Here is a 72089-nt window from a genome sequence, read left to right as displayed (position 1 = left end):
GGTATTCAAGAGCTTGCAGCTGCTACCCAGACTTCATAAAACGTCACTTGTGTCTGAGCAGAAAGTTGATGAGCCAAGGTTATGTCAAATAACGTCTCGTCCTTTTTCTAAAAAAAGAAAATCATATTGAAGATACCAAGACCTTGTTGATAAATATTCCGTATCAACTTCACAAATAATACATGATGGTCTTGAAGTATAGATTCTTGGTACTGGCGTTTTTTATCATCTTAATCACGTGTTATAGAGGTCTTTTTATTTGTCCTTGCATATTTTTAACCTTTACTGTTTAGTCCATTTTTGTTAATATAATTTTGTCGTGACTCAGTACTTATAAATCCCGCCATTGTGTTATTGTGCTATGGTCAATTTCGTATTCTTGTATTTCATTTTTGCTTATGTACTTTGTCTGTAGATTGTCAATATGCCATTTTGTTTTTGTTCGTTGAAATAGTTATTTGTTTTTATAGAGATTAAGATTATATTACAATGTTGACTGCTGTACCCCAATTTTTTACATTTTTACCTATTATGTCTGTTTTATTTTGCTCACACATTGTTGTCAATATAATGGAATTCTATACGACTGTCATACAAGTGAGAGGCGTAGCTAGCTATAAAACCAGGAATTCTATACGACTGTCATACAAATGAGAGGTTTAGCTATCTATAAAACCAGGAATTCTATACGACTATCATACAAGTGAGAGGTGTAGCTATCTATAAAACCAGGAATTCTATACGACTATCATACAAGTGAGAGGTGTAGCTATCTATAAAACCAGGAATTCTAAGCGACTGTCATACAAGTGAAAGATGTTGCTATCTATAAAACCAGGAATTCTATACGACTGTCATACAAGTGAGAGGTGTAGCTATCTATAAAACCAGGAATTCTAAGCGACTGTCATACAAGTGAGAGATGTTGCTATCTATAAAACCAGAAATTCTATACGACTGTCATACAAGTGAGAGGTATAGCTATCTATAAAACCGGGAATTCTAAGCGACTGTCATACAAGTGAGAGATTTTGCTATCTATAAAACCAGGAATTCTATACGACTGTCATACAAGTGAGAGGTGTAGCTAGTTATAAAACCAGGAATTCTAAGCGACTGTCATACAAGTGAGAGGCGTAGCTATCTATAAAACCAGGAATTCTAAGCAACTGTCATACAAGTGAGAGGCGTAGCTAGCTATAAAACCAGGAATTCTATACGACTGTCATACAAGTGAGAGGCGTAGCTATCTATAAAACCAGGAATTCTATACGACTGTCATACAAGTGAGAGGCGTAGCTATCTATAAAACCAGGAATTCCAAGCGACTGTCATACAAGTGAGAGGCGTAGCTAGCTATAAAACCAGGAATTCTATACGACTGTCATACAAGTGAGAGGCGAAGCTAGCTATAAAACCAGGAATTCTATACGACTGGCATACAAGTGAGAAGTGTAGCTAGCTATAAAACCAGGAATTCTATACGACTGTCATACAAGTGAGAGGTGTAGCTAGTTATAAAACCAGGAATTCTAAGCGACTGTCATACAAGTGAGAGGCGTAGCTAGCTATAAAACCAGGAATTCTATACGACTGTCATACAAGTGAGAGGTATAGCTATCTATAAAACCGGGAATTCTAAGCGACTGTCATACAAGTGAGAGATGTTGCTATCTATAAAACCAGGAATTCTATACGACTGTCATACAAGTGAGAGGTGTAGCTAGTTATAAAACCAGGAATTCAAAGCGACTGTCATACAAGTGAAAGGCGAAGCTATCTATAAAACCAGGAATTCTAAGCAACTGTCATACAAGTGAGAGGCGTAGCTATCAAACCAGGAATTCTATACGACTGTCGTACAAGTGAGAGACGTAGCTAGCTATCAAACCAGGAATTCTATACGACTGTCATACAAGTGAGAAGCGTAGCTAGCTATAAAACCAGGAATTCTATACGACTGTCATACAAGTGAGAGGCGTAGCTATCTATAAAACCAGGAATTCTATACGACTGTCATACAAGTGAGAGGCGTAGCTATCTATAAAACCAGGAATTCTATACGACTGTCATACAAGTGAGAGGCGTAGCTAGCTATCAAACCAGGAATTCTATACGACTGTCATACAAGTGAGAAGCGTAGCTAGCTATAAAATACTCATCTTAAGTTTAAGTTGGGACATACTGTTTTGACTATATCCAGGTTTAACCTTTCATTTGGGACAAGTTTAATATAATCATCTAAGACATATGTATTCAATAACGGTCAGTCGAATCATGATGGATTCCATAAAACTCCTGAAGAGAAGACTCCAGCTTTACTTAAGATAGCCCTTTTATAGCTTTATTGTAAGCAGCAACCCTCTTTCGAGAAAATCATGATAGAAAACTCAAGAATATCCTATACCAACAGGGATACATATATAGCCTATATGAATTTACTGCTGGAATGGTGCTACATAGTAACAAGATGTTCAATTTTAGTTTTCACGCGATTTTTAGGTCAAATATTAGATGTTTCTCAACCTAGGTTAGTGAACCTTACTTTATTTTATAATATCAAGTTAAATGGGATAGATGCGATTACCATAGAGACCACATTTTAAAATTTCATTTGTATCTTCTTTTCTTAGTGATTTTCAATATTGATTTTTACTTTTATTTCTTCTCATAGTTATTGTCGAATTGAAGTTTGCACTATGAAAAGTTCTTTTTCTCGTTTTTTGCAGTGTCAATACCTATTAAAATACCGAATGAGTGCCCGGTGACTATATTATCACTTAAAGTAAGAATCGCGCTCGTATGATTCCATTCAAACTTTATGTCGAATAAAAGACCAGTATTTTTGTTTTTACATTAAATCAACCTGACATTGACAACAAATAAGTTTATTTAACATCGAACAGGAAAATGATTCCCTTTTTCAGATGGCTGCAATTTGAGCAACTGTATGAAACGTCATAATCGCCTATTTTCATGACCATAATAATGATTGAAAAAGAATTCTTATTGTAATAAAGCTGATTAAAAAAAGGATTGAGCCTACACATATTTACAAAATAAATTAAAAAAAAATGCACACTCTAGCGAAATTCTTATTAGTTCGTATACACTTGATTTGATAATAATAGGTTAACATGGATTTCCCACAACATTCTCGGGATACTTGGAGTCAATATCAAGTTTAATAATCAGAAATAATGATAATATATTAATCTCAAGATATATTTTGAGTTTAAATTTGATCTTTATTATCTTGTCCGACATTTATCAAGCCGTCTGATTGCATAAGGACTGTGTTTGATATGGATAACAGGATAAGTGGGGTATACGCTAATATACAACAACCCAACGACAAAAATAACCCAAAGAAAAATAAAGACCAACTTACAGCTTTCAACAATAGACCGATGTAACGAAATTGTAGAATACTAGAAGTTTAAGTTTTTATAAAAAAAGATATATATGCAAAGATTAAATGAATACTTTTTCCAACTGATTATATATGTTTGGACGTATACCTATATAAACAGTATTTGATTATCTATGATGGGAGATTTTTTTCGTTTACATTTCTCACGGTAAACAAGATTCTATAATAATATGGGAACATCTTAGTTGCATCCCAGGGCAACTTAATGCTGATGTAACAGGTGATTATCAATAAGATATGTTTAGAATTGAAAAATAATAACAGACAGATGTATATGCAATATGTCAATTCTTATTGACCCAAGTCTAAAACCAGTGTAAATAGATTAAACAGAAATTAGCCACAAACATACTGCTTTGTTGTTGTGCTTTTTCATTTATATGTATTTTTATTTTCATTTTCTATTAGATAGGTTATATACAGAAATAAAAAACCGCGTGTCGAGTGTACTTAATAAGTCCGTTATCTTTGGTGAGTTTGTACAACTGCATGGTCTATGTCAATGCTGGTAGACGTTACGTCCTCGTTGATATCTCCAACATAGTAGCCAACACGTTGCTGACATTAAATATAATTGATAAGGCAACTTTCGGTCCATAAAATGTTAAAAAATGTTTTTCTCCCCATTGACATAGATGGCATTAGCCGGATTTGGCAAACTTTTTGGAATATTTGGTTTTATATTCTCTTCAACATCGTTATTGATTTGGCCTTCCAACTGTTTCGATTCTAGTGTCAATAATGCGTGTTATGACACAAAACATGCGTATATCGAAAAAAAAATATAGGCCTGGTACCTAGTATCTTTGATGAGTATTTTTCTTACTTTTATTGTCATTATTATCATAATTTGTCGTCATGAACATTCATGAAATATTTGCCACTGGACGTTAAGCAACCATCAATCAATCAATCAATTATTACAATTTGTCTGAGATGAAAGATTAATATATTGAGTTTTTTTTCACAACTAGAAAAAAATAAAAATAATCCAAAAGGGGGGACGATACACAGGAGCAATCAAAATCAATAAGAATAAAAAAAAAGGAAAATGTCATAAGAAACAAACAACACCACAAATCACTACACAAAAATCTAAAGATTGAGTTACACAAACCTCACGAAAACTCGAGCTTGAATTCAGTTGCTCCGGCTGGTAAGCAGGTCATGCTTCACTAAAATTGATACCGTTATTGTTATTCATACGACTGCTAGTGGACTGTTAGTCCCCGGTCTATCACCAGTCTAGTAGCTACTTTGGTACTGGCATGATTAGTTTCTTAATCATTTCTTAATCTATCAACTGGAAATTTTAGAAAAGAATGTTATAAATCATGTCAGTGGCGAAGCACTGACTACTGAAAACTAGGGTATCTATGACAGACGCGTTGATGTCAGTTTTAGTATTGCCAACTTATTATGTTGATGTCCATTACAGGGGATACTCTCAACTCAGAAACGTCTCCATTAAGTTAACGAGGAAGGAAGACTGATTTTTCGTTACGGTGCCTTAATCTCACGTCACTTGTGACAACCTGTCATAGATCCCACATGTCATCGTCATAATCTCACATCACTTGTGACAACCTGTCATAGACCCCGCGTGCCTTCGTCTTAATCTCACGTCACTTGTGACAACCTGCCATAGATCCCATATGTCTTCGTTATAATCTCACGTCACTTGTCATAGACCCCACGTGTCTTCGTCTCAATCTCACGTCACTTATGACAACCTGTAATAGACCCCATATGTCTTCGTCTTAATCTTATGCCACTTGTGACAACCTGTCATAGGCCCCATATGTCTTCGTCTTAATATTACGTCACTTGTGACAAACTGTCATTGACCCCATATGTCTTCTTCTTAATCTTACGTCACTTGTGACAACCTTTCATAGACCCCATATGTCTTTGTCTAAATCTTACGTCATTTGTGACATTCTGTCACAGACCCCACATGTCTTCGTCTTAATCTCACTTCATTGTGACAACCTGCCACAGATCCCACGTGTCTACGTCTTAATCTCACGTCACTTGTGACAACCTGCCATAGTTCCCACATGTCTTCGTCATATTCTCACGTCACTTGTGACAACCTGTCATAAACCCGACATGTCTTCGTCTTAATCTTACGTCACTTGTGACAACCTGTCATAGACCCCACATGTCTTCTTCTAAATCTAACGGCACTTGTGACAACCTGTCATAGACCCCACATGTCTTCGTCTTAATCTCACGTCACTTGTTACAACCTGTCATAGACCCCACATGTCTTCGTCTTAATCTCACGTCACTTGTGACAACCTGTCATAGACCCCACATGTCTTCGTCTTAATTTCACGTCACTTGTGACAACCTGTCATAGACCCCACATGTCTTCGTCTTAATCTCACGTCACTTGTTACAACCTGCCATAGTTCCCACATGTCTTCGTCATAATCTCACGTCACTTGTGACAACCTGTCATAAACCCCACATGTCTTCGTCTTAATCTCACGTCTCTTGTGACAACCTGTCATAGATCACAAATGTCCTCTGTGTCAATCTCAATTTATTAATTGTGTTTTGTAGATTGTTGTTTGTCTTTTAGTCGGTTTTCTTTTTTTTCATGGTGTTAACTTTGACAGTTTGTATATTATGATATTGAATATCCCTTGGGCATATTCCGCCTCTATTTTTTTTTACCCGTACTACATATTTGTTTGTTTGCACTTTACGCGATTACTTTTATTTTTACTCTTGTTTCTTTCCTCTATATATGACTTATAATCAGATCAGTAGTATGGCATTTCACTTAGGTACTAACCTAATTTATATAAAGATAAGGAGATGTGTGGTATGATTGCCAAATGAGACAACTATCCACCAGAGTTCAAATGAAATGGACGTAAGCAAGTATGGGCAACCGTATGGCCTTCCAACAATGAGAAAACCCATACGATATAGTTGGCTATAAAAGGCCCCGATATGAAAAATGTGAAACAATTGAACGAGAAAACGAACTGCCTAATTCTCAACAAAATAATTTACGAATAACAAATATGACCGACATACTTTATAACATAGTTTTGCAATAAAATTATACTGATAAAATGAGAAATGATTAAAAAAAACTAAGTTCAAACTCCCTCAGGCATAAAATATTTGAACATAGATATAATACCTTTACATCCAGACGTTTTCAATGGAGTAGGTAAAAATTATCCTGTGTTTGTTTAATGAAATTTAAAGATGGATTAAAAAAATGACCAGTATAATACTAACACTATAATAGCTTAGAATTATTTACGATTCCTTAATCATCATGTGCGCTGTTTATTTGGCTGTAGGTATTATCAACATTAAATCTTTATAACAATTAATTCTAACACATATAATACTATAAATTGGACACATTTACTTCTTGAATAAACCGTGGATAAACTGGCAGTTGAATGGTCAATTTAGTTAGCCACAACTACATTTAGAGAAACCGGTTAGTCTAGGATATACTTGGGTTCAGCAGTAAATTGTGCAACACGATTTTGTTATTTCTATTTTGCTGAATGAAGTTGGGAGTTTGTGCGTCAAGGTAAGAGAGGACAGACAAGTTTGTGTAAAGATTAGGACTTTAAAGGTCGGGTTCATTTTCGAAATTTTGATAATGATTTAGGAGTATTTTTCCTAATCAAATCAACCAATAGAAGTCCGATAACTAGTATTGTGAATATTTCAATTTCCCGTACCAATTCAGGAATATGACAGTTGTTTTTCACTTGTTCCGTTAATTGATAGCGTTTGATTTTGTCAGTTTTTATGGACTTCCACTTTTTACATCGGATGACCGTGAGGGCATTCCGGTGTATTGCTGTCGCCTAGATTTCCATTACGTAACTTTCGTGTTGGGATTGTAACCGATCTATAAACATGATAAATACGCGGACATTATCGAGTGCAAAGTCATTCTTTATCGCTTGTTATAAATTCATTTTTTCAATGGATACTCATAAAAATAATTTTATTATAACATAAATTAATAATATGAAAATGTTTTGTCGTTAGAAATATATATATAAGTAAAAAATCTTTAATATCTATGCACACGTACAGAAAATGTGTGTTAACGCATGCGGGAGAATATCTCAAGAACGTTTGCAATCTCCCATGCAGAGTTATCGGTCCTCGCTCTCTCTCAAGGACCGATAACTCTGCATGGGAGATTGAAAGTTTGGCGGGAAAATATGAATGCCTACTCAAATCCAATCTATCAGAAAAATCGAATTATCACAGAAGAGTGTCCACAATGCACTTGCACTGCACTATTATTAATGTAGTAGAATAGAATGATATACAAATGGGTGAAAATTATAAATACATGTAACTGTAATATACAACTATTAATGTAATATATAACAACAAACCAGAGTATACTGATTTGTATCACTTCAATATCATATTTACTACGGTGAGGTTGAATTCCCTGTCATTTATTTATCATCCACGCACGAACTTGTCTAAGAAAAAAAAAATATCTGTACATTAACCTCACTTTCAGGTATAGAGACGTGATTGTTTTTTTTTTTATTCTTTTCGTATTCTTTTTCTATTTGTATTACTTACAAAAATAAGAGAAACGAGCTGATTTCATTTGAACTTTAAGAAAATATTGCATTAGTATATTTCAACGATTTGTGGGATACCTTCCCCCCCCAAAAAACAAAAGAAGAACATATTTGGAGAATTACATTATCATATCTAAATATCATAATTTGGAACGAGAGGAATACAGATGCCACGTCTTCTTTACTGGTAAATTGTTTATGCGTTCTTTGAAACTTCAATAAGTGCATACTTAACCGTAGACAGGTTGGGAACAACCTCCCAAATGAGGGACTGTCCCTAAGACAAGGGGTCATTTTACTGTTGTAAAAAAGAAAAAAGAAAAATTTAGATTTTTTAACTTAAAAGTGGGAAAATTCATTATATTTGGAACAACTTTTCTAAAAGAGGGGTCCAATTATTTTTAATTTTAACGAAGATATAAGTCCAGGAATATCACAAATTCTTAGACATGTTTGACCATATAATACCAGATAGATGTATAGTTCTTTGGGAAAAGTTTCTTCAAATAATATAAATATGTGCTCATTTGTACTAAAAAGTGGTTTTAGCAAAAACATATTTTTTATCGCTTGAAATGTACCCCTCATAAAAGGGATAGTCCTTACATTGAGGGGTTACCCCTCATTTGGGGGGTTGTACCCTACCTGGTAGATGCATAATACCACAAACAAGTGCAATAAGCATTTCATTAGACTTAGTTTTTTTATCTTTATTACCGATTTTATTTTAAAAAAGGGTTATAATTATTATAGAAGGAAAACAAAATGTTTTATTTCCATTAATTATTATTATATGATTACCATGCAGATACAATTTTTTTTACAAATGAAATAATTAAAGTTAAAATGATTAATCTGTATAATAAAGCCAGATGTTTTATTTCAGGTCATCTGATTGTTTAATTACCGAAATTAAATGATATTTATAAATTCAAGCACCGCCCAACAAGGTGTTTCGTGATTTAATAATTTGCAATATTACGTATAGCCTACTGTTAAATTAGTAAGGAAACAACCATCCTGAATGTACATAAATTAATAACCCTAAACGTTCTTCGTCATAAAACGACACGTGATGTAGGTAATTCATTTGAGGTTTATCGTTCGTCATAATTAGTCGATATTTGTTTGACAAAAGTAAAATTTCTTAACAAACCAGGCAAGTTATATTATTTCTAGACATAACTTACACTTTAAGGTATGAAAATAAAATTAAAAAATGTTATCACTATTTAATTCTGGCTAATTCTTAAAAACAATCGCTACTGAATCTTTCTACATACTTAAACATCCCCAAAATGTTCATTGTTATTTGAATGAGTAGACTTTTTTTTATATCATTCCGATTATAAGTTAGAAAAACGGGTTACAAATCCGATACGAAAATTCCCTGTTATTGAGTGGATGATTGATTGAGTAATACGTGCGTAACGTCAAGCAACAAATTTATATAACATTGAATAATCAGGACCACACATGTTGTAAGAATACAAACTGTAGTGTACTAGATCAACAAGCTGATTCGGATCTTTAACGTACTAGCTCACTAGTTTTCACTCCTCTGGAAGATATAGCGCCATACTCAAAACATTATTCTGAATACGAGCTAAAAAGTTCTTGCTCTTACTAATCTATAAATTTCGAGCATTTGGCGAAGGGCACCAAATAACTAATTTTAGAGTCTTTGATTTGATTAATTCGGATATATAATCCATGTCTTCTCGAACTGAAGGCAAACATGCCACGAGACCACCGAGCCAAGGGACATGCTTTTCCAGACTGTTAATCCATTGATACCGATCTGATGAGTCAAACCCTTCTTGAAGATTTTTACATTTTGTTCTAAAGTTGAACTGTTGCGCCACTGTCCTATGTTAGGGGAGTTGAACGCCCACAAACATTGTTAACCCCGCTCTTTATGTGCTTGTTCCAGGTCAGAAGCATTTAGTCTAGTGGTTTCGTTGGTTGTTGTCTGTCATAATCGTTTTTCGTCTATATATTAATACTAAATCATGCCGTTGGTTCTGTTTTTTGAATTGTTTCAACTTTTGTCATCTCGGTACCACTATATTTTACAATTAGGTATGGCTTTTGCTCATTGTTGAAGGCCGTACGGTGACCTGTAGTTGTTTGTATCCTTTTTCTTTGGTCTTTTGTAGATGGTTGTGTCTTTGGCAATCCTACCACATGTCCTTATTTAACCTAAGACCAAAAACAAGGAACTGATTATATGTAAAGTAATGGTCATGGAATTTAATATATACAGTGAAACCTGTCTAAACCGAACCTCTTCGGGACTTAAGATTTTGTTCCAGAGGCGGATTAGGGGCCCAAGGTGCCCGGCCACCCCTTTTGTGGGAAAATTTGGTTGATTATATAGGGAGTCACTGAAGTATGACTGGAGCGGGCCCCCTCTTAGGCAGTCAGTGGGCCCCCCTTATGAAAATTTCTGGATCCGCCAACAGTTCGGTTTTGGCAGACGTTCGGTTCAATCAGGTTCACAACACATACATTTTGATATGACTGGACCTAAGAATATGTATGGTTTATACCTGGTTTTCGGTTTACGCAAGATTACGTAAAGATACAGGTTTCACTGTATTACATAAGTGCACACCCACATAGAATATGTCACCTTGTCTTCAGTCTTCTCAGTGAATCATTTCGGGGCTGAATAAATTAGACGATTCTTTCTCAGTCATTTTAGGGGTAGATTTGAATTGGCAAAGAAACTATGGGTGCATGATAAGTTATAATAGTGTTGGAATTTCCTTACGGCATACAGCTTATAAATCAGTTTCTGAAAGAATAATATTTGCCGGTTTTTCATATTGTAGTTGTTTTATATTAGATATTAGACATTAGTAATACAATACAACAATACAACCTGACTTTGTGTTTCTTGAAACTTTCAGAGATTATTATAGAGCGGCCAAAACTTTTAATCTTTGTTATTTTGGGAGTCAACGGTCATCGGTTTTCATGTTAAATTTTGTTCTTCAACCATGACATTTTCATTTTGGTTATTTGCCATCAAAGTTTGTAGACTGACAAACTATCGTGTTCCTCGTCCAATTTCATATTCATTTGAGATGCGAACGGAAATGGCTTCGTTGCATAGGAAAAATAAAACTGTACATGGTGAGATGACAACTGGTGACATTTGAAATAAAGTAAATTTTAAGTTATTCTTAAAAATAGAGTGTCCGTCAATAACTTTCAAACTGTGCATGGTGGCGAATTATCAACTTGATGAAAAATACGAATAACCAAACGGTAAAAACGAAAGAGAAATTGCATGGTGGGATATGACAAAGATTTACAAGTGGGGATGCAAGTTGACGTTTAATAAAATAAAATTAAAAAAATATCGAGAATAACAAAAAGGAAAATTAACGGGAAATTGCCTTAAGGACTAAGCAAATTGATGATTTGTTTGATGTCAATCGTTGATTTTTCAAATAAAAAATGCCAAACACTAAACAGAACATAGTAAAATGTAAATAACGAGAAGGAAAATGGACGGGGAAATGACATATTCGAATAACCAAAACAAAGTATAAGAAATTTCACTTTTTGATATCCATTCTAGAGTGTATTGTTGTTAGAGTCAACAGTATAGTATATCGATGTTCAACTTTTATCACATAGCTATGATTTTGTTAATACCAAAAACCCATCTCTCCTTTTCCCATTAAAAAGATTACTTCTTTATCTGTATATTGTACCTTAAACTATCCGACATGGAAATATTTATATTCTGAAAGGGTTGACAGAACTGCTTTACATGTTTTAATTTGATAATTCTTCTTCAATAGGGTTTTCATATGAAAAAAGTATGAGTATTCTATGTATTTGGTTCATCCTTATCCGTAATTAAAAAAAAAAAAAAAAAATCTAAATATCACATACTAAACATATGATTAATTCTTTCTAGATGGCCTTGTATGTAGGATGTATACTCGAAATAAAAATATAGATTTGAATTAAACCACCAAATTCAAAAACAATTAATCTGTTGAGATATGTAAACTTAAAAGATTCTCGGTCGAGTGGCAAACAAAAGTGGATTAAATATTTAAGGGTGACGTTTGATAAATAAGCCAGAAATATCAACAAACAAATAAAAGCGTACAACCTAGCCATAGAAAGTATTCGGATTCAAATGTTGTTAAGAAATTCGTCCACTGTCCAGCAGTAAGGTCCGAAATCTGATGATAATTTTTAAATCAGAAAGTCGATGTTGGTTTAATCGGTAGAGGCCCTCGTTTATCAACCTGACGACAATGTAGGTAAATAGAAGAATTGATATGTACAGGTATACTATCAGTGCTCCTCTTAACCGTCATACAAAATAGTTATATTTTACAGATACAGGCATACTTAACTGATCACTTTGATGGACATGCTTCAATCACATCTAAATGAGTAGATCTAATTTGCTTGTTACTTTGAGAATGGCTACCAGTATTGACGATTTGAAGTCTGTATATTTCTGGAGAGCGGTAGTAGCTGAATTAATTGGAACTTTGCTGCTTGTGTTCGTAGGCTGCGGCTCGTGTCTCTCGTGGGATGAGGAGAAGACGAACTATAACCCAATCGTCCAGATAGCATTCTGTTTTGGTCTAAGTGTTGGAACCATTGTATGGGGAATTGCACATGTTAGTGGTGGTCACATTAACCCAGCTGTAACCAGTGCATTTTTTATAACTAGACGAATAAGCTTCGCAAAAGCGATTTTTTACATTGCGGCTCAGTGTATCGGAGCAATTCTTGGAGCACTCATTTTAAAAGGTGTGACACCTTACCAGCGCTGGGGTGCGCTTGGAACTACTGGGTTAAATAAGGAAATGGAGGCTGGACGAGCGTTTGGCGTAGAATTCATGATTACGTTTGTACTCGTGTTCACAGTGTTTGCAGCATGTGATGGAAAGAGAACCGACTTGAAAGGGTCTGGACCATTGTCTATTGGACTCTCCGTCACCATGTGTCATTTGTTTGCTGTAAGTAAGGACTATAGTTTCCAAATCATAATAAAACGTATCGCCTTTAGATGCTTCTGCTTTGAATTTCTGTATTTTAAAGTGCCAATCTGCCAAAGAATCTGGCAGTGGTGAAAACATGACAAACAAAAACCCACTCAGGTTTACAATAATTTATGTTCAAATGTTTAATGGTGCACGAAAAAACATTCGTTTTTTCCTGTTCTGGTATTTCAAGATATGATTTGGTTGAAATACACTAGAAATTAACAATTAACGGGAGGTAACTCCGTAATTTGCTATCATTTTAACCAAAAGTTATCTAAAATAACCAAAACCTACCATTTTAACTCAGGATGAGGATAACTTCAAAATAGGATAGTAAGGTTGGTGGGTTTTTTTTTGCTGCCATGTTTTGAAATTCTTCTAAATTGCCTGATTCTTACAAAGATTGACACTTAAACTTCAACAAGACTGCTTAAGTTCAAAAGTTATGGAAACCAAACAAGATGAATATACTAAAATAAACAAATTGGACATAAACAATTAGTTTATTTGAAATCAGGGCTTCGCTATAAACTTGAAATAGCGTTTCAACTGGAAAGCCATGACTCCGACGTTCTTCGTCTTTTCTACATGTAAAACAGCTTGCCTGCAAAATCTACCCTCAATAAATTTACTCTGAAAATTGGAATTATAGAGACCTGGGAATTGTCATAAACTTTGAATGCGAAGGATAATGTTATGCAATGTAAAGCTTGATTTGCAATAATAAAAAAAAACATCTGGTTATATAAGTCTAATTTTTAAATTTGGCAGAATAATGCCGTAAGTGAAAAAATACAAAATTACCATATAAAATGCCGAATAATGCAAATAAAATGAAGATGGAATACATGTTTTTTTTTTCTCAATTTCTGTATTATGTAAATGTTATAAACTGAATTTCCGTTAAAATGATTAATCATGGACAGATTGTGTAATATATTTAAACACATTGTACTTATCATCTACCTAAAGAAACGGGTATATATCTGTTATCAAGTAAATATCTTATCTCAAGAATATGGTGTCGGGTTATCAAGGGTACATCCCATACAGTGTTTCAAGGGGTTTTATTCGACGACCCCCAACATTGTATTACAGTTTTTTTTTTAGTTCATAAGAACCCCATACTGGTGATATGTCAAGTGGATTTGAGATCTGCACTATCTGTTGCTACATACAGTCTCACTGGTATCATTGATGAGGGTTTTTTCACCATGGAAGTAAATGGTCTTACAAACTAATAGAAAAAAGTGCTCACAGTATTATGTAATATCAGGCTTGATTTGCAAGACGAAGAATACCAATTTATTTATTTGCTAATTTTTGACAAATCCCAAAGTTGACCAGAGACGATATTTGCTATTCATTTTAGGTCCGCCTGATCGTCTAAAACATTATATATAGCTTTCTGAACTTTTAAAGTTTGGCGTTCATAAAAACGAAGGTTAACCAAGAAAAAGCACTTAAAAGTGATGATTTCATCCAGTTCACAAGTTTTAATAGCAGCTATAAATATTTATTCACTTATATTTTTGTATCCGCCGTTATTTTTATAGTCAAATGATCAAATAAAAATCCAGTATTTTATTAACCAAATCGGGCCCACAAGGGATAACAAGAAATTACACAAACATACATGTATGTGGATTTCTTCACATTAACAAATCCTTGTCATTTTTTTGTATTTCAAATTCCGCAACATATTGTGGCTTCTCCTGTAAAGGTCGTTGTTATAAAGGAAGCTGTTTCCACCGGCTAGGACTTTGATGTTGATAAAAGCCTGTGTGCTGATAACAAATCAAAGAATGCAATTTAATATATATATTTTTATTTATTCAATCATAAAAATATTTCTCCAATGCGGAAAATGTGCACAAATAAATATGTAACAAATTGTCGCCTTTCAGCGCTAACTTTTTGATCAAATGTGTTGTAAATGTTGTAAAAGATTATTTTTACTACATGTGTTTAGTTTCGAATGTATGACTTGAGATATTTTTATTATCGGAGCATAGAAATAATAGCTATTATATCTATGATCAGAGTCATTGGATACACCTTGAGGGCGTTAGTCCGAATGGGTGTATCTTATTTACACCAAGATATTATTGTCAATGAAGAATGATATTTTTCAATAGTTTAGAAGGGGGTCTTTCAGCGATTTGACCATATCTTATTAAAAAGCATGATAAATGCAAGGTATCCACTTCATTTAACGACATCTCGATGTTAATTTATATTAAAGATAAGAATATATCGCCAATAAAAACTGTATTCACTTTAACGATTATGTAACTGGTCAGTTGGCTAGATATCGCCAATAAAAACTGTATTCACTTTAACGATTATGTCACTGGTCATTTGGCTAACATATTATCTATGTTTGTAAAGGATAATTTAAATCTACAGTCATGTTTACCGTTCATCTTCAGTATAATACTTCCATGGTATAATGTTTAAACCTTGTTGTTTGCGTTGCTGTTTAACGTTGTCTACAAGTAGCACTCTTAACATGATAAATAGTATTTACTATGAAGTAATGTTATGTACAGAATTTATGACTCGCGGACACGTGGTGGAATGCAAAACGTAAACATGATTTAGAAAAAATATTATATATATATATATATATATATATATATATATATATATATATATATATATATATATATATAATAGATTGATATGATTCATTTTACATCATAATCATACTGATGAAGGATATCTATTATCCGAAATATTTATAGATAATTACATTTAACGTTTCCTTTTTGTTTTTTTGTTATTGGTGTTGTTTTGTACACTTTATAGGCGTTTATATATACACAAATTAATTTTCAATTGACGTCTTTTTTTTAACAACCGCATATTTAATCCATGCATACCAATGTAGACATCAATTATACATTATAAAATTATTTTTCGATTTTTGTGTTTTTAGATACCATTGACTGGTTCGAGTATGAACTCAGCGAGAAGTTTTGGACCAGCTGTTGCCATGAACAACTGGGAAAATCACTGGGTAATACACAATTCTTCATATATGTTTTTCATTTTTTTTCATTTTTTGTACAAATCAAATGATGGTTTAAATTTCCTTCGATTTCAAATAATACTATTAGTACTTTGTATGAACTATAACTTAAATTTCAAAATCGCTTTTTAAAAGTGTTTCATTCACGGCTATTGTAAAAGGTGTTGATTCACTAACTCATAGTTTTGGCCCTAAAAATATGAAAATTTTTAACTGCGATAATGTTGTGAAAATTTGATGAGATCATATGTTTAAATGCTCAATTGTGTCAGGTAAAAAAGATTTTCAACAATTGTGTCATTAGAAGTGTCTATGTGACGTCATAAATATAAGCGAATTACGTGAGAACTATTTGTTTGCTTAATTTGGCACCATTTATGACGGTTTTCCGAAAAATTAATAGTGGTGCCACCCTCGCCCACTAATATTTTTGCTGAAATATTCTTTACATACAATATTATTTACTTTTCAACCAAAATTTTAATGGGCGAGGGGTGGTGCCACATATGAAATCATAAAAGGTCGAAAACGATGAAAATATTTAAAAAAAGGATTAAAAGGAAATATTTTTGCTCTTTCAGGCTTTGATATTTATATTTATGAAGCAAATATACAATTTTTCTATTATACTTTCAAAGATAATACATTTAACAATACATACACATTAGATTTACTCAAACAAATTGAAGTTTAAAAAATACACCTTTACAGGGCCGTTTATTGGGGTTACTGGCTCTACTCCTTTCAAGAATATGTTGTGGAAGTCTTCAGTGTGCATTGATAAGAAAATTTCGCATTTTATAAAGTTAAAACCAACAACAACAGAATCTGTTTTGCAGATGCCTATAAAAAGTCATTCACAACTATTTCAGGCATCTAACGTTGTACTAATAAAAAAGTTGTCCTTTAAGCACCTGCCCTTGGTGACTCCTGCATATGAACAACACTACTATTTGTTCATATGCACCAGCCACGAGGAAGGACTTAACTCAAAAGCTTTTTCTATAATGGATGTGACGCTGCTTCTGGTGCATGGTCAATAAACACTAAACATACTGGTTTATGTGACTACATGTATTATTAACTCAATTTATATTTCATGTTTTTTGTCAGTTGTATTTCTGTTTTTTTTTTATTTTCTTGTGTATTGACTATTGCAATTGTGTGATAAAAAAAATCAATGTACTGATTATGCCTATGATGGATCCTCTATTGGAAATAAAATTTATCTTATCTTATCTTAAAAAAGTTGTATAATGACAAAACAATTCTGTAAAATACGCACTTGATTTAAAACAATATAAAAATAATACGAACTATATGAATTACGAGCTTATCATATTTTATGATCATTGTGAGTAATGACTAAATTTATGTCACGTCTGACTTAGGTATTTGATTAACACCTTTTTATGAAAACATTATATAAACAATTTCATGCAACAGCGGCTTAGTTATTTGCATTTAAATGCATGTTCGCATAATATTTAATTGATTTTTGAGACGTATGCAAAGTTACTAATAACACCCTTTAACTGATAAATAATTGCACTTATCTCCCAAATACATAACTTACATAAATTTACCTTGGAGGAAATCGGTTTTAGATGTAAACAAATTTACAAATAAAACACTCCTAAATTGTAAACAAAAGCATTGAAACGTATATTGCACATTTTCACAATATTAGGTTTTAGAATTTACTTTTGCTTTTAAAAGGTGTTTATAAAGTCAATGAAACGTCACTTATATGTATACGGAATTCAAATAAATTTCTAACATACATTGTTCCTTTTATGATTTACATTAACATGAAATAACGTTAAATGCATTTAGATAATCCGATGTAAAATGTATGGGAAAACGAAATCTGTTAAACCTGCACGACAAAGGGTGGAAACAGAAGAGAGGCAATTTGTAGCTTTTGTCATAGCACCCATGCGTATGCAAAGAATACTCGGACTGAATTCAAATGAGCTCTTCCTATCATATATCTATCTGTCTTTTGAAAGTCAATCTTATCTAAAATAAAAATAAAAAATAAGGTGTTTACTTTCAAAATTGTATCTGATGAGAGAACGTGGCTGTTGTTAACTGTTGTTTGGTGTTCGATCATCTGGTCTGTACGCTAGGAAAAACAAGAGAGCCGTCCAGAAAACACCATGTCGACGCTGACAAAAGGGTTGGATTATATTCGATAGGAACAGCGACGCAATCACAAATTGAAACAAAAAAGCTTACAAGTTATATTTTGCCTGTTTTGTAAAATAAACCTTGCACGGGGATCTGACTACACTTAAATTTAGGTTACTTATTTATTTCGTAAAGTTATATTGTTCATTAATGATGGGCTAAATGCTCAAAAGTTTAGAGAAATAAAAATCCAACCCTCCCCGAAAAAAATGAATAAGATACTTAAATATATTCATATTCGTTTATTTTTATCCCACCTGCCGAAAGGCAAAGTGAGCTTTTCTCGTCACTTGGCATCCGTCATCGTCCGTTAACGCTTACAAACATCTTTTCTTCTGAAACTACTGGGCCAAATTTAACCAAGTTAAATTTGGCCGCAATCATTATTAGGGTATCTAGTTTAAAAAATTTGTCCGATGACCCCGACTGTCAACCAAGATGGCCGACATGGCTAGAAATAGAACATGGGTGTAAAATGCAAGTTTTGCCTACTATTTCGAAAACGCCATAAAATGAGAAAATCTGATAGGGGCAAAAATGTTCAGAATGTTGAGCTCTACCTATTGTCTATTTAAGTCAAATCTGTCAGACGACTTCTTATAGGAGTTATTGCCCTTAAATGATGAGTTTTACCATTTTTTTTTCTTTTTTGCCTATTATTTTGAAAGCATAACTGAAATCGTTTTTCGACTCCTTATTGAAGATATTGCCCTTTAATGACGAGTTTCTCCAATTTGTCCCATTTTTGCCTACTATCTTGTAAACTATATTTGATAAATAGAAACTTTGAATGGAAAAATTATCAGCAGGATGAGATCTACAAACATGTATACATGACTGAAATTGTCAGATAACTCTAATAGAGTCATTCCCCTTCAAGGCTTGTATGATGATTTTTACTGAAAAGTGGACACAGGCTCTATTGAGCCTCTAGTTTATTCGATCATAATCTATAAGTCACAAAGAATTCCAGTTATTTGCATTATATGGAGGTATATCTGAAGTCCAGATGTGAATAGCCAAAACAATATGAATTGATCGATTGTCTGACTATTACTTCCTTAACGTCGGAGTAGTAGCAACTATTCCATGTACATTCTGGACGAATCACTATTAACAGTTAATACAAAAGGTAGGTTTTGCAAGGTGGGAAGACAGGGATGAAGGGCGAGGGGATTGGGCGAAAACAATCCATGGTTTATGTAGGAAAATAAAGGGGCAAAAATATTGCCTTGCATCAGGCCACCTTCGGACCCATCAAAGAGTTGTTCTTTTACACGCAAAGAGCATGGCACTATCTCCTACACCAGGCATCGGATTTAACGTGTTCCCATTCGGACCGGACGTAGTTGCGAATGTATACATCCTACACAACCTTACGAATGCCCCCTTTAGGCACGAGTTTTACTGCCGATCGGAAAAACAAGGTTACCATATTTCTATACCTCAGACACCTTTTGGAGTTGACTCCGAAATGAGAGTGATTACTACAGAGAAGAAATTTTTACGCAGGTCTTAAACTTGCCATAAATTATTACACTCAATCAGCTGTTGGTTGAGTGTGCACTATCTGTAAAATAAAATTTCCGCCATAGATGTTTAAATTCGTGTTTCATTATCATTCTTTTATATTTAAATAGGTGTACTGGATTGGACCTATTTTAGGAGGTGTTGTTGCTGGTTTATTGTACGAGTACATATTTGCTGCAAACGCTTCTATGAATAAAATAATGGAATTCCTTTTGTCCAGTAGATATGACACAGAAGATTTCCCAGCACAAGAACAAAAACTAAAAATTCTGGTAGATTCTGATGATGATAATATATTCAATAAAACAGATGAGAACGTGCAAATGATCGTGCACGAAAAACACCTGGAATCGTCTTAGTAGCTACTACTTTTACCTTAACATGAATAAATGGGTCATCTAGAATAATTTACACTTTAGTTGCAGAAAAAAAGAAACATGTTCAAGTATGCTAGGATATTTCATATATCACAAGTAGTAGCTTTTAATTTTGAATGATGATGGAAGAATTTGTACGTGTAGCAAATGTATGCCAGAGTAAATAAAATTTCTTTATGATATCATATTTAAGTGAATTGTTAATTGTCAATCATAAATTCACTTGTTTTGCCTAAAAGGGACGCTATCTGATATTTGATTACTATAGAAATGTCCATATTCTTTACAAGTTTATACATTTAATCATTTCTTTTCACAATACGCTCACAATAAGATAGCTTTATGCTTTTTTAGACAATTATCCTAAATACAAAACGAGAAGACCGGTATTTGTGAGTCGCTTCTCCAACCACCAGATTAAATTAATCAGCATGCACAGTGAATTTCGTATTCCATACTTTTGAGTGTTGCAATATTATTTAAAATTTTAAAAGTTTCTAAAGTCATTGCCCTGATAATGCGCACCAGAAGAGTTGACACCTTAGCCTTATCAACAAGTTGTAAATATGTGGAGTTGTAGTCATCATACACAAACCGGAGTGCTCTTTCTTGTACTTTTGTGGTATGTTTTTCAGTGCAAAAATGACCAGCCAAAGAGCAAAAATTAAAATTACTCATAAGAAAAGTATGATATATAGAGAGTTTATTTAATTTGGGAAGAAAAGATCCTAAACGTGTAAGCAATTATAGGTCATCATACAGCCTTCAACGAGAGAAAACCCCACACCGTATAGTCGGCTATAAAAGCCCGACATGAATAAAGTGAAACAATTCAAACGACAAAACCACGAAAAACAAATATGACAGGCATGAACCAACGACAACCACTGAATTACAGGCTCCCGACTTGGGACAGGCACACAAAAAATGAACTGGGACAGTGTTGTGTTGCAGTGTTGCCTCAGCACAACAAAAGAACATAGTGTAAAAATCAGTTGCAAATGGCTAACATGTAACTCAATAAATTGGAATGAAGAACTAAACAATAAAATTTTTTAAAAAACACCGATACAAGAGAACTCGCAATTACCGCAACCTAGTGCAATGCCAGTTACAAGTATTTTAAAAATCATGTTCTTGACTAAAGTATCAATCAATACATATATCCAACGAATTATGGTAAAGACGGCATAAATAGTTTGAAAAACTTATAACCTTGGACATTGCCAAACATTTAAGTAAAACAGTTTCGACAGGATGTAGCATCACGAGTACTCATAACTGTACATTAAATAGCAATACATATTTAATCATGTTTTAGTTTTTCAAAAACAAAATAAATGTTAGTAACGATATAAAAATATTTAAAATTTTTACTACGGTGTTAAATTGATAACCTTTAGGAATAAGTTCATTAAAAGGACCAATGGCATTATATAGATCGTGTTTATTTCATTTTCACTATAAGTTCGTTTTGCTTGGACATGTTTCATCGGCTAGGAACCTATTTTTAAATACAACACTTCGAGGCGGGAACAAATTATAAAATAGAATATCTGCCATCTACAACAAATTTCTCCAAATTGCAAAAACACTCATTCGGAAATGGCAAATGCAATCATTCGGAAATGAAAAAAGACCACCTCTTATGAGGTTCATGAACTGGGACGGGCACATGAATATATGACGGGATTAAACTGAGGTTTTCGGGCTATTAAAAGGTACATTAAAGAACATTAAATAAAACAATTGTTCGAAAAGCACTTTAAAACTCTAATATAACGATACAAAGCAGGTTCGAAGTTCCCGAAAGAAAGTTCAAAGTACTTAGTCTACTGATTCATTAGTCTCTTTTAAAAACACATTACTTGAGAAAATTGCAACTTTGGTGTCAATATAATTACATATAATTACATAACATGTATGTTTCATTATAATACGTTATTTTGATTGGCTAACAGCAATCTCGCGTCATTCTGAAATTCTGAAATTAACCTTCATTTCAAAATGAAATGTAACATTCATGATGACACGAGCTTCCACAATAAAGTGCACAGGTAAATAAAAGAAAAAATTGATAGAAATCGTGATTTCATGATCCTAGCAAAAAAAATGTGATTATAAGTATTGAATGCTTCTTTTAATAATTTTATAAGGTTGTAAAAGCGTTGACCATGCGCACATTTTTAGAATGAAGCGCTTCCGCGATTCATACAAAATGTACTTCGGTCAACGCTTTTATACCCAAATAAATTTACAAAAAGAAGCATTCAATTCTTAAATGAAGAATGATGACTTTGGCTGTTTATTATACCCCACGCAATGGGTTGCGGAGGGTGTAATGTTTTTGACCCGTCCGTCTGTCCGTCTGTCCGTCCGTCAGTCCTGTTTCTTGTCATCGCAACTCCTCTCAAACCACACAACAGAATTTCATGAAACCTTTTCAGATAATAAGGACATACTACGTAGATGTGCATATCGACAGGAAATTGCGATTCAATTTTTTTTTAGGAGTTACGCCCCTTTGAACTTATTTACTTTAATGTACTACTGCAACAGTTTGTCATCGCAACTCCTCTCAAACCACACAACAGAATTTCATGAAACCTTTTCAGATAATAGGGACATACTACGTAGATGTGCATATCGACAGGAAATTGCGATTCAATTTTTTTTCTAGGAGTTATGCCCCTTTGAACTTATTTACTTTAATGTACTACTGCAACAGTTTGTCATCGCAACTCCTCTCAAACCACACAACAGAATTTCATGAAACTTTGTAGATAATAAGGACATACTATGTAGATGTGCATATCGACAGGAAATTACGATTCAATTTTTTTCTAGGAGTTGCGCCCCTTTGAACTTATTTGCTTTAATGTACTACTGCAACAGTTTGTCATCGCAACTCCTCTGAAATCACACAACAGAATTTCATGAAACCTTTTTAGATAATAAGGACATACTATGTAGATGTGCATATCGACAGGAAATTACGATTCAATTTTTTTTCTAGGAGTTACGCCCCTTTGAACTTATTTGCTTCAATGTACTTCTGCAACAGTTTGTCATCGCAACTCCTCTGAAACCACACAACAGAATTTCATGAAACTTTGTAGATAATAAGGACATACTATGTAGATGTGCATATCGACAGGAAATTATGATTCAATTTTTTTTTCTTACACTTATTTTATTTCTCCAATGACAATGTGGGGACGTGGGGTATGTGAGCGCGCTCACTAAGGTTCTTTAATTTACGATCTATTCATTACGGTTATGTAGATATCAGACAAGAATGCCTAAAATTAACAAAAAAAAGTCATTTAAAGGCAATAACTATATCTATTAGCCGTCTGACAACTTTGGTTGAAATAGAAAGTAGATAGATTTTGACATGCTTAACATTTTTATCTCGTCATATCTCCTCTTAACTGTTATGATTTTTAAGATATTAGACAATATTTATTTTTGCATTTTACCCCCAATGTTTTAGTTGGCCAATGACGGTCGACACACGCAAAGTATCTAAATTGACACATAAGCTAACTATATCTCCCTCATGCAAAGCTCTGATTCCTTGTCCGGCTTTGGCTATACTTGTTTGTCCTTTTTGGTTTATAGCTCTTCATCTTTTTAATAAGCTTTGCATTTTCAATTATTTTGGCCTCGAGCATCACTGAAGAGACATTGATTATCGAAATGCGCATCTAGTGCAGATAAATTGGTACCTTTTATGTTATTACTAAAACGTTTAATTTTTTGGAACGACGCATGCTTCTGGAACGACATGTGCTTCTGGAACAACACGTGTTTTCTGGAACGACACATGTTTTGGAACGACACGTATTTTTGTGAACGACACGTGTTTCAGGAACGACACATGTTTCTTGAACAACACATGTTTCTGGAACAACTCATGTAATTGAACGACAGTATTTCTGGAACAACACATATTTCCGGAATGACATGTGTTTCTGGAACAACACATGTATTTTGAACGACACGTGTTTTTGGAACGACACGCATTTCTCGAACGACACGTTTTTTCTCGAATGACATGTGTTTTTGGAACAACATGTATTTCTAAAAAGGGTGAAGTCCATAAAACATGAAAAAATCAAACGCTCGACTATATAAACCACATGTTGTGTTATTTTGAATTTTACTTCGATGTTGGTTAGATATAACTATATGCAATTTGTAGTTGATGGAAATTAAAATAAATTTTGTTCATTCAATACACAGAACTATTTCTTTTTGCTTAATTATTTCTTTTACAATAAGCTGTACCAAAATACGCCCATGAACATTAACATGCCTAGAAGTTTTATCAAATTCCCCCTGTACAATAACAATAACGGTACCAATTTGTCTGCACTAAATGCGCATTCCGACAATAAATGTCTGTTATGTGATGCTCGAGGCCAAAATGTTTGAAAATCCAAAACTTTCAAAAAGTGACGAGCTTATAAACAAAAAAGGAAAAACGAATAGCCAAAGCCGGACAAAGAATCAGAGCTTTGCATGAAGGAGATATATTACTTAATTCTAAATAATTTCCCAACTTTTGTAACAGCAAAATTTTGATAGCACAAAATCATCCGTTTTTTCGTGCCAATATAAACTTCGATCAACAACTGTAGCAGGTTCATACGATAAAAAATTACGATTTCACAACAAAACATGAATAGTATAGAAAATCCTTGCATTAGTAAGTTCATCCTCAAATTACACGTGTAGTCACTTCAAATAATACTGAATATTGTCATATTATTATATCACCCCGCTTATTGGTGGGTTTCGTGTTGCTCAGTCTTTAGTTTTTTAAGTTGTGTTTTGTATACTGTTGTTTGTCTTCTGGTCTTTTTTTCGTTTTTTTGCCATGGCGTTTTCAGTTTTTTTTCGACTTATGAGCTTGAAAGTCCCTTTGGTATCTTTCGCCTCTCTTTTAGTAATTTTGTTACGTTTCTTTGTAGCAAATTAAAATTAATTAATTAATAACAGTGTAAATAAACTGTCATGATGAAATGTCATATCAAATATATAATTATAATTCAATGCTTAAGAATATTTTATCTACGTTTGGCAATGATCTGTTTCATTTTCCACCGTTTCGTCAAATTATATATGCGTTTTAGACAGTTAAATTAATCTAGTGCATTTCCATTAGGAAATTAGCAACGCGGTGCTTGTCAGTTCTAACTGCAACTCTATTGAATTAGCTATTGATATAAAAATTGTAAATTTTGGATCCAACGTGTTATTAATTTGCCGCAACATGCTCTAAGGTCTATTTCAAAATGAAGATACACATTCTCAGGGGAAACAAAACTCTGGATATAGCTTTAGTTTGATTATTTAAACTTCACTGTATTACTAGACTTCTGGGGTTTATCTGCTGAATGAGTAATGGATAACTATTCCCGGTATAGGAAACTTTTATTTACTTTATCTGTATTTCTCTGTTTGCGGAACAGTCAGTACTCGAGGAGGAACATTGTTTAATGATAGCCAATAAGACATTTATTACGGTTGGTGACAATTTAAATTACCCCTGATGACACCTTGTTTAGAACGGTCAAATTCGGCCACCGTACTAGGTTTTGGAAAAGGATTTTGGACACGATACAGAATGGTGACCAGCGTGGATGATATAAAATCACTAAGGTTTTGGAAAGCAGTAATTGCAGAAATGATAGGAACATTGCTCCTTGTGATGATAGCATGTGGATCTTTCACTGCTTGGGAAGATCCAAATAAAGACCATCATATTTCAAATGCGGGAAGAATTATACAGATTTCACTTTGTTTCGGACTCGGAGTTGCTACATTAGTTTGGGTTTTCGGGCATGTTAGTGGCGGCCATCTGAATCCATCTGTTACCATGGCATTCTTCATCACTCGTCGTATTAGTCTTGCTAGAGCTGTCATGTATGTCATTGGACAATGTGTAGGAGGCATGATTGGAGCAGGACTATTGAAAGGGGTAATGCCATCCAACTACACCGGTAATCTTGGCGCGACAACCTTACAACATGGTATGAATGGAGGGAAAGGTTTTGGGGTGGAGTTCTTCATCACCTTTGTATTGGTATTGACAGTATTTGCTTCTGCGGACAAACACCGGAAGGACTTGAGGGGATCGTTTCCACTTTCGATTGGACTGGCATATACCTTCTGTCACTTATTTGCAGTAAGTATAGTACTTAACTCGAACTAATTTTAAATTAAGGAATGTATCTCGGATAAATTTCTTTCCTTGTCCGCGTTTGACTTTACTTTTAGTCATTTTTGGTTTTATCGGCTCTTCAAGGTTTGCTTTCAAATATTTTGGCCTCGAGCATCACTGAAGATACATTTTTTATTTGTCGAAAAGCGCATCTAGTGCAGAATAATTGGTACAGTTAATGTAATTATTTTCCTGTACCATTATATCAAACCTTCATGACTACCAATGATATCCCAGGTAAATTGTGCATATTTTCTTCTATCATTTGAGAGACTTGAATATAATGAAATATAACGATTGATTGAATTTCAAATGTTCTTTTCTTAAAAATGTATGACAGTGGAAAAGAAGCTTCCCGGTACTTTGTAAGCGTAATAAAATACTTAATCAATGCTACAACTTGAAGACGGAAACATATTTCTGACTTGTGAATTTCCTTCTTTCAAGGAATTTTATAAATGTCATAAATATGACCTGTTTTTAGACCGATTATCTAATCCGAGTAGACGGGTTAATATAAAACGTTGAAAGTTTTTAGGAATTCAAGATGGCCAATCGTATTTTCATCGGCTAATATTACACAGCAATAATAAAAAAAAAACATTTAAAAGCGTAACGAGGTAATCAATATTCTAACCCATTTGTGCTGCAAGAAATAAGTTATAAAATGTCAACCATATCATAAAAATGTCAATGTGACGAGGATTTTCAAATACTACCGAAAAAATAGACAAAAAACAACCTGAGCAATGCTACCATGAAAATTTCGATCAACAAACTTTTAATAACCTAATTTGATAGATCGACTATCCATATCAATAACCAACAATAGGAATAACTGGACTACAATCGATCACATTTGGTCATATCGGGGCCTTTTATAGCAGATTATACGGTATAGGTTTTGCTCATAGTTGAAGGCCATACGTTGACATATAATTGCGTAAATCCATCTTGTTTTGACACTGTTAAATTGTTGTCTTATTGTAAAACTGTTAAGTAAAACTTTATTTAGATTCGGCATAATGACGAACATTTGAACATAAACTCTGATGAGGATTTGTAACTCATCTTTAACGGTGTTACTATATCCTCGACCCCTATGATTCATGGAGTGACAACAGAAAAAAACAGTCGACATGAGTATTTAGATCAGGAACAGGAAGGGTACCTGGGTACAATTAAACGAGAAAGTGTATTGAAAGAGATTATTGCCATTACGTAACAATGCTACACATGTTCAGACCCAAACAGGTCGATCTTATCAGTGTTAAAGGGAAAGGTATCATAAAACTTTATTTCAAATGCTGTAAATTTTACTGCCTGTACATTATGTACATAATCATTTGGTATTAAGTATGATTAAAGTGAGTGGTATAAATATTAAAGACTAATTTGTCCCTCACTGAAGAGGAATGTATTGGCATTGGCGATTTATGTGCTGCTTACAACACCCTTATCTGGATAGATAACGCTAATACTTATAGCTATTTTGACCTTAGTGTTATGTGTATCACTGGTGCAAACCAATCGGTCAGTATTTATGTTCTGTGAATCATTGACGCAAAACGATCCTTCAATGTGCGAATTAGATAGTATATAAATTTTGCTTTGGCCTCTTAATATAAAAATAAGAAGATGTGGTATGATTGCCAATGAGACAACTCTCCACCAGAGACCAAATGACATAGAAATTAGCAACTATTGGTTACAGTCCTGCCTTAAACAATGAGAAAAACCCATGCCGCATAGTCAGCTATAAAAGGCCCCGAAATGACAAATGTAAAACAATTAAAACGAGAAAACTAACGACCTGATTTATGTACAAAATAATAAACGAAAAACAAATATGATATACAGCAACAAACAACAACCACCGAATTACAGGCTCCTGACTTAAGACAGGCACATTCAGAATTTGGCGGACTTAAACTAGTTTGTAAAAAGGCGCCAACCCTCCCCCTAATCTGGGACAGTGGTGTAACAGTACAACATAAGAACAAACTATAAAAATCAGTTGAAAAGGGCTTAAAGACGCTCTGTCTGCCTGCTGTAAAAATTGGTGTAAACGTGAAAGATCTGATAATAAATCTCTAGACAGTTATTTGAATAAAATTATGAATACTGTTGACATTCGTATAGCTCATTTTGAAAACGATTCTGAAATTGATTATAGGGTTCATGATATACCCATTTCTAGAATAAAAAATAAACTCCAAGTACTCACAAAGCGGTTTATGTTCGTACCGGCAGACAAAGCAGCCAATAATATAGTGGTGGTGTGACGCATATACTACACGGAAGTTCTCTAAAACGAAAGTATCAATTCTTCTACATTCAGGTCCGTACGCTCCATAGAGAGTCAAATTGTAAACAAGCATATCACTGCCACAACCCAGCTTAAAACCTCTTCCGAACATTTGAAAGTCCCGACTATGTACTGGTTTACCTAAATTACCCAAACAACCATTAAATTTCGTTTCATCTCCGCATCTAGTAAGTGTTCTACCTCCAAACTGTCAGTGCTTCCAACTACCTCCCTTACTACTATCAAAGAACTTGTTATTAACTTTTGTAAAAAAGTTTATGAAAATAATGGTATTCATTATTTTTGGAGTGTTAAAAATTCTTTAGAGGTTTTAGATAAAATACCTGCTTTTGATCGTCCTTTTAATTCTGTTGACAGTTATGGTTTTTCTACTCTTTCCACTACACTTCCACACAATCTTTTTCATATCTAATTAAATGGTCTTTTGAAAATCTCATTGCATATTTATTTGCTGTAACTCGTTTAAAGCCTTTTTCTGTAACGAAAACGGAAAGTATGCTAGATACACTTACTGGAAATGTAAAGATATGATTGAAGTTTTAATTTTTCTCCTGGACAACATATAGGTACGTTTCGGCGATAAAGTGTATCGACAGGTAGTAGATATTCCTATGGGCACTAATTGTGCCCCTTTAATAGCAGATTTATTCCTTCGTTACCATAAATTACTTAAAACATTTATTAAATTCTTTCATAGATACAAAGATTTAATTAGTAAATTTGGCTGTACCTGTTGAAAACTTCAAAACAGTATTTCACATCCTAAATTTTACGGTAATATTGTACTAAAAGCGCGGAAATCACATGTGATCCGTGTAAACTCATCGAACCTTTAAACAAACTTATTAGTAAAGGTTATCTTATTAATGTTGTAATAAGATCTTTGAATATTGTTTACGTTGGCACTACCATCGATTTTGTCATCAACAAATTAAAACATAACTAAATTTGTATTCTTTTCGAAGGATTTTTTGTGATGTATAAATACACATCCACGTTTATTTTCTATTTAGAGATTGCTTTCTCTATATATAACATGATACATATTTATTAGTAGGTTAAATCCTAACTATCCTACTGCCTGTCGATACTTTTATTTTGGCATTGCACAAGTCATGTCTTCTTTGACTGTCCATGGCGTTAAAACAATAAATATCTGGAATGTTTTTTAATGATTTTAGTCTCTGATGCATGAATTTATTATTACTAATTGTTTTTTGGCTTTTAACTAGCTTTCAGTAACTGCGAGTACTCTCAAATCGTACTTTCGTGTTAATTTGACCCGTTGACACAATTTGTAATGCATTTTTGTTATTCAATGTTTACTTATTTTGTGTTATATCTCGTCTCACTATTTTTTATATGTACCTCCTTTGTTAGTATTTAGTATGGCGATAAATTTTCACTTCTGTACTCGTACTGTGAACAACAAACTTATTTATTTTGTAAAAAATATTTCCGTACAACAAAATTATTATATTTAAATTTACCTGTGTACGTTATTTTACGCCATTTTGTCTTAGGTTAGAGTTGTCTTTTTGACATTGTTTTACATCTTTTTTTTTTTATTAATATTGTATTTATATTGTGTCATAAATCAAATTTATTCGTTCAGTGCATGTTTACTTGTTTTTGTTTATATGTGGTTGTCGTTTGTTGTTATGATTCATAAGTGTTTCTCTTTTTTATATAGAGAAGACCGTTGGTTTTCCTGTTTGATTTGTTTCACACTAGTCATTTTGGGGCCCTTTATAGCTTGCTGTTCGGTGTGAGCCAAGGCTCCGTGTTGAAGGCCGTAGTTTAACCTATAATTGTTTTCTTTTTACACATTGTGACTTGGATGGATAGTTGTCTCATTGACACTCATACCACGTCTTCTTATTTATATTAACTCATCAGATCGATACAAAGCAGAATTACATCTAAGAAAAGCACAGACCGGCGTGGCACGGTACTTATACATCCCCACAACAAAAAAGACAATAAGTACAGATCTGAGAGTACATATAAACATATGTGACGGATCTCAGTACTTAACAACAGAGAAATGAAATATGAATATATTCCCCCAAAAAGTCCCCAAAAGTCACATTTCCTGATTAAAGTGGTACTATGGGTTATGTTTAAATAATATAGCACACTGTACTACAGAGAAATAAATATACAGCCTGGTTACCACGGACAATTTGACGTCATCGTGGAAAGTAACTTTTGAATTACTGGCTTGATCATGAAAATGAGCTCAAGGTGAGGTCATAACTCCTGTCAGTCTGGCGTGTTCTTCCAACAGAAAAAAACGAACAACTGCTTGAGCATGCATTGCATTTGAGGAAATTTGCATAAAAACGATAACTAGTTGGGAATGGTAAAAGTCCGTCAACACAAACGCATCCTTGGGAATTTTTTAGCCTCATAGTTATTGTCTAAGCTTAAGATCGATTTAATTATGAAATATGGACTTGACTCAGAGAACTGCAAACAAGAACTATTCAACTAATTGTATGCTAATTATAGTGAAAACTGACTTGTAAAAAAAGAGAAATTGATACAATGATAGTAACTTCGACCCTCTTTATAGTTAGGTCGGCAATTCTTGTAACTATGAAATCATTTGCAGATAAAAATATGGTCACTTTAGGTTTTCATAATAAAATCGCCAAATTTATCTTAGTAAGTCTTTGAACCATGAAGATGAAGTTCAGGAGTCAAATAGTATTTTCTCAAAATATCCTCATTCAAATGTAATTCAATTCTTTATTGACCGCAAACTTAGGGAGCCACCATTTGATTTTTATGGAAGGGGAAAGGGGGGGGGGGGGGGCTAGGATGAAAAAGTTTGTCCTGCCTTTTTTTTTTATTAGTTTATCCTGACTTTTTTACATAAATTGTCATCCTGCCTTTTTTTTTTTGCCAAGTTGCTCATCCTGCCTATTTTTTTTTAACTCAAAACTCCTGTCCTGCCTTTTTTTCAATTGTCATCCAAGCCCCCCCCCCCCTAAAAATCAGAAATGGTAGCTCCCTTATGTGTAAGTGAATTGATTCATCATAGATCACCAGTATATTTTATGATAAAGATTTTTAGAATAACGAATTCACATTAAAAAAAAAACATCATCGAGTTTGATATGTGCATCAAAGTGCATATTACAGGGGCGGAACAGGATTTTCGAAAGGGAGCGTATTCCTAGAAAACGGAATATATACGGTTTATATTGCGATTTTTTTTGTATGCCATTTAAAAAAAAATCCGATAAAAGGGTGGGGGCGTAAGCCCTCTACACCCCTGTATCCGCTACTGAACTATTCACGAGTCATTGCATTTACTTTGAAATGTGGTAAATAAAAACGGTCATCCATGATTTTCTCCTGTCTGGCTAAAAAACTCTTGCTGAAGTGGGTCATCCGTTTGGCTGTGCGGAATGTATAAATTAGCATTAACGTCCAGTCGGAATGGGGACATTAAATCCGATTCCTCGTGTAGAGAGAGTTCCAGATTAAAGAAAAACGGAAACATCTATATGAGGGGAGCGTTGTGTTTGAAACAACTCTGGGTCTCTAGGTATTCGGTACAACTCTCCGATGGGTGGTTTGTTAAAAGAAAAATAATCAGCCCCTATCGAACAAGCCCCCATTTTCCAACGGTAGTCCAAATTTTCCACCCTTCATCTCAGCCAACTGCCTTGCAGAACATACCTATTGTATTAATTGTTAATTTGTTCTCATCCTGAATATGCATGAACTATTTCCCATTGGACTATAACAAGTCACAATCAACCAATCAACCATAGAAATGCTGTCCTCCAGTCGTTTGTCTTTTGAATCAGCAATTAATCCTTTCTCCAGTAATTTCTGAGATTTTCTGAAAATTTGAGTTTCTGGGATGATTTTTTTTATTATTATTATTTTAATTTACTGTCCCTAGTCAGACATGTATTTGGGTCGATATACTAGTATATTCAGAAGTGAGTTTAACAAACAGAAATCACTTACGGTGGGATTTTTATATATAGTTGTTAAAACCCTGTCTCTTCGAAATAAATAACAATTAGGTCTAATGCATCTAAAACATGCAATAATGGTTAACCACTACATACATTCTGTATTCTAAGTTTATCAATATAACAACAAAAGGAAAATGGTTTTTGTGGAGCTATATATAACTTAAAAGCTTATCAGAAATTATCTAAGAAGAAGCCGAATAGAGAACTTGGTTTGGTTTGCATATATTGTTACTTTGGTGTTCCTCTCTCCAAAAAAAAAAAAAAAAACTCATCAAAAAGATTCAGGCTTAATTTAGTGCGTCAAATGTGCGTAACGTCGTCATTAGACTCATCAGCGGCGCTCGTACCAAAAACAGTTGAATGATACCGTCGGGGACGAAACGTCACAATTTGATGTATCATTCCAGTGATTATAAAAACTCATCATTTGAAGACCATGCTTATTATTTAGTACGCACGACGTGCAAGTCGTCTAGAAAAGGCTTATAAGTGTCGCTCGAATCAAAACACTTAGAAAGCCAAGTCAATATCAAAGTTGAAGAGCATTGAAAACAAAATATTTTAACTACCCATTCAGGAGTACTAACTACTATGCTGGTGATATCCTCGTTGATGAAACGTCCACTTTCAGTGGCGTTAAAGGAAGTTGATACACGAGATTTTTCTATTGTTTATTACGTACATTTGCATTCGTGCACAATCTTCACATGCACCAATGATTTAGTATTTACAATCTTTACAGTCATCAATGATTTAGTATTCACAATCTTTACATTCACCAATGATTTAGTATTTACAATCTTCACAAACACCAATGATTCAATATTCACAATCTTTATAGGCACCAATGATTTAGTATTCACAATATTTACAGTCACCAATGATTTAGTATTCACAATCTTCACAGACACAATGATTTAGTATTCACAATCTTCACAGGCACCAATGATTTAGTATTCACAATCTTTACAGTCACCAATGATTTAGTATTCACAATCTTCACAGACACCAATGATTTAGTATTCACAATCTTCACAGGCACCAATGATTTAGTATTCACAATCTTTACAGGCACCAATGATTTAGTATTCACAATCTTCTCAGCCACCAATGATTTAGTATTCACAATCCGTACAATCACCAATGATTTTATATTCACAATCTTCACAGACACCAATGATTTAGTATTCAAAATCTTCACAGCCACCAATGATTTTGTATTCACAATCTTTGCAGGCACCAATGATTTAGTATTCACAATCTTCACGGCCACTAATGATTTAGTATTCACAGCCACCAATGATTTTGTATTCACAATATTTACAGGGACCAATGATTAAGTATTCACAATCTTCACAGACACCAATGATTTAGTATTCACAATCTTTACAGACACTAATGATTTTGTATTCACAATCTTCACAGCCACTAATGATTTAGTATTCACAATCTTCACAGCCACTAATGATTTAGTATTCACAATCTTCACAGACACCAATGATTTAGTATTCACAATCTTCACAGGCATCAATGATTTAGTATTCACAATCTTTGCAGCCACCAATGATTTAGTATTCACAATCTTTGCAGCCACCAGTGATTTAGTATTCACAATCTTCACAGACACCAATGATTTAGTATTCACAATCTTCACAGCCACTAATGATTAAGTATTTACAATCTTTACAGACACCAATGATTTTGTATTCACAATCTTCACAGACACCAATGATTTAGTATTCACAATCTTTGCAGCCACCAATGATTTAGTATTCACAATCTTCACAGACACCAATGATTTTGTATTCAAAATCTTCACAGACACCAATGATTTAGTATTCAAATTCTTCACAGGCACCAATGATTTAGTATTCACAATATTCACAGGCACCAATGATTAAGTATTCACAATTTTCTCAGCCACCAATGATTTAGTATTCACCATCTTTACAGCACCAATGTTTTAGTATTCACAATCTTTAGAGGCACCAATGATTTTGTATTAACAATCTTTATAGGTTCCAATGACTGGTGCTGGTATGAACACAGCTAGAAGTTTTGGCGCCGCTGTTGTTTCTGGAGTTTGGTCAAGTCACTGGGTAAGTTGACAGGAATCATGTAAATGACAAAGCTCGTTTATATTTTATCAAAATCTGATACCATTGTGACTGTTCATGTTCACATTTTATTCATTCTATTACAACAAATTATGTTCTGTGTGTAAGTTATATTTATCAAGACACACACAATCTATTGATGACTGCGATAATATTTTTGTAGTTTTCCTCGAAATATTTAAATAAAAACTCCAAGGATAATATATTTAAACTCTTAATTCTACTATCTAAATCTACAACAGACTAAACAGACATGTTCGTGCTAAAAGCCAAAGACTTTGTCTTTTCTTATGATTTTTTTTATCACTTTTGGGCAAATATGTTTATGACAAAACATCAAATGAAATCATCATTATAGTTACCAGGTATATTTTCTTATGATTTTTTTATCACTTTAGGGCAAATATGTTTATGACAATAAATCAAATGAAATCATCATTATATATTTACAAGGTATATTGGTTGGGTCCACTACTTGGAGGGATTCTGGCTGGTCTGATGTATGAGAATTTGTTTGCTGCCAACGCATCTCTGAACAAGGCAATGGAGTTTCTCTTGGCCAGTGACTATGACACAGAGAAACATCCTGGGAAGAAAGCTAAAATCAGAATCATACACGAGGAAGACATCGACGAGAAAGAAAACGAACTATGTGAGCATCTTCAGTCTCCTGATACCCCAATTGCTCATGTTATTACAAATCCTTGATTTTAGGGTATGGAGATTTCATAAATGTACGGAACAGAATAAGAATGTATGTTACAGAACTTCACTTTTTGAGAATTGAATAACTGTAGAATGACATTGATTCTTGTTTAATATATTTTATATTTACTGGAAATTATTTGCCTGTTTTTGGCCATTTGAATGAGTGAACCTTTATTGCACAAAAACATGATGTGTTTATGAGTAAATTGCAGAATATAAACAATACTATATGTATGACAGAATCCTTGTAAATGACTAATTCCGATTTTTATTGTTTTTATATTATTGCAGACAGTTCGGAACTTAATAATAAAATGATGTTGTGAATAAATTTACCAGCAACTATCAAAGACCTACCATCAACACCACACCACGTGATCTCAGTCGAAATTCTCAAAATAACAAAATAAATCCATTTAGATGTGACAACAACCTTTAAAGAGGTTCCTGACTTTAGGTAGGCACATGAACACGTGTCAAGATTCAACTAGTTTTTTGAGATTTCAAACTTCCCCATTTGTATCTCGATCAGTGGACAAAAAAGTATATAAAAGAGCATAAATAAAACAAAAAAACTCAGGGCTGGAAAATCACTTAACATATGAAAGCATGTCGCCCTACACTCTAATATCAATGATTAAACTTCACAGAAGATTTCATATAGTAACATGTACAAATAAACACGATCTTGCACAATGTCTAGAACAAACTTTATCGAATTTCAATCCAGAAAAACAAAACAAACATTTTAATATGCTTCAAATTATAAGCAAACTGTCAGATTGTTAATCCAAAAAATACCAGAAGCAGTAATTGAACAGCGCCGAGATATAACTATAACACTGAAATCTCAGAAGACCAACAGAATAATTATAAACCTTATCAATAAGTTTATCAAGCCAAAAGAAATATTTAAAAGACAATTTCTAAACTTGTTAGCTTTATAAATAATATCACAGTTTAAGTGCCGATTTACTTGTTATCAAACTCCTGAGGGGTTGAATCTTACTTCCATAATAAATGTAGTAGTGAAAATATTGCATTTATTGAAATCATTGCAAACAAGCAATATCGAACCAACTGAGAAATGTGCAGTCCATAGAAGGAACCATGATGGAACATTACAATTAAGTCAAGAAAAATTAACAATAGTAAAGGATACATTTTCCAGTTTACAATTAAATTTGGTATGAGGATTACCATGAGAAATTTAAATATCAATATCTAATAAGGTCATAATTCACTATTACTTTTATTTACTAGTATTTAGTAAAAGTAAGCTGAGTCAGACGTGGATAACCATCTAGATTGTTAACAGAGAAAATATCATCAAAATATCTGCAGGTATTCCTAAAACTAACTAAACATAGGAATGGAACTAACTATTACAGAATATCATTATAGTTTTGTACCTTCTAGTTTTGGTCAGATTTATTTTGTTGGTTTCTTCATGACTAGTGAGATAAAAGTATTGGCATTTAAATGCATTTAATTTTTTACTTATTTGAAGGGAAAAAATGGTGTCAATCCTATATTCCTTGAGTATACATATCCATCTTTACTAAATTATAACAAGTGTCTTTCTGCATCGTCTGCTAGCATTATCCTACAATGTTCGTATAAGCACCATTTGAAAACAGTTATTGACAATGAACATGTTATTTCTACTGCTAAATGTCATACAAAAATTCTTGCTTTTTCTCCCATTTGGTAAAAATATTTCCAACTTTTTCTATGGAGCCATGTCATGAAATATATCTTTGATAATTTCTGCAGCCCATTTTTTCCATCTTATCCAGAATATTTCTTAAAAGCACAAGTGATAACATATAAAGGATCAGACCAATGCAAATTTCACGATCTTATTCCACTCATGATATTTTTTCTTCCTCCGTAACCCATGATTAGTTGTGTAATCCTATTTTACAATTACAAACAAGATTGTCAGGGTGTGGGTTGTGTGTAACAATGAAGGAAATCATATAAATTTGATTACAGTATCAAAAGCTTGCTATGTTTAAGATTCAGCAAATTTTATAACCTCAAAATATTCACGAAATGGCTAAATTCAGTGTTTAAAAAAAACCATGAACATTTTCATAGATGATTTCTCTTTTCTTCGTGAACTAATTTTGTTCACAAACTTGGGAGAACAACATAAATTCTTCATACCAAATCTTGAAATCTATCCTAATTCTATCCTATTTTTGGGAAATTTCAGAAATTCAAATGTGACGTCACTTTTTTTTTCGTTGATCTCTTTGGCTAACTCGGCTGTGAATTTTTATGTGCTGGTTTATGTTGTTTTATGTATCCGTTTTTATTCTGTAGTTAGTCACCGCTTCGGTGTTATCATGTATATCTATTGTATACTAGTATATGTCATTTTTATAAATTTACTGTTTGCAAAAGTATGAATTATTCTAAATACTAAGGATTTTCTTATCCCAGACATATAACCTTAGCCGTATTTGGCACAACTTTTTGGAACTTTTGGTCCTCAATGCTCTTCAACTTTGTACATGTTTTGGCTTTCGTACCTTTTTGATCTGAGCGTCACTGGTTAGTCTTGTGTGGACGAAACGCGCGTCTTGCGTATTAGATTTTAAACCTGGTACCTTTTGTTTGCTATTATTCGTATGTTTCTCTGTCCTATATGTTCTCCCATTTATTTTTATTGTAGTCCTGTCATGTAATGTTGTCATTTTAATGTTATATTTAACATTGCCATAAAAGCGGGAGGTTTGGCTAGCCACAAAACCAGGTTCAACCCACCATTTTATTCTTAAAATGTCCTGTACCAAGTCAGGAAAATGGCCATTGTTATATTATAGTTCGTTTCTGTGTGTGTTGCATTTTAATGTTGTAGTTCTCCTCTTATATTTGATGTGTTTCCCTCAGTTTTAGTTTGTAACCCGGATTTGTTTTTTTCTCAATCGATTTATAAATTTCGAAAAGCGGTATACTACTGTTGCCTTTATTCATAGCAATAAATTATATTTTCAGTTTAATTCATGAATATTCACTTCTCCAAGAAAATGAAAATCACCAATGGAGGTGTAGTATTTCTAAATCATGACCTGTCTAAGCTAAATCAATAATATACAGAAGTGACTGCATTATTAAGCATAGTAAACTTATTACAATACAAAAATCATCAGAAATCATTAGTCGTTAAATTTTTCTGCTTTTATGGCCAAACTGTTATAAACAACATGAATCAAGCTTGTGAAATTTACGACATATTTCCTGAACCATTATTTCTGTGTAAATACAACTTGTTTTTCAGTATATACACATTTATATATTGTTTTTAAGAATAAAAATGTAAAGCAGTGACAGTGTTGGGACCTGAATGAGGTCATGTTGACCAAATTTTACTTGTTTTTTTAGGATTAATGTTATTCATACAGTAAAACTTAATGAAATTGATTAGTTGATATGCTTATCTTATCATCTGGTTATCAAGTGGATATGCTTATCTTATCATCTGGTTATCAAGTGAATATGATTATCTTATCATCTGGTTATCAAGTGATGAATTAAGGCTGTTGCAGCATAAATAAAAACAAAATAACTGAAATTCATAAAAGCACATGTTATGAAAAAGTACATGAAGGTTCCTTATTTTCTTGTACTGTGAACAACATAATACAAATCATTTGTAATTAGTAAGACCTTAATAAAAAAAGAGGCATTTGCTGTCAAATTCTTGTTCACCAATTTGACTCAAATTTTCATATTTGAACTATAACCCACTAAAACGTATTTCCAAATAACAAAAAAAATTCCAAAAGAAACAATAAACAATGCATCAACATGTTATGCTATAATGTATCAGCATCTTGTGCATATTTTAGACTCTAGACACCATATAATTAACCATCGAGATGACCTTTGTAGGCTGCCGATGGTCATATGATCAGATACTGACCACATTTATAAATATAAATAGAAAGGCAAACACATGCAATCGTATAATGGCATTTTTTTCAAGACATGTTTGTTTGTTTTACCTGTATATGAAAGTTTTTTATACGACCGCAAAAAATTGTGGCCGTATAATGGTATGGCGTCGTCATCGGCCGAAGACATTTGGTTTCCAGACAATAACTTGAGTATAAGTGTAGGGATCTCTATGAAATTGAACCACAAAGTTCCATACCACAAAAGGAAGGTTGGTATTGATTTTTGGGGTTATTGTCCTATCTGTTTAGGAATAGGGGCCAAAAACAAACAGTTTTCTTGTTTCAGGGCAATAACTTGTGTATGAGTGTATGGATCTCTATGAAATTGTACCACAAGGTTCCATACATCAAAAGAAAGGTTGGGATTGATTTTGGATGGCCTAAACCGTTTAGGGATTGGGGGCCAAAAAACCAGGACTTTCTGATTTCCGGACAATAACTTGAGTGTTAGTCTATGGATCGCTATGAAATTGTAGCACAAGGTTCCTTACCAAAAAAGGAAGGCTGGGATTAATTTGGGGGTTATGGCCCTAACTGTTTAGGAATTAGGGGCCAAAAACAATATTTTTCTAATACTTTGTATAAATTGCTTATTTCTTGAACCAATTTCAATGGGGTTTAATTCAAAGTCTTAAATTCTTGAAGTTCTTTAATATGCTGAATCTAATCCTGTATTTAGATTTTGGGCCCGTTTATAAATTGGCCCACATTGAGGTCCAAAGGGACCAAAATTAAATTTTGTTTGATATAAGCAAAAATAGAATTAATGGGGTTCTTTGATATGCCGAATCTAACTGTGTATTTGAGATTTTTAATTTTTGCGCTCAGTTTTTAAATTGCTCCACATTATGGTCAAAAGGGTGCAAAATTAAACTTTGTTTGATTTTAACAAAAATTGAATTCTTGGGGTTTCTTGATATGCTGATTCTGAAAATATACTTAAATTTTAGATTTTGGGCCAGTTTTCAAGTTGGTCCAAATTAGGGCTCAAAATTAAACTTAGTTTGATTTCAACAAGCATTCTGAGAGTATTGCATGGCAATACATAGTCCACTATCGGTTAAAAATTCATTGTACTGGAACAAAATGCTAACTTGATTTATAACTTGTCATGGTGTAAACTATATAGCAAATATCAAGTCAATATCTTCAAGCATGACGAAAAAAAGTGTGGAAAACTGATTATTTAAGTGAATTTTCTAAGTCCAAGGACCATAACTCTGCATAAAATCATCAGACCGGAACAAAATTCAAACTCAATCTGTAACTTGTCATGATAAAACTATATACCAATTATCAAATCAATATCTTCAAGCATGACAAAAAAAACCCGCGGAAAACTGATTATTTGAGTGAATTTTTTAAATCCAAGGACCATAACTCTGCACAAAATTTTCAGACCGGTACAAAGTTCGAAATTGATCTGTAACTTGTCATGATAAAACTATATATAGATATTAGAAGATGTGGTATGAGTGCCAATGAGACAACTCTCCATCCAAGTCAAAATTTATAAAAGTAAACCATTATAGGTCAAAGTACGGTCTTCAACACGGAGCCTTGGCTCACACCCATTATCAAATCAATGTCTTCAAGCATGATGAAGAAAAGTGAGGAAAACTGATTATTTGAGTGAATTTTCTAGTTCAAAGGACCATAACTCCGCACAAAATCATCAGACCGGAACAAATTTCGAACTTGATCTGTAACTTGTCATGATAAAACTATATACTAATTATTAAATCAATATCTTTAAGCACGACGAAATAAAGTGTGGAAAACTTATTATTTGAGTGAATTTTCTAAGTCCAAGGACCATAACTCTGCACAAAATCATCAGACTGGAACAAAATTCGAACTTGATCTGTAACTTGTCATGATAAAACAATACATCAAATATCAAATCAAAATCTTCAAGCATAAAGAAAAAAAGTGTGGAAAACTGATTTGCTGGACAGACAGACAGACACACGGACGGAGTGCAAACCTAAAGTCCATATCGAATTCGTCGGTAGGAGACTAATAAAAGTTGAATATATGGGGTTCTTTGATATGCTGAATCTAACTGTGTATTTAGATTTTTGATGCTGGGCCGTGTTATCAAATTGGTCACATTGATGTCCAAAGGGTTCAAAATTAAACTTTGCTTGATTTCATCAAAAATTGAATTCTTTGGGTTCTTTGATATGCTGAATTTTAACCATGTATTTAGATTTTGGATATTGGAACATAAGAGGAAAATGTCAAATTTCAATTTTTAATTTCTTAGACCACATTTATTCTGTGTCAGAAACCTATGCTGTGTCAAATATTTAATCACAATCCAAATTCAGAGCTGTATCAAGCTTGAATGTTATGTCCTTACTTGACCCAACTGTTCAGGGCTCGACCTCTGTGGTCGTATCAAGTTGTGGCCTGCAGATCATTTTATTTCAAAATGTGGGCCAAATCAGTCAAGCTTATGGTTCTTCCTGGCAGCTCCCTTGTTTCACTTTTCAATAGCGTAATTCTTTTCTTTGTAACAACTGAACATGCTTCTCACATTTGCAACAAATTACCTTCTAATGGTCAAATTCAAATGACATTGAATTATTGATTTGCAAGCTAACTAGACATCATTGAGATGGGATCCATCTCTATGGGCCCCGCTGACCTTGAACTTTGACCTAGGAAGTTATACAAACATTATGACACACCCTTTGGTGTTGGTTAATATACATGTCAAGTATAAAGTATGAAATTATAAGGGTTCTCTAGATATAGAGCAGACACAGTTTGTTTTGGACGGAGGGACGGACAGACAGATTGATCACTATAGGGCGACCCACCACTAGGCGTGCCCTAATTATTAATTAGCAATGTTTGTGCACTTTTTCTGAAAAAATTGAACTAAACTGACTGCTGATAGCAAAATATTATTGCAATATTCCAGTTTTACAAATGTTAGAATAAAAAAATATCATATTTTATTTTTTAGTCTAAATTGTAGCTTATGCCTATTTAAAACTGTAAAAATGACTCTCAAAAAAAATTAAAGCAGATAAAAAGACATAAAACAGAAAATAAACTAACATTTTTATTTTTAACATGCATATTTTACAACAATGTTATAGCAACTTTTCAGTATTTGTAATGTAAAAAAATGTTACTTACAATATAAATAGATATAAGTCAATCAATTTATATGTTATTGTTTTTAAATAAAATCTTTTACAAATATAAAGAAAAAAAAGATTAAATGAAAAAAAAAAAAAAAATGAAATTAGTATGTAAAAACTTGCCTTTGGAAAGTTATACGAATAAAATGAGATGTGGGATATACATCCACTAACTGCCAGTAATCAAACTATATTGTAATCATATTATTTACAAAACCTTTTGTACTCCCCTCTCAAACATCAAATGGCTGTTCCCTAAGGAGTCAACACAAAATTAATGGCCAGTGACTACAATTTATCTATTTTATCTATGTGCAGTTTCTCTCTATCCATTCTTCTTATGAAGATAAAAATCCCAATCAAAGGGCAACAACTGCAATACTGAATTGTCTGACATTTTTGGTGGTTATGGTTTTTCCAGCATATATATCTTAAGTCTTTCTAAGTTTTCAAGACAATAGACAAAAATCCTTAAATTGGTGAAAAATCTTCATTTATAAGCAATATTTTATAAAAATTTAAGGTCAAAGTTCTTCTTTATATTGGTGCATATAAAACAGTCAAATACAATAAAAAGTTAAAAAAATAAATGGGGAATGTGTCCATAAGGACACAGATAAAGCCCCCTCTAGCATATATAACGCTATAAAGGTACATAACTCAAGAACTGTTAAAGTGACGCTTCCATAAATTAAACTTAAACTGAGTTTTGTGGTAAAAAGCATTATATATATATATGCATTTCATTACATTTAGTTGAGACAAACTCAAATTAGAGAACAGATTTTCATTTGTAAAGGTACATAACCCTAGAACGGTAATCAAAGTGCTTGTAAGCACTGAATGGTAAAGATTGCTTCAATTTATCAGTAGGAAGCAAAATTGAATATTGCATTGTATAAAGCATTGGTTGTAATTGATTCAACTACCATTCTGGACAAAGAAAGATAACTCAAATTTTCAAAGCAGACTTTAAAATATCTTTATAAATGAAGGGTAAAAATTGCTTTAATTTATAAGTGGAAGGCAAAATTAAACATTGCATTGTATGAATCATTGATTGTAGTTAATTCAACTATAATCATGGACAAAGGAAGATAACTCCAATTTTAAAAATATCTTGATTAATATTTTTAGAAAAAAATGAAAAATTTAGCAATTTTTCCATTTGTAAAGGGCATAACTCTAGAACAGTAAAAGTGACGGCACCAAAATTCAAAACTTGATCTGTATATCGTGGTAATAAGCATTGTGTATATGTTTCATAACATTTGGTTGAGGCAAACTTAAGTTAGAGAACGGAAACGAAAAATTTAGCATTTTTTCCATTTGTAAAGGGGCATAACTCTAGAACGGTAAAAGTGACGCCACCAAAATTCAATCTTAATCTGTATTTAGTGGTAATAAGCATTGTGTATAAGTTTCATAACATTTGATTGAGGCAAACTAAAGTTAGAGAACGGAAACCAACTTTGGGACGTACGGACGGATGTACGGACGTACGTACAGACGGACAAGGGTAAAACTTAATGCCCCCTCTTCTACGGCGGGGGCATAAAAACATAAACATAGACTAACCCATACATGAGGTACCATCAAATCTTAGAGATTTCTAATGTTGACAAACCTTTCAATTAACACATTGTTTAATACAATCAACATAAAAATGATCCTGATTAAGTACATGTTTAATTATGAATGTAGTGACAAAAACTTATAGACAAGTCAAAATTAAAAGATAAAAGATTCAGTATTTTAGAATTTTTTGTGTCAATAAACTCATTTGCCACTATATGGTAAAACTATGAACTACTGTAAATTCAGAAATTATTGAGTCCATTTATTATTGTGATTTTCGAAGAATGGACAATAATGCAGAAAATCTACATTCAGATATGAGAATGCCGGTTCTTATTATTGCGATAATCACCAAGTTGCATTATTCGCATTATTAAAATCATCACATTAATTTCTGAATTTACAGTACATTGTACTTAATTTGGCAAATTGATAATATTCATTTGTAACTCAAAAATCCCCACTCTATGTATTACTTTATAATATTAAGATTTTTTGGCTTACATTGCAACTTTGTAACTTATCATATAAATAACTATTGCTTACAATATATACATTTTTCAACAATATCAAATTATGTATTTTCTTGTCACTGATGATAATGATTTGGTAGACGACAATGATGTTCTTTTCGTTAAAATCAGCATGTGTTATAAATCTGTGTGTAGAGCTGAATATAATAAGATCCATGCTACCTGTAAAAAAAAATCCAGAAAAAAATTACATATGAAAAATAAAGTTATTTTTCAAACAAATATTGGAAACATTTATATTGAATGCATTCAGTCAAGTGTGATAATTTTGTTTGAAATTTTAAATGTATTGCATATGCAAGAAAGTATCCCATAACTGCAGGATTGTTGGGTGAGTTTACACTTGTATGGGACAAGCATTTGATCAAAGGTTTGGCAAACTTTATTTTGAGTAAAAGTTGTTAAGGCTGACCTTGTTGGGAATTTCCATAAAATCTTTTATCAGGACAGATTATATAAAGAGGCAGATACAATCATTAATATGAGGCTAACCCTTCCCCTGATAATCTATATATCTAACCAGTTGAACACACATTACCTTGTGCAAAACTGATATTTTCATTGTACAAGGCCTTCATTGTACCCATAATTTGCTCAACAGGAATGAAACTCAAACTTGATTTGCAACTCATAATGGTGTGCATGTTTACCAATTATATCTATTGATTCTGGTATTTCAAAATTTTTTTTAATTTAAAAACTAAAGCAATATATTTCTATGTCCCAGTATATGGAGGCACACCTTCTTTAAAACTGGCTCATCAACAATGAAACTCAAACTCTATTAGTAATTCCTTATGTTACAAAATAAAATAGAGAAAAAAAATTACATAATCAGAAAAAAGCTGTTTTTCAAAAATATATTTAACAACAATAATGAATGTATACAGTGAACTTCGTAATTTTGTTAGTCCAGAAAGTGTCTGCATGACTTATGGGACAAGTTGAATTACCGGCTAGTTGTTTGAGAATTAAATTAAAAAAAAAGAAAAATGTTCAAGTTTTTTCTTTGGAATGAAAAATTGAAGTCCTAAATATGATCTTCAGATGTCTGGTCAGACCTGCTGTATCTGTTGGACATTAGTTATATGGCCTTGAATCAATAACTACATGGATCTCATATTAGTGAAAGCATTTATGACAAAGCAAGAAAAAAATCTGGATTTACCACCTTCTTCTAAAAGGCCTCCTTATAAAAATACTTACTACAAAAGTTGAAAATGATGTCATTAATCCTTCTTTTAATATCTCTGATGGCCCACCATACTCTTCATCATCTATCTTCTGGAAACTGTTATAGTAAAAGTACACAATTCCAACATTTACTGCCAAAAATCTGAAATAGGAAAAACCAATTATTTTAAAACTCATAAATGGCAAAAACTATGATCATATATGCAGTTTATGGCAAGATTTAGGGCCATACTAACCAAATCAATATCTAGAGTTTTCTCCCCTTTCAAAGAAAATCCTTTTATTTAAATGTAAACATGTTCAACCCTGCCACATTTTGTATGAGCCTGTCCCAAGTCAGGAGCCTGTAATTCAGTGGTTGTCATTTGTTGCTGTGTTACATATTTACTTTTCGTTAATTATTTTGTACATAAATTAGGCCATTAGTTTTCTTGTTTGAATTGATTTACATTCATTTCAGGGCCTTTTATAGCTGACTATGTGGTATGGGCTTTGTTGGAGGCTGTACAGTGATCTATAGTTGTTAATTTCTGTGTCGTTTGGTCTCTTGAGGGGAGTTGTTTCATTTGCAATCATACCACATCTTCTTATTTAAGTATACCAAAAGACCATTTGTTATATTTTTCACTGGGATAGGTACACATGTGTTTCATTAACAGTGTTTCGATGCTGTTTACTCAGAATCAAATAAAACTTTTCAATCTAAATAAATCAAGTCTTACCAAGGTGATTCCTACACAGATTGTTTTTAAACAAAGAAATTGAATAGTATTGATAACATGGATTCATCACCATGATCTCTGTCAATCAATTTATCTTTGGAATGTCAAACAATTAATAAGATGATACATAACTATATCTTTGATATTACTTACAGAACCAGACCAATAATTCCTTTCAGAGGTATCAGCCCCCATACAATTCCAAGAATTAATCCTAAAATCTGTCTCATCCAGTATATAACATCTAAAAATTCATCCTGTAATTATAATTATATAAAATATATTTAATATAATGGCTATGTATGGAATTTTGTTCTGTCGTAAATTAATTTAAGGTGTTCGTTGTTATTTTGTGGTTTACATGTTGAAATGTACTATTATATTATTTATTTATGTATTTCTCTGTACTGAATGTTCTTGTATTTATTTGTACTTTATTCCTGTCACGTAATAGTGTCATTTTAGCGGTATTTTTAACTTTGCTATATAAGCGGGAGGTTTGGCTAGCCATAAAACCAGGTTCAACCCACCATTTTTTCTTAAAATGTCCTGTACCAAGTCAGAAATATGGCAGTTGTTATCACATAGTCTGTTTCTATGTATGAGGCGTTTGTTTTTGTAGCAGTTCAGTGTTTCTGTTGTTCCGTTTTGTTTCCTCTTATAGTTGATTTGTTTCCCTCAGTTTTCCTTTGTGACCCGGATTTGTTTCAGTTAAATCGATTTATGACTATTGAACAGCAGTATACTACTATTGCCTTTATTTAGTTGACTAAAATTAATAACCCCATCATCTCTAGAAGTAACTGCAGTAAAGAAAATGTACAAAAAAAACCATTTTAGTACTGAAAATGTGTCATAATTTCAAATTAAAGAACCTTTGTGAGCAACCTCACAACCCTTGCCCCCACATTGTCAATGGGCAAAAAAGTAACTGCTACAAAATAATTGATAGAAATGTACTTCCCTAACTCAACCATTTCAGCTGGCTAAGTTAGTATCTACTGTGAAAAAAAAGGGTGTGCGCATGCGCCAATAACAGACGTATCCTTTTTCTCACTGCAAGAAAAATTTATGAAAATTGTTTGTATCCTTTAGAAAATTAATCAATTTATTTACAGGAGGGTAAGGTAGTTCCAATTTTCCAATCAGATCACTTTCTACATAGAAATTAGATCCTATCATTGTCTATCAACACTGAAATCTTCGATCGTGTGGTTACCTATGTAAACAAAGAACAAAATGGCAGCAATTACGAAATAAAATTTTGACAGATCAACAGTCAAGCGGAAGTTAAGCAAGGTGTGTAGGTGAGTTCATCTTATCACCACCTTCTTCATCAACCAAGCAATGTCACTCCTGATTTTATTTCTATTTCTGATGTCAGTTGGATACCATACAATGTATATCCCCAACAAAAACAACAGATAGGCCAAATGACAAACTGCTGTCCATAAACCAGCATCTATACACTGTGTACAAAAACTACTACATAAACATGATAAAGAATAACTTGAATCACAAAGGAAAGCTGTTATTATACATGTCAATAGTTCTTCTTACTGTTTCAAATGATATTGAATTAAATCCTGGCTCAACAGGAAACTGCTCAAGATCAGAAAATAATTCCACTATATATCCATGTGGAACATGTGACAAACCAGTCACATGGGACGACAAGGGAATTGTCTGTGATAAATGTAACCAGTGGTATCATGCCCACTGCCAATCCATAGACATCAAATATTACCTAAAACATGTCAACAATTCAGGAATTGCGTGGGACTCTATAATGTGTGAATGTCCAAACTACTCCACATTCTGCTACTCACTAGTCTTCAGTACTTCCAATCATTTCAGCATTCTATCAGACACAACACTTGACAGCCCAACTCCAACACGAAATCTCAGGCCTGTGCACTCATCCACTCCAGATAATACCAGGAAATCTAAAGCAACATCAAATACCACAAACACAATACGCTTATTAAATGTAAATTTTCAATCTATCAAAACTAAGCAAGGCCAACTGTACAATATGCTTGATAGTACCAAACAAGATATCATATTTGGAACTGAGACGTGGATCGGTTCAAGCATTAAAGACAGACAAATTTTTCCACCAGGATACAACATATATACAGGAACGATCAGAACCTGAATGGTGGAGGGGTTCTAGTTACAGTATGTGACAACTTGATCAGCTCACCAGTTACAGAACTACAAACAGATTGTGAAATTGTCTGGTGCAAACTAGAACTAGTAGGACACCTAACATCCTTTTACAATCCCAAAACATCCGTTGAAGAGGGATATAAGTAATTTGACATCAGCATGAGTAGAGCTACAAATGTGAAGAATAAAATTGAGAATGGAAATGGGGAATGTGTCAAAGAGACAACAACCCGACCAAAGAGCAGAAAACAGCCCAAGGCCACCAATCAGTCTTCAACACAGCGAGAAAATCCCTCACCTGGAGACAGGCTTCAGCTGGCCCCTAAACAAAAATGTGTTCTAGTTCAGTGAAAATGGACGTTACACTAAACTCCGAAACATATAAATGAACTAAAATTTAAAAAACATACAAGACTTACAAAGGCAAGAGGCTCCTGACTTGGGACAGGTGCAAAAATGCGACGGGTTTAAGCATGTGGCATGATGGGCTAACTCAAATAGTTAATGAACAAACAAGAGGAACTAACACCTTAGATCTGTTTATAACAAATTACCCAGGTAGCTTTAGGAGAACAGATGTGATACCTGGCCTGTCCGACCATGACATTGTTTATACTGAAGTGGACAGAATACCAGCAAAATTACAACAGACACCAAGAAAGATCTTCCTTTACAAAAAGGAAAAATGGCAAAATGTGAAAGACGACCTTCACAATATCAAATTCACAGCCAAAATCCTCTGTAAATGACATCTGGAACCTATTTGTAACATCACTAGAAGATAGCGTTAATAAAAATATACCAACCAAGACTGCTCGTAAAAAGGATGGTTGCCTATGGATAATAACAGACTTGAGAAGACTTATAAGAAGAAGGGACAGAGCTTATAAAAAGAAGAAATCAAAGCACTGTAAGCGCTGTAGGCAGTTAACCAAAAACCAAGGCAAACGTAATTATTATAAATGTGGCAGTGTTGCTTCAATTTTTTTTAAGATTTGAAAGAACAAACAATAAACATTCGTATGGGGTCAAAGTCAAAATAAATGGTTCCCTGCATATATAGCAATATTTATCAATCATACTGATCATTTGATTGAATAAAGTAATTTCAAATGATGTGGCTTGATGTGTAGAATATTACTGCAAAATATCTTTGGAAAATCTCAAGTATTAAAAAAATGACGTTAAAAAAAGATGCCAAAATTGTCAGGAGTGCAACACTTTTTTGTGACATTTTGAAAAAATACTTTTTTTAAAGACACAGCAAATTGTTGTATGGAGGTATGTGCCTTAAATTCTAATTTGTTTTACAACTATTATGTCTTAGTGATAAATTTAGCTTAGAATGAAGCTTTTCCATTAAACCATTTTGATACAGATGTGTTTTGAAACTGGAGGCTCTAAAGAGCCGGTGTCGCTCACCTTGGTCTATGTGCATATTAAACAAAGGACACAGATGGATTCATGACAAAATTGTGTTTTGGTGATGGTGATGTGTTTGCAGATCTTACTTTACTGAACATTCTTGCTGCTTACAATTATCTCTATCTATAATGAACTTGGCCCAGTTGTTACAGTGGAAAATATTTTGTAAAAATTTACAAAAATTTACAAAATTTATGAAAATTGTAAAAAATTTACTATAAAGGGCAATAACTCCTTAAGGGGTCAATTGACAATTTTGGTCATGTTGACTTATTTGTAGATCTTACTTTGCTGTAAATTATTGCTGTTTACAGTTTATCTCTATCTATAATAATATTCAAGATAATAACCAAAAGCTGCAAAATTTTCTTAAAATTACCAATTCAGGGGCAGCAACCCAACAACAGGTTGTCAGATTCATCTGAAAATTTCAGGGCAGATAGATCTTGACCTGATAAACAATTTTACCCCATGTCACATTTGCTCTAAATGCTTTGGTTTCAGAGATATAAGCCAAAATCTACATTTTACCCCTATGTTCAAAATAACATTTTAAAACTGTTGCACTCCTGACATCAAAGTAATGACGCAAAAAGATAAATTCCTTGTTTATCAGGCTACTCTTTGGGTGCAATCTTGTATCTAGTATAGTATTTTTTGAAAAATAAAACAGAACAATATGTTGGCTTTTGTATTTATTAAGTGTGAGTCTTTAAACTTCAAAGTTGCACTCCTAACATTTATAGGGACGCCTTTTTTCCTTGACTATCACACATTATTTTTATCAATAATCAGGTTAATAAAGTATTTATTCTGGAAAGGACATATCTTTTTTACAGGATTGACTTTTGTTTATGTTTAAGTGTGATTCATATATTCAAAAATCATTCTATTCCTCAGTTGTACTAATTTTTGTGTTGCACTCCTGACAGGGCACTACTTTTTTTAAACACATCTGTATCAAAATGGTTTAATGGAAAAGCTTCATTCTGAGCTTAAATCATCACTAAGACATAATAGTTGTAAAACAAATGAGAATCTTCAGACAACAATTTGCTGTGTCTTTAAAAAAAAAGTATTTTTTTAGAATGTCACAAAAAAGTGTTGCACTCCTGACAATTTGGGCATCTTTTTTTAACGTCATTTTTTTAATACTTGAGATTTACCAAAGATATTTTGCAGTAATATTCTACACATCAAGTCACAAAATTCAGCCCATTCTAAAACAGCAAAGACTGCCATTTAAAAAAAAATAGTAGCGTAATGTGATGAGACTTGAACTTCTGTATACAATAAGTAATAGATATGGAAAAGTTCAAAAATATTGTTTAAATGAAATTAAAACGTTAAATCTGAAAGGTATATACACTTCATCTAGAAATCATGGGCTATTTTGATGATGTATAACTGTTTTGATATGATATATATTTTTGAGTGTCAGGAGTGCAACAGAATAATAGAAATAAAGTACCTTATATAGGTAATAATTTAAAAAAAAATTATAGTTCAGAAAAACTTTGAAGATTGCAGATCTCTTTATAAGTTGTCAAACAACAATTCTGCTGAATATTTAATAGAATTTAGCTGATAGTTTGGTAACTTAACCTGATTTTAATAATAATGTGTCAGAGAAATCAATTTAAATGTGATCTGAAGTGCATAAGATGCATAAGTTAAAATAGAAATAACATTCTAATGACAGATTTAGGTCTTTATAAATCAGCAATGACTACAAATTTTTAAAAATCATGAGTATTTTGTTCTAGTTTCTGTATTGTTTGTTAGGTGTATAATATGTCAGGAGTGCAACAAAAACAGGGGAAATTGGATGTATTTTCTTTTTGATATATCTTCTTTATTAAAAGATTTATCAATCAGTTTTTTTTTCCTCTGTGAATTTGAAAAAGGGTTCATTTTAATATGGAGAAGTTTTTTTATCAACTAATTGATGATTTATGTTTTAATCAAAACTTTTTCAATCAATTTTAAATGAATTGATACAAAAAAAAGACCAAAAACATAAAAAAAAAATGATAATCAAAGAGGAGATTATTAATCATTTCATCAAAAGTAATGTTTGGATCTCTGCAATCAATTGGGATGAAAAAAATATAAATATTTGATATTGTTTGTCTGAAATCATATTCCAAAAATGTATACTTGATTTAAATTTTGTTTATTGGTTTATGTCAATAAAGTTTCAGAACTTTTTTATTTCTTTATACTTTTTTATATTCTTTTGGATTTATTAACTTTAATGTATATATATCAAGATACAACATAAGAAAATGCACTGAAACAATGTTGAAATTTGGTCAAATTTTTTTAATTTGGACCATTTATTTTGACTATGCCCATATTGTACATTTTTGTTCATTAAATGAATTTATTAAGGCAAATTAATTAATATTTCATCAAATATACATGGTTTAGGGATGGGGATCTCGACCGCTTACAAGTTCTTAAACAGGAGGGGGTGGGATGACCCCAGGGACTCCCCCTATATCTCAAACAGGAGGGTGTGGGACGACACGGGGGACCCCCCCCCCCAAATTATTTTCTTTTGATTTCTTTTATTGTCCCATATAAGTATATATATTGTTTAGGGGTGGGGATTGCGACAGTTTACAAGATAAAAGTACATTTTCAAATTAGAGGGGGTTGGGATGACCCCCAGGGACTCATCCTATATCTTGATTAATTTTTTTATTGTCCTGTTCTCATTACTGAAGACTGCATGTGTCTATCACTTACTGTTTTCGAGAAATAGTCATTTGAAAATTAAAAAAAATAAAATCCCGTAGGGTTCTATAGTAAACCCCTCCCTTCTTCAGGCCCCTCCAAATACCCCTAAATAGACACCAATGCACAAACAAAAGATTAATGGCCCCGCTGGACATGTTAGTTTAATATTTTATGAAACCCTAAGTAAATCTGACAAACGGTCAAACTTGTCTTCTTAGACAGTTAGAGTGGATTCGGTCAGACTTGTCTCGGGGACGAGTTGTCCACATAACTTAAAACATCCCATCAAAGTCGATTTCCGCATCTGTTTCATAACCTCGTTTCATTCATAAAATAACAACAACCTTATTTGGCAAGATAAGTTAATCAAAGCACGAAAGCGCTGTAAAGGCAGTTAATTACAGGTTGTGTGTATTTTAAGTCCAGTTATATCATTATCTTGCATAGTACAGTGTACTTATCAGAGGTGGCTTTCAGTATTTAAGATTTAGAGTTCTCTAATGATATTGAATAAGTTTTATGAATGTCATATTCTGAGCACTATATGAAAGCGATTGTTCTCACTTGTTTATGAACTAGTGCATTATGTCCAGTTTGTACCTTTTTTATCTATGTTTATAGTCAAATTAGTTATCAAATGTACCAGGATTATAATTTAATACGCCAGACGTGTGTTTCGTCTACATAAGACTCATCAGTGACGTTCAGATCAAAATAGTAACAAAGCCAAACAAGTACAAAGTTGAAGAGCATTGAGGACCCAAAATTCCAAAAAGTTGTGCCAAATACGGCTAAGGTAATCTATTCCTTGGATAAGAAAATCCTTAGTTTTTTCATTGGCAATCATAACACATCTCCTTATTTATATAATGATCTATATTCAACGACCTCAGGTACAAAAAAAATGTATGTAACTAAACTATGATGGGAAACCTTTGACTTCTTTCTTTATATAAACTTTTGATTTGGTACCATAGAACTATGTAGAGTAAATGTACATTGCAACATGTCAACTCTTTCAACTCCAAGCAAAATTATATTTCCAAGCATAAAGTAATTTATTAATGAAATAAAATGCTCCGCTGGGGCACAGCTTGATACGACCGCAGAGGTCGAACCTTGAACAGTTGGGGCAAGTATGAACACAACATTCAAGCTTGATTCAGCACTGAATTTGGATTGTAATTAAATATTTGACACAGCATAGGTTTCTGACACAGAATGAAAGTGGTCTAAGATACTTAAAAAAATTTAATTTACCTATTCAAACCATATCATTATTATTTGCTTTTATATATAAATCAGAAATAACCAATTTAAAATGGAAAATTTTAAAGAAAAAAAAGGAAAAAGAATCCCGCCCCCAAACTTTTTGAACCCCCTTATGATTCATCACCCCAAAACTCAATCCTAGCCTTCCCTTTGTGGTATGGTACCTTGCAGTACAATTTCAGAGAGATCCATACACTTGAACACATGTTATTGTCTGGAAACTAGAAAAATGCTTGTTTTTTGGCCCCTTTTTGGTCCCAAATTCCTAAACGTTTAGGGCAATTACCCCCAAACTCAAACCCAGCTTTCCCTTTGTGATATGGAACCTTGTAGTACAATTTCATAAAGATCCATACACTTACACACAAGTTATTGCCATGAAACTAGAAAAATGCTTGTTTTTTGCCCCTTTTTGGCCCCTTATTCCTAAAATTTGGAGGCAATTACCCCCAAAATCAATCCAAGCATTCCCTTTGTGATATGGAACCATGTGATACAATGTCAGAGAGATCCATAGACTTACACACAAGTTATTGTCATGAAACTAGAAAAATGCTTGTTTTTTGCCCCTTTTTGGCCCCTAATTCCTAAAATTTGGAGGCAATTACCCCCAAAATCAATCCCAGCATTCCCTTTGTGGTATGGTACCTTGCAGTACAATTTCAGAGAGATCCATACACTTGAACACAAGTTATTGTCTGGAAACTAGAAAAATGCTTATTTTTTACCCCTTATTCCTAAACTTTTTGGGCAATTACCCCCAAACTCAATTCCAGCTTTCCCTTTGTGATATGTAACCTTGTAGTACAATTTCATAAAGATCCATACGCTTACACACAAGTTATTGCCATGAAACTAGAAACATGCTTGTTTTTTCCCCTTTTTTGCCCCTAATTCCTAAAATTTGGAAGCAATTACCCCCAAATTCAATCCCAGCATTCCCTTTGGATATGGAACCTTGTGATACAATGTCAGAGAGATCCATAGACTTGCACACAAGTTATTGTCATGAAACTAGAAAAATGCTTGTTTTTTGCCCCTTTTTGGCCCCTAATTCCTAAAATTTGGAGGCAATTACCCCCAAAAATCAATCCCAGCATTCCCTTTGTGATATGGAACCTTGTGGTACAATGTCAGAGAGATCCATACACTTACACACAAGTTATGTCTGGAAGTTACAAAAATGCTTATTTTTGGCCCCTTTTTGGCCCCTAATTCCTTAACTGTTGGTACCATAACCCCCAAAATCAATCCCCACTTTCCTTTTGTGGTATTGAACCTTATTTTAAAATTTCATTGAGATCCATTCACTTAAACTAAAGTTAGAGTGCGAAAACTAATGTGTCTTCGGACAATGACACCGACGACGAGGACGTCATACCAATATACGACCACAAAAATTTTTTTGCGGTCGTATAAAAAGGAGTTCTTAATTAAGAAATAAACTGATTCACTGAGCGCAGCTGGATACACCCGCAGAGGTACTACCCTGAACAGCTGGGGCAAAAATGGACACAATATTCAAGCTTGATACAGGTCTGAATTTGGATTGTAATTAAATATTTGACATATTATAGTTTCTGAATAAATGTAGTCAATGAACTTGAAATCGGTTATATGAATTGAATTTATATTCAATTAAAGATTTCTTGCTGTTGTGCAATACACTGTGCTGTTGTGCAATACTTAATAAATCTTTGCCAGACTATAAACAAATAAAGTTCAATTTCTTCTCAATGTCATATTTGAAATTTATGAAAATCAATAGGGAGATTACATCAATAGCTATAAATAATTCACCAAAGTTTCATGTGAACTGCTTAAAGCATTTTTGAGTTGTTGTCCAAAAACTGGAAAATCCCCCCTTTTTTAATGAATAAAACCCCATAACTCAGAAATGTAAAATCTAAAATTTATAAAATTCTAAAGGGAGCTTACGGATTGATAATTTAGTCTTAGATGCAAGATTTTTTTATTAGTTGTTAGTGGCTTTGAACTAGCTGTCAGTAACTGCGAGTACTCTCAGATTTGTACTAAGTGTCTTTTTGTTGTTTGGATGTACAACTACCCTACCACGTCCACTTGTATTTGTATTTATCCATCTGATGAGTTTAGCCTCTTTCAACTGATTTTTATAGTTCTTTCTTATATTGTACTGTTACACCACTGTCCCAGGTTAGGGGGAGGGTTGGGATCCCGCTAACATGTTTAAGCCCGCCACATTCTGTATGTACATGTATGTGCCTGTCCCAAGTCAGGAGCCTATAAAAGTGTAATTCAGTGGTTGTCGTTTGTTTATGTGTTGCATATTTGTTATATTTGTTCATTTTTTTACATAAAATAGGCCGTTAGTTTTCTTGTTTGAATTGTTTTACATTGTCATTTCTGGGCCTTTTATAGCTGACTGTGCAGTATGGGCTTTGCTCATTGTTGAAGGCCGTACTGTGACCTATAGCTGTTAATTTCTGTGTCATTTGGTCTCTTGTGCATGTGTGGAGAGTTGTCTCATTGGCAATCATACCACATCTTCTTTTTTATATTGACATCAACAGATATAAAAAATTCACCAAAGTCAAGGTGAGACAACAAAACTTAGTTATTAGATCTCTGAAATTTTTTACAGGGTACGAGTTTTTCTCATTGTTGGAGATTGTACGGTGACAGTAACACCTGTAACTGCTTAAACTCATTTCTTATGCACTTTAGTTTGATAAACTCACTGAATATCATACCACATCTCCTTATTTTTATATGCATTACAATTTACATGTGCATGTAATTGTAAATATATATATATCAGAACAAAATTCATTGCGTCACTTTTATTTATGCATCCTTTGGCACAATACAAGTTCTAAAATTACACAACATAAAACAACTAAATGTTATTTCAGATGAAAGTTTTGTTTCAGTTCCATTCATAGGATTTATTAGAATTTTGTATGTTTTGCCAAGTCCAATAATTCGCTCTATGTGACATAGAGACATAGTTGACTAAACCACCAGGTGTCGAACATTCAAGAATTTTCAGTGTTTCTGTTTTTATTTGATGAAAAGGTTGCCTGAGCTCTAGGAGCTTTAGGTTTTATCACGGGATATTCTGTGCTGTCAATAATAATCCAAGTCGTAGGAAACTTTAATTTGAAGTTGGATGGTGAAAAATACCTGACTAAACCACTAGATGGCCAAGTGTTAGCCTCACACCACTGTTTAGACATAAGAACAATCCATGTATACACAATATTCTTAACACTAGATTCAATCTAGAATCTAGACAGTTCAAAGTTGGTTGTATGATGCCTCAATTTCATCAAAGTCATAAAAAAACTGATTTTCAACTGACACCCTATCAATTTGAAAATATATGTATCTCAAACGATGTGCTGCTGGACCAAGTGTGGTCAAAACAAATAAAAATTTAGTATACAACTCTAAACCGGTATAAAAATGCATGGCTGTGTCACGTGTCTTCATTTCAAAATTCTCTGCTGAAAACATAGGCATTGATGGTGTTTGCGTAATTCCATCTGTGAAGCTCAACATTAGCTCGGCAGTTGGTGGTGGACAGTCATAAATCCTTTCTGCAGTATGAATGACTTCTTCAGGAAAACCAACTTTACAATCAAAACTTTCCTCTAGATTTCTACTACAATATTCATCAAGTTTAGTTCTTTTGTTTTCACAGGAAACTGCCCTGATTTTTCTTTTTGCAGACGATTCAGTCTCTTGCTTGGTCCAGGAAAATAGGCTGGGAATTGCAGTAGACTTAAGTCTCTGTATGGTGGGTTTGCGCCCTGAAAAAGGTTATAAAACATTAGTTTTTTTATAATTAAATGAACTTCCATTAGCAATGTATACTTTGTACTACCTGGCGAAATATTAACTAGATTTATTCATTACAATCTGGATAAAACTATGTTTGCCTGATTCAATGTATGTTATGTAAATCCAAAGGACAAACAATGAGAGACTTATGCAACAAACGTACATTGTTTGTACCTAAATAACTATAATATAGATGAGAGCATGTCATTGTTTTGTTCCTGTTAACATTGTCATTGATATTTTTCAAGAAAGTCTATGAGGCATAGCTTATGCATTCCTGTCATTACTACATTAGCATAATTACTGCTAAAATAATTCTCAGTATGATATACCTCTTGTAAGAAATCATTATAATTGTAGCAATCACCAAAAAATCTCAAACAGATCACATTGAATCGTAATCCAAAAAATTATGACGTCTTGAATTACCCACCCCCTTTTATTCTAAAACGATAATTGCGGTTGTAAACAGACTTTGGTTTATTCGCATGGCGATTACATATATAACTATATATTTCACAAAGAAAATAGAGTTTTACCATGAATAGTTTCCTGCACGTAGTCTTTTTCAGTAAAACGTGCCTTGCAAACAACAGCTGATTGAGATGGACTCCACGATATCATCGTGTTCTCGTCCAATCTGCGTATGGGCCATGGCGTTGATCCAACTTTTCCTTCTTTTTAAGTCATTTGGAAATGCATGTCCTCCTCTTAAATGACATCCAGGTACACAACAACAAGTACTTGGCATCGTTAATTAAAAATATAACTGAAATAGTTGCACAGTGTAGAAACCGGAAGTAGAGGAACAGGATCCGCTACCACGGCGCCACCTATTCAGGAACGATAATTTGCTACTTTAATTAATTTAACTGCGAAAATAAAGTTAGACGGGTTCACGTGCATAAACAGAAATGCGCTTTAAATTGTATAATATAATTCATGTTCAGTCGACCTTTGATTATTATATCAACGACTGAAATGATTTATAAACATCTAGATTGCAGATAACACTCGAAATTAACCCGAGCTCTTTCCACACGGAATTCAAATAATTCTAGTTTGTCAATCGGTTGACTGCTTATAATGCAAAATACTAATATATCAAAAGTTTTTAAAACTAACAAAACACAATGATCGTTTCTCTATTTCCCAATGTAAATGAAATGAAACAAAAAACATTTTATATCGCAATAAGAAGAGGAGAGAATTCAACATTTCCGGATCTACTTGGAGTCTAATGACCCCCCACGTAGATAAGTTGGATATCGCGGAAGGAAGGATTAACCCGGCAACTAGAAAGGCATTAAAGCACTGCCTTTAAAAATTACCGCCCACTTATATAACTTTATTTCCTCTATCATAGAGATTTGTTGTACATGAACAATATTCCTGCGTATTTTGCCATTTGGGAAATATAAACGACTTGTAATTACCGATTTTCGGCGATGAAATATTTCATACAATTGTTCTTTGACATCGTAGCCAAAAGCACAGGGGATAATAAACTACGTACAGATTTCTATTGAGCACTACTTCCTATGTGCAACTTTAAAAGTTTTGGGTAGTTTGACGATCATTTAAGGTTTTTCTGGTCATATTTTTTGTATTCCAGAAATAAAAGTATTAAAAAAATGTCCAATTAGTTATATATAACATAATAGCCAGCTAGATAATAACAATGGCACGTATTTCAGCATATATTGGGTAGAACACAAATCTAGGGTGCTCGCATAAGGCAGCTTAACTGCCTAAAAATCAGGAGACAAAAGAGACACTGCCTCATATAAAGATCTAAAGAACAAAACCCACATAGAACTAAGAAAGGCATATTGGAGGTATATCGAAGACATTGTTACACCAAGTCATAGGAGGATCCAGGGGGGCCCTGGCCCCCCTTTCGTGGGAAAAATTTGGTTGATTATATAGGGAATCACTGAAGCATGACTGGAGCAGGGCCCTCCCTTAGGTCAGTCAGCCCCCCCCCCCCCCCCCCCCCCCATTATGAAAAGTTCTGGATACGCACTGCAAGTAGTGAGTCAGACAGTTGTACTCACTGCATGAAAAGATTCTAGACATACTTTAAGCATAAACGGTCAGATGGGAGTAGTATACCACCTCTTAAATCAGCAGGTCTACTGCAAGACGACTCAACTGAGAAGGCCAACATCTCAAATGCACAGTTCCAGGAAGCATTTTCAAGTAAAAATTACCTCAACAACACAGAATTTAAGGAAAGATGCAACATGTCTGGCCAACACCCCACAGCACCTGATATTTCCATCACATAAGAAGGAATAAAGAAAATACTAAATGGTCTAAATCCCCATAAAGCTGCGGGCCCAGAAAACATCTATTACTCATAGTCATACTATTAATAGAAGTACTATTTAAGCCAAATTAAGGGAAGCATTCCCATAAAACAATGTCATGTATAACAAGACAAATAATAACTTAACAAATCATTGCCCTGACCCCACATGCACTTCTTTCTTTCATGCAATGGTAAAGCCCCTCTCTCGCTTTTAGAAAAGAAAGAGGGAGAGAACCTGTACAATCGCTTGGAACTAGTGCCCGTCAAAAAAATGTCGTTTCTTATTTACTTTGTCGTCCCATTCTGCTTCTGCACTTAATGCTTTGTTCAGTGAAGCTTTTATTAGCGATCCGTTCTGTGACTTTTCGCCGGCTTTGACAATTTTTGTAGCAGCTTTCATCTTCGACGTGCATGTGGAAAATGCAAAGCGTTTGAGTGACTTCGGATAATTCTGCTTCAGACAAGTGATTATTATTTCTCGAGTTCTGGTAACGGATTCAATTGTGTATAATTTCCGCATTTCAGTCAGTTTAAAAATATTTTGAAGTTAATATGCATAGGAAATGACAGTTTGTGCAGATTTTTAATATATTTTTGTTAAATTTTTATCAATTTAGGTCATATCAATCTTTAATCTTTTAATACAGCTATGCTTTTTACCAGCTTTCTAATCATCCTTAGCTGACCTTTAAAACTTGAAAATTGCTTTATTATCTAGCTTGTCATGTATATAAATTCTGCTTACTGTTACCATTTTCTAATCATCCTTAGCTGACCTTTAAAACTTGAATCTAGCTTGTCATGTATATAAATTCTACTTACTGTTACCATCTGAGACTACTTATAGAAGTCTCAGTAACTATACAGAATTTTAGAGCTTCATACTGTTTAATTCAACTTAGTGCATTGCATGTTTGTTAGTATTTTTATACCTTGTATGTCGATGAAAAGTTTGAGCTCAATAGAGCTTATGTGATGTATTTGTTTTGTAAACCATGCCGACTCTAAATAAAGCGTATTAATATGTATTTATTTATTTATTTATATAACGAAGTACATTAATAAGCCGTAACGGAAAGTTGAGACTACTATAACACAGTAGTCTCACCGGAAAGTAAGCACTAGTACCGTTACGTAGGTTAATTAGTAAGTAAGTAAGTAAACAAAGTTTTATAAGAGGATAGCAAAGTATAAAAATCAATACAGCTAATCTTCCTGAGAACTTCAAACAACATCAAATTTAAAAATAGATAGTATACATTTATAAAAACTACCGTATATACAGTCATGCAGTGTTTGAATAAAAACATAAAACGTTTATCAATGATTTCCTTGTTTTTACACTAAATGACGGCTGTATATGGCATGGTATTGGTTGCAAAAATTTGATTTTTTTTCATTTAAATGCAATATTTCTTATTTAATTGGTATATTTCTTCATTTAAATGCAATATTTTTTTATTTGAATTGTATATTTTTTCATTTAAATGCAATATTTTTTATTTTGATGGTATAATTTTTCATTCAAATGGTATAATTTTTCATTCAAGTGGTATAATTTTTCATTCAGATGGTATAATTTTTCATTTAAATGGTATAATTTTCGTTCAAATGCAATATTTTTTATTCAATTGGTATAGCAGTTTTTTTATTTATATGCAATAATTGCATTATGGGAAATTCTTTGACGTCATAAGGTCAAATTTGCAACAACGTTTGTGGTTGGTCGGTAATTGTTTGGATTTCCCCTTTCTTTCTAAACTTGAGTGACCAAGAATTAAAAAACGCGTCAGAATATCGCCCCCCTAACTAAATTTGGCGTTCGTGCGAGTTCGTGCACTGGCTGTTAATGCCAATAATGGCCAGGACGAGCAAAAAATGCGAGTGACAAGTAATAATAATTAATTTGACACACAACTTGTTCATGGATAGAAACAGAATACCTCCAATGAAAACCTTTTCTTAAGAAACTCTCCTACAGTCTACACATTGAAATAAAAAAAAATACATAGCTAGCCCCCTCCCCCTTCTAAGTCCTGATACATGTAATCATGACGTTCTTTAGTGCTATATCATTTTTTACTTTTCTTGATCCCCAGAGACGTTGCAGGAAGGCACACATGAAAAAAGAATAAAAAGTATCCAGGACGTTACAATTATTTGGACTTAGCCCCCTCTTTTTTACTACATGTAGAAAAAAAATCACCTAATTACGACAGCAGAACCAGAAACCCACACGTAGAGACATAAGCTGTTATACTCCGGAACTAATTCTTTAATAAAGACAATTCAGGATAAATTGGAACCAGTTACTAACCCATGTTACAACAATAGTCCTATGACATAGGACTTCACTATATGAGGCGTGAACTTCATATTTAATACTACCTATAATATGAGCTCTCATGTCTTATGCTGCAAATCATTTTACTTTTAGGATTCGTTTTGCTTTTTTTAACTGTTCAATAATTACTATATGTCTTTGCATAAATAAGTATGCAGGGCATATTTCAAAACATATTTTATCTTCAGGACTTTTAAATGATTTACTTTTCAATACTGCATTGGTCAGGGGGGTATACAAGTTTATTTTGTGACACATTATATAATATAATTAGGTATCCAAAAAATTATATGATTGTACGTTCAGCTATTATCTAGACCCGTACAAAATGTAGACACATTTACAGGGGCGGATCCAAAACCTCGGTGTCTAGAGGGGGGGGGGGGGGGGGGGGGGGTGGGGGGGGGGGGGAGTAGGTTCAAATTTAGATATTTGTATAGAGATGTATATATGCGAGTATTGGCAGTAATGGTTATGGTGTGTGTGTGAGGGTAGGGGTTTCAGATCAAAGATCGTTTCTATAATTCTATATCTTTTAGTTTTTACCATTTCACTCTATTCTTTATCCTTTGATCTCTATTATATTTGTCCTAAACATGCGTGACATATTTGCCACGGGACATAAGGCAACCAAAATTCAATCAACGTATTCTGTATAGTTCATCATTTCTTTATTATGTTATCTATAGGTTTGGTCATGCCCCTTATCTACTTTTTTGCACATTAGGGACGACATCAAAAGTTCAATGTATGATTAAAACTTATTTCATATAGTTTTTTTCACTGACCCCCTCCCCCCCCCCCTTTCTTAACTTAATTTGGGAAAAATTGATTGACCAATAAGGATATATATAAAATCGATGTTAATTAAACAAATCTTGCAGCAATTTTGACCCCCCCCCCCCAAACTATTTGAATTAAGTTTTTTATCCTTCATTGATTTTCTGATGTCGTCCTTTATCCTCTCTATGTGAACCCAATTCATGTCCTGATAAATGGTGACTCATGCATAGCATCATATGTGGTTATTAAAACAAGAAACATATTCATATTATAATAATTAATGTATGCTAGGACTTACAGATAGATGTCATTAGTCCCAGGTCATGTAATAAAGTAGGTCTTATAAAAATACAATAGCATTTTAATTTTGATGATTATATATATGTTTATATATTTAATAATGCCATTTTTTTGGGAAAAAAGGGTAGGGGCAAGGCGTTTTTAAAACATATCAATGGGACGCGTTTTTTTTTTTTTTTTTGTTCTTCGGAAGTGAGCCAGAAGAAGTCCATTTCTGTTTTTTTTTTTGCATTGGGAAGATCTTCTGGCTCTCTTCCACCTCTTCTTTTTTGATAGGTTGACGACAGAGGCACATAACAAACATGGCGTCGTTTAGCCTAAATGAAATTAATAAATTTATGAATGCAGATATATTAGAATGTGAGCTGTTTTATAAACGTTTTTATGGTATGACAGCCTTAGAAGGACATCCCTGTAGGACGATAAGCTGGATAAATATAAGAACTACACGGACAATAACAGTAAAGGGACGATTATTTGATATTCTAGGGAAGGGATTTTGATTGATTGGTGTTTAACGATACTTTCAACACTATTGGGCTATTCCGTTGTGGTCAGTTTAAATTTATAGATGAAGGATGGGGAAGGGAAGAGAGGGCATTATTATTCATTTCAATCTGTCGCTAATCATGCCTATTTTTCAGCTCTTACCAGGCAACCATATTCATATATGAAATCCTTCCGTCCCCCGACCCAACAAATAAGTAAATATCAAATGGTTTTCCTCTTATTTGACACAAGTTTAAATTGATTGATTGTTTGTTGCTAATTCTAACGACCAATGAAAATTATTTCATGCTTGATCAGGAAAACACGAGTTTAGAAGTCACGTATATAATATAACAAGAGGCTCTCAAGAGCCTGAATCGCTCACCTGCATTTCAGAGGAGAAGATTTTTAAATGTTAGCAAACTTGATGAACAAATTGTGTAAAATTGTAAAAAGGGCAATAACTTCTAAAGGGGTCAATTGACAATTTTGGTCATATATACTTTTTTGTAGATCTTACTTTGCTGAACATTTTTGCTGCTTACAGTTTATATATATCTATAATAATATTCAAAATAATAACAAAAAACTGCAAAATTTTGTTAAAACTACCAATTCGGTGGCAGCAATCCAACAATGGGTTGTTCGATTCGTCTGAAAATTTCAGGGCCGATAGCTCTTGACCAATTAAACAATTTTACACATGTCACATTTGCTCTAAAAGATTTAGTTTTTGAGATATAAGCCAAAAAACTGCATTTGACCCTTATGTTCTATTTTTAGCCATGGCGGCCATGTTTGTCGATGGATACAAACTTCGGATACAATATATAAACAAGATACCCTAAGGAACATTTAGTTAAAGTTTGAAGGTATTTGGCCCAGTAGTTTCAGAGGAGAAGATTTTTGAAATAGTTTACGACGACAGACGACGGACGACGACGGACGCCAAGTGATGGCATAAGCTCATATGGGGCCCTTCGGGCCCCGGTGAGCTAAAAATGAAGAGATGGAATATGATTGCTAATAAGGCAACTATCCACCGGAGTTCAAATATGAAGTGGATGTAAGCAATTATAGATAAGATAAGAAAAATTTATTTTAAGTCGGGTTACACGAAATACTACAAACATAAACGGCTCTGTAGAGCTTTTTGCCGTCATGTAGACAAATGCTTTTTGTAGACAATCGTAAGGCCTTCAACAATGACAAAAACCTGATACTGTAAAGTCGTCTATAAAAGGCCCGACATGAAAAGTGTGAACAATTCAAACGAAAAAACTAACAGCCTAATTATACATAACAAAACAATTTACAAAATATCAAATATGAGCCGAGACAGGAACCAACGACAACCACTAAACTACAGGCCCCATCCCTGGGACATGCAAATAAAGAATATGGCAGGGTGGATATAAAAACGAAGATGTGGTATGATTGCAAATGAGACAACTCTCCATAAGAGCTCAAATGACACAGAAATCAACAGCTATAAGTCACCGTACGGCCTTCGACAATAAGCAAAGCCTACACCGCATAGTCAGCTATTAAAGGCCCCGAAATCAAAAATTCAATCGAGAAAACTAACGGCCGAATTAATGTACAAAAAAATGAACGAAACACAAATATGTATAACAAAGCAACAAACGACAACCACTGAATTACAGGCTCCTGACTTGGGACAAATACATACATACAGAATGTGGCGGGGTTAAACATGTTAGCGGGATCCCAATCCTCCCCCTAATCTTGGACAGCGGTGTAACAATACAACAACATGTTTGTGAGCAACCCACCCCGAAGCTGGGACAGTGGTGTAACAGTACAATAAAATAACAACCTGCACAAATCAGCAAATTAACTCAAAAGATCGGTACGAGACACACAAAAAAACTAACATTAAGACAATAGACACAAAGCATCGACATAAGAGTATTAGCAATTACTGGAAGTTTGCTCAAACCTAATTACAACTGGTACTGAAATAAATCTTGTTCTCCCAGACTGAGTTATCAATCAGTACACAACGCGCGGCAAAGGATTTATTAAAAAAAGAAAACAGTCTGAGAAACGTCTGGTTTACGTTGTATATAGATATAAGAAGATGTGGTATGAGTGCCGATGAGACAACTCTCCATCCAAGTCATAATTTGTAAATGTAAACCATTAAAGGTCAACGTACGGTCTTCAACACGGAGCCTTGGCTCAAACCGAACAGCAAGCTATAAAGGGCCCCCAAACAATTAGTAGTGTAAAACCATTCAAACGGGAAAACCAACGGTGTCTAATCTATTTAAAAAAAACCGATATACTTGCATATAAATCCATATACAATGAAACCGAATTTGAAAAGTGGACCGAACGTTTTGACCATCGAAATTTTGCAATAGAAATACTAGTTATGACCACAAGATTTTAACAGCCAGTGCAGGACTCGCACGAACGTTAGATTTAGTTAGAGGGGCGATATTCTGACGCGTTTTTTAATTCTTGGTCACCCATGTTTAGAAAGAAAGGGGAGAAATCCAAACAATTTCCGACCAATCACAAACGTTGTTGCAAATTTGACCTTCTGACGTCAAAGAATTTCCCATAATGCAATTATTGCATATAAATAAAAAAACTACTATACCAATTGAATAAAAAATATTGCATTCAAATGACATTTTATACCAATTGAATAAAAACTATTGCATTTGAACGAAAATTATACCATTTGAATGAAAAATTATACCATTTGAATGAAAAATTATACCATTTGAATGAAAAATTATACCATTTGAATAAAAAAATATTGCATTTAAATGAAAAAAATATACCATTCAAATAAAAAAATATTGCATTTAAATGAAGAAATATACCAATTAAATAAGAAATATTGCATTTAAATGAAGAAATATACCAATTAAATAAAAAATATTGCATTTAAATGAAAAATATCAAATTTTTGCAACCAATACCATGCCATAGCTGTATAGTTTTCTCTAAAAGTATCGACAGTTTTCACGTTTTGTACACTAGATGGACTTCGGAATTTCTCATAAACTTTTACTTTTTATAAACCTTTCAACAAAAAATGAAAATGCATACACATCATCCGTCCGATGATATGAGCGACCTTTCTAGTAAATTAAAGGAAACATATGGCACATATGGCACAACTATATATATCCAGAGACATGTGTATATTCATAAGACTTTAGTAAATTATCTTATTTCTAGATGTCTAAACAACTGTCAGAAAACAAAACTGTCGAGATTGTGTGGTCTGCTTGATTCGAAAACCTTAATCGAAAGGTAATCGCAACTGAATTCTCAAAATACACGAAACCATACTTATTGTTATCATCAATGAAAGATTGAAAAATATGGCGGCTGATGAACAGATAAACGCAATAATCTAAATCATTCGACGAATCGGTATTTTTAGAACCACACCGACAGTTAGTTCTTAAACTATAACATTACGGAGTTAGAAGACTTTCTAACAGATCAAACAGAGACTACTTTTCGAGGAACAGCACTAGTACATCATCTCCCAAAATTGACCCCTACCAAGGAAGGAAAAGTAATATATCCCTTTCTTTTCAATGTTTTCATAAATGACCTTCTGGGCTGCGAAAAAAAACCAAAACGTTTGATTGTTTTCTATTAATACCGCTCTCTGTATTTCAGTGGTTGTCGTTTGTTGCTGTGTATCGTATTTGTTTTTCGTTTATTGTTTTGTACATAAAGCAGGCCTTTTATCTTTTCACGTTTATCATTTCGAGAATTTTTATAGATGTTATGCGGTATGGGTTTTGCTCATTGTTGAAGTCCATACAATGACCTATAGTTGCTAACGTCTACATCATTTGGTCTCTGGTGGAGAGTTGTCTCATTGGCAATCATACCACATCTATATACTAATTTTTGTATTTCAGACATACGAAGAAATCTTGTTTTTAACTTTCAATCTTTTGTTAACTTTTGTGTTATCCGTATTACCAACAAACATAAAAGAGGAACGAAAGATACCAGAGGGACAGTCAAACTCACAGATCGAAAACAAACTGACAACGCCATGGCAAAAAAAAAAGACAAACAGACAAATAATAGTACAGATGACACAACATAGAAAACTAAAGACTAAGCAACACGAACCCCACCAAAAACTGGGGGTGATCTCAGGTCTCCGGAAGGGTAAGCAGATCCTGCTCCACATGTGGCACCCGTCGTGTTGCTTATGTTATTACGAATCCGGTAAATAGTCTTATTCGGTAGGTCACATTCGTGAAAAGGGAAGGATATTTTAGTTACGACATAAGGAACATATCCGTTATCATCTGTGAAACGGTTATTCCATAACGGTCAACCAACTCGTGATGGCGTCCGTAAAATTTACGAAGGGATGATTTCAACTTCACCATTTGGAACTGTTGGTTTAATAGCTTCCTTGTGAGCAGCAATCCTCAGTCAAGGAAATCATGATAGGAAATACAAGCCCGGGAATATCGTATCAATTGGGAGATATATACTCCGTATGCAGGCGCTGCTGGAATGTTGCTACATAGAAATGGAAGGTTCACAATTGGGAAGCTGAAATCATCTCTTTTGTCGTAAAGTTTTGTTTTCACCCGACCCTCATTGTCAATTTCTAAATGTAAGTCAAGATATGAGGCAGACTTAACTGTATCTGTAGTATCCTTTATCTCTAGTTCGATGGGATAAATTCGTTCAACATAGTCACCAAATTTTGTATTATTCAGTGAGAGAACATAATCTGTAGAGTTAAAGGATATTGCTAACATCTTATCATTCTTCCTAAGAAGTTCCCGTTTGAAGTTAGCCTCATAATAATAAAGAAACAAGTCGGCTAGAAGAGGGGCACATTTGGTTCCCAATGGAATTCCGACAGTCTGTTGAAAAACACGTCCTCCAAACGTAACAAATATGTTGTCAATCAAGAAATCAAGCATCTTAATAATGTCAGTTTCAGAGATTTTTTTGTTTGAATCAGAGTGATTCTTGGACAGAAGTTTCTTGAAAGTGACAGTATCCTGAGCAAATATTGTTTTCATATGCATTATATATTTAATTTTACTGATGATTATGTTATGTAGACTTAAATATAACAATAAAAGACGTGGTAAGATTATCAATGAAACAACTCTCCACAAGAGATCAAGCGACACAGAAATTAACAAATATAGGTCACCGTACAGCCTTCAACAATGAGCAAAACTCATACCGCATAATCAGCTATAAACGGCCCCGAAATGTCAACTTTCACTAACTAATGGAACTAACGGCCTGATTTATGTTCAATCTAATGACCAAAAAACAAATTAAATATACAGCAACAAACGACTACCACTAAATTACATGATCCTTGAGACGGGCACATACAGAATGTGACGAGGTTAACTAGTTTCAAGGCGCCAACCGTTTGTTGGAGTCTGATATTACTCTTTTTACTGACAGTTTCAGTCTCAGGCAAAACAAAGGGTAATCAGTAATCCTTTACATTTTTTATATTTCGGAGAAATCTAATATTTAAAAAGGGGAAAAGAGTACATTAAGTGTCCTCAACCATTGAAAGACATGTATCCGTAAAATGATAACAATGAAAACACAATGAAGAACCACGCTGTTTTAAATTTTCTGATTTTCTTTTATAATTCTGATAAACTGATTTTCCAAAAGGGAGTGCGCATTTTCTGAAGAATTATTTTTTTATTCTGTACCCAAATAACTTCAGAAATCATATATTCTAATTCATAGTTAACAAATTTATGTCAGAAATGCACAATCATATGGAAGATTTCGGCTAATTGAATTCAAGAAGATTGACTATTCATATGTATTGCAATGTAGATTTTTGTCAAAACTGAAAATTCCTTAAATATCTTAAAGAAGAAAAAAAAAACAAAAAACGCCACATTCTTTTTTATATAAGAATAACTGAACTGTTGTATTTGAAAATTTGCCAGGGACATGTTAGCGTATTGTTGTTCTTGAGTGATAAACAGAAATACAATGTGCCAATTTTTTAATTTTTCATTATAGAACTTTATCGTATTATTGAATGGTTGCTTTGGAAATATTATTTAATACGATACATACGATACAGTTTTGATCCCACGGTGATCTGTTTACGAACATTTGCATACAAGCTATTTTTCACTTGGTTAATTCAAATATGTAATAAAAGATACACCTTCATGTGCTAAGTATAGATATAAATGGGGTCGAAATTTTAGCAATGTATTTAAAAATTCGGTTTCTTTGACATTTCTGTCCTTGAACAGACATACTTAACTTTTTTGTTTCAAAAGATAAACACATGGGGGAGGGTTGAGATCTCATAAACATGTTTAACCCCGCCGCATTTTTGCGCCTGTCCCAAGTCAGGAGCCTCTAGCCTTTGTTAGTCTTGTATTATTTTTAATATTTTAGTTTCTTGTGTACAATTTGGAGTTTAGTATGGCGTTCATTATCACTGAACTAGTATATATATTTGTTTAGGGGCCAGCTGAAGGACGCCTCCGGGTGCGGGAATTTCTCGCTGCATTGAAGATCTGTTTGTGACCTTCTGCTGTTGTCTGTTCTATGGTCGGGTTGTTGTCTCTTTGACACATTCCCCATTTCCATTCTCAATTTTACATGCGGATTTTTGTAAAATGATTTAGAATATCATCTTGACAAAACTTTTATCTTAATTTGTTAAACAATGCATTGAAGACCCATTGGTGGCCTTCGGCTGTTGTCTGCTCTTTGGTCGGGTTGTTGTCTCTTTGACATATTCCCCATTTCCATTCTCAATTTTATTTCGTGTAAAATTAGTTGAAAGTATTTCTATTTGAATTAATTCCTCACGTGTCAAACTCGATTGCTATATGTACTGTCTGAAAACTTCACTTGAACATTTCAATTTTCCTCATAACCAGTAGTTCGTCGAGAGAGATTCAGTAAAAAAACCCAACAAAAACCAATTGATACGGAATTTTTTTTTTATACTTTTGAATTAATCATATTAAAACTGGTCTTCTAAGAAAACACGCGACATATTCACGCGATGGTTGAAGGTTGTCATATGAACATTTTTAACTTTATCAGAGTTAACTATGTTCGATAAGTCTGCTTTGTACTGGTTAACTATTATGTTTAATATACCTTTTCCTGAATGTGACCTACCGAGTTAGACTTATTACCGGGTTTGTACTAACATGTGCAACACGACGGGTGCCACATGTGGAGCAAGATCTGCTTACCCTTCCGGAGCACCTGAGATCACCCTCAGATTTTTGTGGAGTTCGTGTTGCTTAGTCTTTAGTTTTCTATGTTGTGTTTTGTGTACTATTGTTTGTCTGTTTGTCTTTGTCTTTTTTAGCCATGGCGTTGTCAGTTTATTTTCGATTTATGAGTTTGAATGTCCCTCTGGTATCTTTCGCCCCTATTTTACAAAGTTAAAATTAAAAATCGCATGTATACATATTTAAATGATATTGAATTCTTGACTTTTTTTCGCCGATTTTCTTTAGTTTATTTTACAAAAAGACATTTACCAAACCTTTTCCATAAGACGCCTTATCACCGTTTCTCGTCGGATTTTAAAGAAGTAACAGCACACGACTGATGCAATAAGTGGAGAAGAAAACGTCACCCTTTCCCCCCAAGTTTTTTCATTTGGTCATGCCACG

The 72089-nt window shown here is 33.4% G+C and overlaps 3 protein-coding genes across 5 annotated transcripts in view; 2 read left to right on the top strand and 1 right to left on the bottom strand.

The window, feature by feature from the left end:
- The window catches only part of LOC127700874 (aquaporin AQPAe.a-like), a 25048-nt gene extending 4663 nt beyond the window's left edge, over positions 1-20385 (top strand). The window contains exons 1-4 of one of the 3 annotated variants that reach the window (XM_052204573.1): positions 6886-7004; positions 12406-13037; positions 16006-16086; positions 19932-20385. In XM_052204573.1, coding sequence (XP_052060533.1) covers positions 12459-13037; positions 16006-16086; positions 19932-20180 — 909 coding nt within the window. In that variant the 5' untranslated portion in view covers positions 6886-7004; positions 12406-12458 and the 3' untranslated portion in view covers positions 20181-20385. Of the gene's footprint in view, positions 1-6885; positions 7050-12405; positions 13038-16005; positions 16087-19931 lie in introns of those variants that run through there. The other 2 variants (XM_052204574.1, XM_052204571.1) reach the window with 2 other exon arrangements.
- Positions 20386-25609: 5224 nt separating this feature from the next.
- LOC127700873 (aquaporin-5-like) lies at positions 25610-35920 on the top strand. The gene is made up of 3 exons (XM_052204570.1): positions 25610-26394; positions 34779-34859; positions 35331-35920. The coding sequence occupies exons 1-3, from the start codon at positions 25759-25761 to the stop codon at positions 35583-35585; spliced, it is 972 nt and encodes a 323-aa protein (XP_052060530.1). The 5' UTR covers positions 25610-25758; the 3' UTR covers positions 35586-35920.
- Positions 35921-42616: 6696 nt separating this feature from the next.
- Positions 42617-60931, bottom strand: LOC127700875 (respirasome Complex Assembly Factor 1-like). The gene is made up of 4 exons (XM_052204575.1): positions 60781-60931; positions 46892-46995; positions 46029-46158; positions 42617-44984 (listed from the first exon to the last, which is right to left on the bottom strand). The coding sequence occupies exons 1-4, from the start codon at positions 60889-60891 to the stop codon at positions 44940-44942; spliced, it is 390 nt and encodes a 129-aa protein (XP_052060535.1). The 5' UTR covers positions 60892-60931; the 3' UTR covers positions 42617-44939.
- Between the last annotated feature and the right edge of the window lie 11158 nt (positions 60932-72089).

Source organism: Mytilus californianus, unplaced genomic scaffold (genome assembly GCF_021869535.1).
Source record: "Mytilus californianus isolate M0D057914Y unplaced genomic scaffold, xbMytCali1.0.p SCAF_5, whole genome shotgun sequence".
In the NCBI taxonomy this organism is placed as follows: domain Eukaryota; kingdom Metazoa; phylum Mollusca; class Bivalvia; order Mytilida; family Mytilidae; genus Mytilus; species Mytilus californianus.
This window is presented reverse-complemented; position numbering and strand designations above follow the sequence as displayed.

Excerpts from the sequence above, each read along its gene's own strand:
- LOC127700873 (XM_052204570.1), top strand. The coding sequence starts at position 25,759 with ATGACACCTTGTTTAGAACGGTCAAATTCGGCCACCGTACTAGGTTTT. Across the intron at positions 26,395-34,778 it reads CCTTCTGTCACTTATTTGCA|GTTCCAATGACTGGTGCTGG; the intron begins GTAAGTATAGTA and ends CAATCTTTATAG. Across the intron at positions 34,860-35,330 it reads GAGTTTGGTCAAGTCACTGG|GTATATTGGTTGGGTCCACT; the intron begins GTAAGTTGACAG and ends TATATTTACAAG.
- LOC127700875 (XM_052204575.1), bottom strand. The coding sequence starts at position 60,891 with ATGAAAGCTGCTACAAAAATTGTCAAAGCCGGCGAAAAGTCACAGAAC. Across the intron at positions 46,159-46,891 it reads GGAATTATTGGTCTGGTTCT|ATTTTTGGCAGTAAATGTTG; the intron begins GTAAGTAATATC and ends TTCCTATTTCAG. Across the intron at positions 44,985-46,028 it reads CATCATTTTCAACTTTTGTA|GTAGCATGGATCTTATTATA; the intron begins GTAAGTATTTTT and ends TTTTTTTTACAG.